The sequence below is a fragment of the Marmota flaviventris genome, chromosome 10, assembly GCF_047511675.1.
Source record: "Marmota flaviventris isolate mMarFla1 chromosome 10, mMarFla1.hap1, whole genome shotgun sequence".
NCBI classification, from domain to species: Eukaryota; Metazoa; Chordata; class Mammalia; order Rodentia; family Sciuridae; genus Marmota; species Marmota flaviventris.
In genome coordinates, this window is record NC_092507.1 from 37,474,428 (window position 1) to 37,531,559 (window position 57,132).

Below are 57,132 nucleotides of genomic sequence, written 5' to 3' on the forward strand. Positions count from 1 at the left end.
AACTCACCCTTGAGTGGGAAAGACAGGTCAATCTGGGCCTACTCATTATATTGCATATTCTTAAGGATTGGGTTGCCAGAGTTATCAAATCAAAATGTGAGGATACTAAATACTACAAAGGAAATGCTGATACTTTCTTATTATTTATTTGCTTGTTGTTTATCTGAAATTAAAATCTAACTGGATACCCTACATTTTACCTGGCAAGTTTACTTGAGAGTTAAGTACTATGAAAAGATGTGGAGGTGTTTGAATTCTGCAACTTCTTACTCCTGTTATCACTATTTATGAACTTGCCTCATTCTTTATCACAGGTGCAATGGAAACTACAAGGGTACTTTTCTGCAGACACTTTGTTGTCCTGTATCTCCTTCAGATGGTTACACCAAGTTTAGGTATGATATCTCACTTGTCCTTACAAACATAAGAAAATAAAGTTTGTCAGGAAAAGCAAGGACGAACTCAAAAGATATTTTTTTTGACAATTTTTCCTAAGGCTTAATATGTAGTAATGATATGAAGATGAGCACCATAGGATACAGCTTGTATTTAGGAAGAATTAATCGTTCCTAATGAGCAAGTTTTCTTTACTCAGATTTGTACTAGGTTACAAGATGGAAAAACAAATAAAGATAAATTAAAACTTTCCCTTGAGAACCCATCATTTCTGTTGAAGAGACATGATTTATGTATGACTTTTGCAGAGAAGAAGTGGTGCAAGGAGTGGATCCATCTTGGAATCCCTGTGTGTTTTCAGAACAGTGTAGAATAAGATAAGGAAAGATGAAACAGACTAGTGGGATCTTGATAGAGGATGAGAATCAGCATTTGTCAAGGAATCTAAACAAGGTATTTGTTTAATACAGGTATTTAGAGATCCATAAAATTCTAAGAAAACAAATGACATAAAAGTATAGAAATTTCTAGTAAAAGCTGCATGTTAGATGAAAAACATCTTACTGATACAGCATTAGGTGTGATTCAGTCTTTTGCTAATTAAAATAATAAATTACACAAATATCCTTATGCCTGTTTTAAGCATAACTGTGAGTATGAACATACAAAGTATTGTCAATGGAACTGCTGACCACAGTTTATGCACTATTTTATTATTATATTGAAAATGTTATTCTGAAGTAGTTGTCAATAACTTCTGCCAATAGCATATGTGACTTTGTCAGGTAGATGTTACAGGTATCAAAGTTTTTTATCTTTTCCAAACTTATTGTTGAAAAGTAAGATTTTATACTGATTACTTTCTAGTTTCTTATTAATGAGTAAGGTTGAGTATCTTTCCAAAAATTTTATGTTTTCTTTTTCTCTGAACTTCATGTTTATGTTCTAATGCCTTATTTCCTCTTCATTGTTAGTCTTTTCTTTGTTGATTTTTATGAATGCCTAAATATTGAATTGATTTTTAATCTGTTTTATCTGTTCCCTGTATTTATGATAAGTTTATAATTTATTAGATTTTTAAATTATATTTTTGATATATAAAATTTATTTTGCTTTGAATTTTTATTTTATTTCATGGATTGCAAAATTGCCTGCCAAAGTTGTTATTTATTTTGTTCTCTATTTTCTCCTAATTGACTTTTAATTTTTAACTCACCTAATTTTTATTTTTAACTTTTAATTTTTAACTATTTTCTAAATGAATTTCAGGTTCATGAAAAAATTATGCAGGAAGTGTATGGAGTTCCAATATAATCCCACTCCCTTATTTCCATCTGCTCCTCTGCCCGCCCCCCCCCCCCCACACACACACAGTTTCACTTATTATTAACATTTTCCCTTTTTATACAAGGCTTGAGAGAGATCCAACATTATTTTTGTTTAAAAATAATTAATTAGTTGTCCTTTCCCCTGATTAACTCAACTTTCTCCACTGATTCCAGAAGTCATCTTTGTCATAAACCAAATTTCCAGTGTATCTGAATTTCTAAACTCTGTTTCATTGAGATCTCTTCATTAACTAATTTCAGATTTCAAAAAGATGATTGTATTTATGTTATAAACTTTAATATTTTGTAGATATATTCCATACCCAGTAGTTATTTAAAAATAGTGCTCTTATTTAAAAAATTTCCAGAGATTGAAAGATCAAGATGGTGGATCAAAAGCAGGCTATACAAATGCAAGCTCCTCCAGTCTGGAGTAAAAGCAGTGAGAGATCAGCTACTCAGCAAAGTTAAATATTAATTTTACTTTCTTCAATATCCAACTTTACAACCTACTATAGTATTATTCCCATTTTCACTTTTGGATGAGTGGAGCTACAAAGATCATTTTCTATAAGTTTTTATGGATTATTAGCATATGGTTTACTCTCAAATGGTCAATTACTCAAGATTATTATGTCTTCTCAAAGAAGGGTTAGGGATTGATCACAGTAGCATGAATATGTTGAGAAGTTGCTTTTATGCTGAGATTTACCCCCAGTCTAGGGCATATAATAAAGCAACTCACTAAAAAAAAGTCTCTGACATAACAGTAGAAGATATATCTAGCCCGGCAGATATTCAAATATCAAAACAGAAATATAGAAACAAGTCTCCAAAATTTTATAACTTTCCAATAGTTGAACCCATAGACAATGAAGCAGAAGAAATGTCAGGAAAAATTCAAAAAGTTGACTGTTAAAATGATTAAAGTTCTGGGGTGGGGTTGCAACTCAGTGGCAGAATGCTTGCCTAGCATGTGTGAGGCACTGGGTTCAAGCCACAGTACCACATATAAATAAATAAAATACAGATCCATTGACAACTAAACAATATTGAAAAACAATGATCAAAGTTCCAAGGAATGATCTAAGGGAGAAGATACATACAGAAGAAGAAGATAAAAATAACCAAGACATCAGGGAAAAAAATAAACCCCATTAGAAAAATAGATAAGCAAATAAGGAATAGTAATGATTCAAATATGAGAAATGAAACAAAATGACATGTGGTAGCACATACCCCTATAATAACAAGTTCAAATGGTCTTAATTCATTATAATAAGTTCAAATGGTCTTAATTCTCCAGATAAAAGAAATAAAATAGAATAATGAATTGAAAAACAAGACCCAACTGTATGTTGTCCCAAGAAACACATCTCATAGGCAAAAATGTTTAGAGACTGAAAAGTGAAAGGATGCAAACTGATATCCCATGCAAATGGACTCCCAAACCAAGCAGGATTAGCTAATCCCATATACAGACAAAGCAGACTTCATGCCAAAAATAATCAGAACAGACAAGCAATGTCAAAACATTTGATAAAGGAAACCATTGGTAAAGGAAACAATCTAACAAAAATATAAAGATTTATTCCCCAAATGTCACTGCACTTAATTTCATAGAACAAACATTACTTGATACAAAGGGACTGACAGGTCCCAATACAATAATAGTGGAATACTTCACTACACCATTCTCACTAACAAGTCATTCTGGCACAAAATCAAGAAAGACACATCAGATTTAAACTTTAATATAGCCCAAATAAATTTAACAAGAATCTACAAAATATTTAATAGAAAAAAGCTTAATACACATTCTTTTCAGAAACTCATGGAACTTTCTCCAAAAGTGATCATGTATTAAGCCAAAAAACAAACCTTTGCTGTTAAATCTCTTGCATCTTTTCAGATCAGAATGAAATGAAATTAAAAATCAACAATGAAAAAACACAGAAATTTTATAAATGTATGAACAGTTAAAGAGTTACTTTTGATGAAGCTAGCCAATCCCTAAGGAGCAAGAGCCGAATGTCTTCTTTGATATAAGAGGGGCGACTCAAAACAGAGCAGGGAGGAAGAGCATGAGAAGAAGATTACCATTAAATAGGGATGAGAGATGCATGGGAATGGGAGAGAGAAGGGGAATCGCATGGAAGATGGAAGGAGACCCTCATTGTTATGCAAAATTACATATAAGATGGTGTGAGGAAGAAGAGAGAGAAAGAGAGAGAGAGAGAGAAGTATCATAGAGTGAGTGGGTAGAGAGAGGTGATGGGAGGGGAAGGGAGGGGAAGGGGGAATAGGAAGGGTAGCAGAATACAATAGACACTAATATGGCTGTATGTATAAACGTGGCTGTAAAACCAATGTGATACTGCAATCTGTACACGTGGAAAAAAAAAAGAATTCATACCCCACTTGAATCAAATGTATGTATGATATGTCAACATCATTGTAGTGTTTTGAGCAACTAATAAAAAAATTTTAAAAAAATAAAAAATAAAAAAAAGAAAGAGATACTTTTGAATGATAAGTGGATCATTGAAGAAACTGTGGAGATGGATTTAAAAATTCTTGGAATCTGAAATGTTAACAAAACATTATCAGAATTTATGGGATACAGCAAAGGCAGTTCAAAGAGAGGGTTATATATGAGTGCCTACATTTAAAAAAAATCAGAGCTATCTCAAAGAAACAAGCTAATGATACACCTCAATGCCTTATAAAAACAAGAATAACACAATCCGAAAACTAGACATATGAAATAAATTATAAACATCAGAGTTAAAATTAATGAAATAGAAAGTAAAAGAACAATACAATGATCAATGAAATAAATAGTTGGGATTTTGGGGGGGAAAATAAACAAATTTGTAAAAACTTAGCAAAACTGACTGAAAGAGATACTTGCAAACCAAATTCAACCACATATTAAAAAATTGTGCTTTATATGTGTAATAAAAATTGTAATGCATTCCACTGTTGTTGTGAATTAAAAAAATAATAAAATCAATAAATACATATTACATGATCAAATTGATTTTATTCCAGAAGTGCAAGGATGGTTCAATGTATACAAATCAATAAATGTAGTACAGAACATACATAGAATCAAGGAAAAAACACATAATCATTTCAACAGATGCAGAAAAAGCATTTGATGAAATTTAACATTTCTTCATGATAAAGTCCATGAAGAAAGTAGGTATAGAAGGAAATTCCCTCAACATAGTAAAGGTTATATATGACAAAACCAAACTCAGCATCATATGAATGGAGAAAAACTGCAAATTTTTTTTTCAAATTCAGGATTGAGATAAGGATAGCTGCTCTCAACACTCTTCTTCACTATAGTACTTGAAATTTGAGCCAGAGCAATTAGGCAAGGGAAAGAAATAAAGGGATATAATAAGAAAGGAAGAAGTCAAATTATCCCTATTTGCAGCTGATGCAATCATATACTTAGAAGACCCTAAACATTGGTTCAAATGACATTTAAACCTGATGAAAAAATTCAGAAAAGAAGCAGAATACTGAATCGATATATAACAACAAATAGTTTTTCTATATACCAATAATGAATCTGCTAAGAAAGAAATTAAAAAATAATTACATCTATTATTGGAGCCAATATGGAAAGCAGTATGGAGATTCCTTGGAAAGCTGAGAATGGAACCACCATTTGATCCAGCTATTCCTTTTCTCAAACTATACCCAAAAGACCTAAAAACAGCATACTACAGGGACATAGCCACATTAATCTTTATAGCGGCACAATTCACAATAGCTAAACTGTGGAGCCAACCTAGATGTCCTTCAGTGGATGAATGGATAAAAAAATTTGGCATTTATACACAATGGAATATTACTCTACACTAAAAAAGAATAAGATCATGGCATTTTCAGGGAAATGGATGGCATTAGAGAAGATTATGCTAAGTGAAGTTAGCCAATCCCCAAAAAACAAATGCTGAATGTTTTCTCTGATATGGTGGGGGGTGACTCAAACTGGGGTAGGGAGGGAGAGCATGGGAGGAAATTTACCTCTAGATGGGGAATAGGGATGGGAGGGAAAGGGAGGGAGAAGGGGAATAGCAAGGATAGTGGAAGGAGACAGTCATCATTATACAAATTCATGTACGAAGATGTAAATTTGGTGTCAACATACCTTATATACAAACAGAGATTTGATAAAATGTGGTATAAAGGTGTTAAGTATTGTAAAGAAAAAAATTATGAATGTAATGCACTCCATTATTGTCATGTATGTAAGAAATCATAATAAATATAATAAAATAAAGGTATTGTGTCCAACTACAAAAAAAAAAATGAATCTTGGAGGAGCAGGCGGTGGTACTTTGGGATGTCTTCCTGGTAATTCCTAAAACAGTTGAGACAGTTACATTATAAAAGAATATAGAGAATAAGAGAAATAAAATTAAACATGCAATGAGTAGAATTTTCTAGAATTGAAAAAAGAATCTTCCAATTCAAGAAGCCCTATGAAAATTATCCAGAAAAAGGATACATTTATACACAGATTCATTATAGTGCAGCAAATATTAAAAGCAGTCTGAGACAGAGGTTTACAAAGGATGAACAAATAGAATGAAATAGGAAGCAACTATTAAAGTTTTTCTTAACAAAGACATAAAATATTTAGCAGCAATGGAAGCCATATTTTCGTATTTTTTAAGGTAAACAATTTAATGAACTACTACTCAAGTCAAGGGTTAAGTTAAAATGTCTTCAGGGCAAACAAAATAATTGACTCTCAATAAGGGATATGTGTGTGTGTGTGTGTGTGTGTGAGAGAGAGAGAGAGAGAGAGAGAGAGAGAGAGAGAGAGAGAGAGAGAGAGAGAGGGGAAAGAAAAGAAAAGAAAAGAAGAGAAAAGAAAAGAAGAGAAGAGAAGAGAAAAGAGAAGAGAGATGATAATGATTTAAATAGAAGGTGTGTCCTAACTCATGCTCTCACCTTTTGGTTATTGTTTCCCTTCCCAGAACAATTCATGGTAAAAGGCTTAAAGGGGCCAATCCTGGCTCCATTTCATGGAGAAGTTGAGCTCAGCTGCCAGTTGTCTCCCCAACAGAGTGCACAACACATGGAGATCTGCTGGTTCTGTGACCACTACACACAACCCATTTACCTGTACAAGGAGGGTAAAGACCTGTATGGAGAAACTACCTCCAGGTATGTGGAGCGAACAGAACTCCTGAAAGATGCCATTGGAGAAGGTAAATTGACCCTCAGGATCTTTAATGTCAGTGTTGATGACGATGGGCAGTACCACTGCTTCTTCAGAGATGGTGATTTCTCTGAAGAGAACATCACAGAAGTGAAGGTCACAGGTGAGATGGATCCCTCTGAAGTTTGTCTGCATCTGTGATTCTCAACCCATCTGTGGCTCAGCATTAGATAAATTCTCAAGTGTTTCAGACTATTTCCTTATTACATAATTTGGTTAGCAAGTTTAACTTCATGCATTTAGTTTTTGAATTGGAAAGAGTAGATGATCAAGGGTGAAAACTGTGCAGACAACAACTCTATCACCAAATACCTTCTTTTTATGTCCACATACATTGTAGATTTCTAAAAGACCGAGAGATTCATTTTTAAGATTTGTTTATGTTTTCAGTTATTTCTAGTAGCACTTTAGTAAAATGTAATTTTACAGAACCTTTACAAAAGTGTACTAAATGGTAATTTTATTTTTTTAATTTTTAATTGATTTTTTTTAAAAAAAATGACAGCAGAATGCATTACAATTCTTATTACACATATACAGTGCAATTTTTCATATGTCTAGTTGTACATAAAGTATGTTGACACAAATTTGTGTCTTTATACCTGCACTTTTAATAATGATGTTCATCACATTCCACCATCCTTGCTAACCCCCTGCCCACTCCCTTTCCCTCCTATCCCTCTGCCCTATCTAGAGTTCATCTATTCCTCCTATGCTTCCCCTCCCTACCCCACTATGAATCAGCCTCCTTCTATCAGAGAAAACATTCAGCATTTGTTTTGGGGGGATTGGCTAACTTCACTTAGCATTATCTTCTCCAATGCCATCCATTTAACTGCAAATGCCATGATTTTGTTCTCTTTTATTGCTGAATAAAATTCCATTGTGTATATATTCCACATTTTTTTTATCCATTCATCCATTGAAGGGCATCTAGGTTGGCTCCACAGTTTAGCTATTGTGAATTGTGCTGCTATAAATATTGATGTGGCTGTGTCCCAGTAATATGCTGATTTTAAGCCCTTTGGGTATAGACCAAGGAGAGGGATAGCTGGATCAAATGGTGGTTTCATTCCCAGATTTCCAAGGAATCTCCATACTGCTTTCCATATTGGCTGCACCAATTTTCAGTCCCACCAGCAATGCAAGCGTGTACCTTTTCCTCCACATCCTTGCCATAAAATTATTGTTGTTTGTTTTCATAATAATATTATTGTTGTTTGTTTTCATAATAGCTACCATTCTGACTGGAGTGAAATGATATCTTAGAGTAGTTTTGATTTGCATTTCTCTAATTGCTAAAGATGATGAACATTTTTTCATATATTTGTTGATTGATTGTATAGCCTCTTCTGAGAAGTGTCTGTTCAGGTCCTTGGCCCATTTATTGATTGGGTTATTTGTTTTTTCAGTGCTTAGCTTTTTGAGTTCTTTATATACCCCAGAGATTAGTGCTCTATCTGACGTCTGAGGAGTAAAATTTTCTGACATTGTGATTCTATACCTAGAAGACCCAAAAATCTCCACCAGAAAACTTCTAGAACTAGTAAATGAATTCAGCAAAGTAGCAGGATATAAAATCAACACCCATAAATCAAAGGCATTTCTGTATATCAATGACAAATCCTTTGAGAGGGAAATGAGGAAAACTACCCCATTCACAATAACCTAAAAAAATAAAATAAAAATACTTGGGAATCAACTTAAAGAAAGAAGAGAAAGATCTATACAATGAAAAATACAGAACCCTAAAGAAAGAAATCAAAGAAGACCTTAGAAGATGAAAAGATCTACCTTGCTCTTAGATAGGCAGAATTAATATTATCAAAATGACCATACTACCTAAAGCACAATACAGATTTAATGAAATTCCAATAAAAATCCCAATGGTATTCCTCATAGAAATAAAAAAAGCAATCATGAAATTTATCTGGAAAAATAAAAGACCCAGAATAGCAAGAGCAATCCTTAGCAGGAAGAGTGAAGCAGGTGGCATCACTATACTGGACCTTATATTATAATACAGAGCAATAGTAACAAAAACAGCATGGTATTGGCACCCAAACAGACTGGTAGACTAATGGTACAGAATAGAGGACACAGAGACTAACCCACAAAATTACAATTATCTTATATTAGACAAAGGTGCCAAAAATATGCATTGGAAAAAAGATAGCCTCTTCAACAAATGGTGCTGGGGAAACTGGAAATCCATATGCAACAAAATAAAATTAAACCCCTATCTCTCACCATGCACAAAACTCAACTCAAAGTGGATCAAAGACCTAAGAATTAAACCAGATACTCTGCATCTAATAGGAGAAACGTAGACCCTAATCTTCATCATGTGGGATTAGGCCCCAACTTCCCTAATAAGACTCCTATATCGCAAGAATTAAAACCAAGAATCAATAAATGGGATGGATTCAAACTAAAAAGTCTCTTCTCAGCAAAAGAAACAATCTGTAAGGTGAATAGAGAGCCTACATCCTGGGAGCAAATTTTTACTCCTTAATGGTAATTTTATTGTCACGTCTCCCAGACTCAATTCACTGACTATTTAGTGTTAAGTTAATTTTCTTAAACCTACTTCAAAAAAATCTCTATCTAAAATATTCAGTGTCCTCAGATATAGATGCTGAATTTATATGGGATGCAAATTCATAGTATTTAAGTCAAGCTCTTCACACTTTAAATTATTCCAAATGACAGAGAAATGCAAGGGATATGGATTAAACTGAAGAATTTCATATATGTGAGCACGCAAATGTAGGACTCCAGACCCACTCATGTTTAACATCTTTATTGGACATTATATAACACCTGACTCTGTAGTCTAGATTTGAACTATCCAATATGAGGTGATCATTTAAATTTATTAAAATTAAAGAAATAAAATTAAATGTTCAGTTCTAAAATCTCACTGGTTTCATTCCAGGTACTATTCTCATATAGCACATAGATAATCTATCAGACAGCACAGGTATAGACTATTTCTATAATTGCAGAAAGTCTTATTAGACATATGTGTTTTTGGATTACACTTTAAATCTTTACTAATTCTTTCTTTGTACACACATTAGTCAAGTCTTATGTCTCAGGCAATACCTTGAAATTTTTCAAAAGTTTTTTTCCTCTAAATTAATATGTACTTTGATGACACCAGTATATTACCTGTTTATGCAAGACATATTATATATAAATATCTGTTATATATAATGAACACATAAAGTTTCAGTTTAAGTTGCAAACTTGGATTTATACTATAATCAACTATTTATAACTTATATGGTGGCTCAAAAGTGACTAGTGATGAAGATAGAATAAAAGATACTAAGCCATAGTAACTATGAGGTCTATAATCTTATAATAGTTATATAATTATAATTTAATCATTTTAGCAATTCAAGGACCTATGTAAGCCTCTAAGATTTAGTAAATAACAAATCAACATTTTTGAATGAATGAATAAATAAATAAAACCAACAGGCATTTTCTCACTCTCCATAGTTAAACAGTTGAAAAATAAAGATTAAAACAGAAAAAAAATGAAAGACTCATGAAAGACTCATCACATAAAATGAAACTACACTGTTACCATTGCTTTAATTATAGAAAATAATGGACAACAGAAGGTAATGAGAAGATGTATTCAAAATGCTAATAGAAATACAAAGAACATGTATATGCCCCTTTCATTCTCTTTTTAATATCTAGAGAGACAGCATAAAACCATTTTATATTATTTTCTTTTCTTTTTATCCTTTGTACAAATTTATTGATGTTTGATTGATGTACAACATATTATACATATTTAAGGTGAAAAATTTTATGGTGCTTGACATACCTATATATCCTCTAAACTATAACTACAATAGACATTCCTTAATTCCATTTTTTTTCTAAATACTCCTTGATAACTCATCCTCACTATTTTCCTGCCACTATCCTCAGGCAAACATTTGATATGCTTTTTGATATAGAGATTAATATATATTTTGTAGAATTTTATATGAATGAAATCACAAAGTACATATTTGTTTTTATTTGACTTCCTCCATCTGGAATAATTATTTTGGGGTTCATCTTTGCTGTAATATGTACAGCAGAATAGTGTTTCATTATATTGATATGCCACACAATATGATGAATTTGTTGTATTATTCAACTGTAATGTACTTTTGAGCAATTTCCAGTATTTCCACTATTACAAATAGAGTGGCTATGAACATTTGTGTGCAAGTCTTTTTGTGGACTGTCCTCATTATCTTTCATTATGTAGAAATAGAATATCAGTGTCAACATATGATATGTGTATGCTTAATTGTTTATGAAACTACTAAATTATACTACAACATGATTGTGCCAGCAGTGTATGACAGTTTTCACTGTTTCATGTTCTGGTCAATATTTGTTATGCCTATCTTTGTACTTTTAGCCATTGTAATGTGTGTAAACTAGTATCTCATTGGAGTTTTAATTTACCTTTCTTTAAGGATTAATGATACTAAAGACTTTTCATGTGCTTAACTTAATCTATTTCTAGTTATAAAAGTAACACTATATTTAATGGTCAATTTCAATAATCAGAGTCCCCAGGACAAACCCTTTGAAAAATATTCCTCTTATTATTCCACATTTATATATGTTGGTCTTAACTTTCACAGTCCAAAATCATTTGTCTGTTTATAATTCTTTGGTTCAAACCATCACTGCTGCTGCCACCACCCAGAGGTCCACTGATAGGGTGCCTGCAGATTTGGTTGCATGTGGCTACCTCCATCTTGGGACACTAGCCAGGACCTGGGGGGCCAGAGTGCCCGCAGTTGTGATGCCACTGCCATCTCAGGGCACAGCCAACTCTGTCTGGGGACAGACATCTAGGGTCAGAGTGCCTGCAGGTTTAGCTGCACCTGAAGTCTTCCTGCTAGGAGTGCTATTGGCCATCATCTTGCTGCTTCCTCACAGGGCTGCTCCTTTCTGTGAGTTCATCCCTGGTCATATTGCATGTTAGAATGGCATTGAGATCTTGAGACTACAACATGGCTGAGCCTGGAATATCTGAGCCCAGATCTGCCAAATAGCAGCTGGGTCTACATGTGCCATTCTTTGCCTGACAATTTTGTAAAAAATCAGAGACTGGGAGCATTTTCCTGGGAGGATCACAGGTCAGAAAGTTTAGAAAGATCTGAGCTTTCCCAAGCTCCTTGAATCCTGACATGCTTATAGACAGATGGGGCTGACTACATCTGGTCAGAAAGTTGGAAGAGGGTGTGAGGGCATCTTGTTTTCAGCTTACTCAGCCAATCGGTCTGGCATCCACTGAACTAAAGATAACATCAAACTGTAGACAACCCCACCTATCAACCCCACCTATCAACCCCACCCAAGAAGGGAAGCTGAGAAACTTTTGAATTCTAAAGGAAACAATTACTCAATTTTCCATTGAGTTTCTCTCTCTCCTCTCCCTCCCTCCCCCACCCCCATCTCTACCATATTTGAAATCAAGTATTTTTCATGCATCAGTTTATTGTGGACTGGGATGTCTGAATAGTTTTTTACAATTCTGTTGTGTATGCATTTTGTATAATTTTTTCTCTCACTTATCTGTTTCCCTGGATTTTCTTTTTCTCTTTTCTTTTGCTAACATTCAACCTCACTCAATTCTTCTTTTATTCTTTCTATAAATTTTTAATTCTATCTTTTCTCTATGCTTCCCTAGTAAATATCACATCATACACCACTCTGTTCTCTTTTTATCCACCATTTGAAATTGTAAACGCTTTTAACAAATTTACTGTATATATTATAAACTATGTTTTTTGCAACAAATAAGTAGACATCTTTTTTTAAGAGAGAGAGAGAGAGAGAGAGAGAGAGAGAGAGAGAGAGAGAGAGAGAGAGATCTTTTTTTGTAGAAGAACACAACACAATGCCTTTATTTTTATGTGATGCTGAGAATTAGACCCGGGTCCCGCCCGTGCTAGGCGAGCACTCTACCGCTAAACCACAATCCCAGCCCAAGTAGACATCTTAATAGGAGCTATTAGATTTAATGCCATATGTTGTTTGCATTGGGTGCTGTTAATATCAGTCTCCCCCTTAAAGGAAAGATACTGTAAAGCTTCAGGGACATGATAAGCCTACAAGGTATAAACTGTATTGCCTCAGATTCATACTGCTAGATGAAAAGACACACGGGGGGAAAAATGGGAAGAAAGCACCCCAAACAAGCCAAGATGCTCCATAATAGAATCCATTGACAACACAATAGAAGAAATGTAAGAGAAGGACTTTAGAATGTACATAGTTGAACTTATCTGTGAGGTAAATGATGATATAAGGAGTGAATTCAGAGAGAAAATATAGGAAGTGAAAGATCACTTTAATAAAGAGGCAGAGATTCTGAAAAAAAAGACACAGAAATTGTGGAAATGAAGAACTCAATAAACCAAATGAAAAATTCAATGGAAAGCATCACCAGCAGACTAGACTATTTGGAAGACAGAACTGAAGGCAATGCAAGCAACATATATAATAGTAAAAATAAAGTTGAACATACAGAGAAGATGGCAAGAAACCATGAATAGAACTTCCAAGAATTATAGCAACATATATAATAGTAACAATATAGTTGAACATTCAGAGAAGATGGTAAGAAACCATGCATAGAGCTTCCAAGAATTATAGAATAACATAAAAAGAACAAACTTAAGATTATCAGGATAGGTGAAAAGCGTCAGAAAGCTTTTCAAACCTAAAGAATGAAATGGAAATCCAACTATGAGAGGCTTACAGGACCCCAAATGTACAAAATTACAGCAGCCCAACACCATGGCACATTATAATGAGAATGACATACAGAACAAGGATAAAATTTTAGCGGCTGCAAGAGAAAAATATCAAATTACATAAGGGGAAAACAGTTTGGATCTCAGCTGATTTCTCAACCGAGACCCTCAAAGTTATGAGGTCATGCAATAATATATTTTAAGCTCTAAAAGAAAATGGTTGCCAACCAAGAATTTTACATCCAGCAAAATTAAGCTTCAGATTTGAAGATGAAATAGAAACCTACCAGAATAAGCAAAAGTTAAAAGAATTCACAACCAGAAACCCTGTACAACAGAATACTCTCAAAAAAATATTAAAACAAGAATATAAATGCCATTTGAGAAAGAAATGGAAAAAAAGTGAAAACCAGCAAAGGGAGGGAGGAACTACACTAAAGGAAGAGTCAATCAAGTGAGAAACTAAGTCAAATTAAAAACCAGAAATAAACCAAAATGACCAGGAACATAATCACATATCAGTAATAGCCTTGAAGGTTAAGAGCCTAAACTCATTAATAAAAAACATAGACTGGTGATTGGATTAAAAAATGAGACCCAGCAATATGCTGTTTCCAGAGGACTCACCTCATAGGTAAAGACATCCACAGATTGAAGGGGAAAGGATGGGAAAAAACATATAACACACATGGATCGAATAAAAAAGCAGGGATTATCATCCTCATATTTGATAAAGTGGACTTCAAGCCAAAGTTAATCAGAAGGAATAAAAAAGGACATTTCATACTGCATAAGAGAATTATACATCATCAAGACATAACAATCAAAAATATTTATGCCCCAAACAATAAAGCATCTATGGACAGACAACAAACCCTTCTAACAGACCACAATACAATATACTGGGTAACTCTCCCACACCTCTCTCACTGCCGGACAAATCTTCCAAAAAAATTAATAAAGAAACTATAGAATTAAATAATACACTCAATAATGTAGACTTAACAGATATATATAATATTTTATCCATCAATTAGCAAATACACTTCTTGGCAGCACATAGATCCTTCTCTAAAATAGACTATATCTTATGTAGACAAAGCAACTACATAAAAGAAAACAGAACAAAATTTATATCTTATTAATTTTTACATGTATATTGGGGCCTTCAAAAGAGAATGAAGACCAAAAGAAATGACAAGAGCAGGAAGCTTTTATGCCTTTTAGAAAAGAAATCATGCCTTCGTGAAGAGCTAAGACAAAAGGGGTTTGGTCCAGGGGCAATAAATTGTGGGGGAGTTAGTAAGGAATCTACTGGGGTGGAGTGTTGGGAAAGAGCAAACTATTATAAGGAGCAAGTTCTCACAGGACCATTTGGCATCACTTCCCAGCCTCTGTGATGACGGTGCTCTTTGAGTCTCTCCCTCTCTATATATCCATACACATATACATTTCTATATATTATATATATTTAGTATGTATACATGTATGATGTATTATATATATATATTTACATATGTGTACATATATGCATATACATTTAGTCACATCTTCAAATAAAATATAACAATTACTGATTTTAAAATGAAGACATAAACAACTTTGACCATGGGCAATATTCTACTCAGTATAATAATCATAAGGAAACTTTTTAGCTTATTAGTATCAGATAAAGTAGATTTATCAAACAGTACTAATCATAAATAATGATACTTCATAATAATAAAAAAAGTTATCAAACTGAGTATACTATTGTTTCCAGAATAAATAAATGTATAGTTTTTTGGTTGCTTATGTTGCAGAATGTCACATTTACAAAATATCAAAGTTTATTATGTGTGCAATAGAATTATGTCTAATAATGTACATGCTTTAATTTAAAAAATACTTTGTTGGGGAAAAATGCTAATGATTATCTGAGCTGTTGGGAAAATTGCTCTGATAGACTTGCTACACAGAGCAGCCAGAAGTCTTTGATTTGAAAAAATGCAATTGCTGTGATATGCAAGAAAACAAGTATATAAATGCCATTTGATAATAAATTGCAGATATGGCATTACCTCACCTTACATACTTCAGTCCCATTTTTTTGTTTTACAAAGAAAAGGACATTCTTATGTATTTGGTCACAGGACAGTTACCAAATTTAGGATTTCAAACCTTGATCCAATATTAGGGTGTCTACTTTGCATTTCAGTTTTGCAGTTGTCCCAATAATATCTTTTAAATGTAATGAGACATTTCAATTTATTTTTCTCATTTGAGATTTAGTTTAAGAATACACAGTACATATTGTTGGTGGTGTTTTCAAATCTTGTTTTTTCTGTAAGTTAGTTCCTCAGCTTTCCTTTCTAGACATAGTCAGTTTTTAGAAGCATAGATTGCTTATGTTGCAGAATGACTTTGGATATGGTTTGGTTTGGTGTTTTTTCATGATTATATTTAATTTTGATTTTTATTTGGAAAAGTAATAAATAAGTGATGTTTACAACATTTTATCAGAAAGCTAATAATTTCCCATTTGCCCCATTGCTGGTTATGTTGTTTTTGTTATGTTTATGCCTCACTGCTTTGTTGTGGTGTGTGTTAACCTCTGTTCAGGTAAAGTTCCATAACATAAAGGGAACCCATTATAGATGCACATTTCAATTAATTTTGCACATTTTTTTAGATTTGTGCAATAATAATAATACTTTTTAAAAAACATTTTATACCCCCCCAAATTCTCTTGCACCTATTTGAAGTCCATCCCATGCTCAACTTTGATACCAACTAGCTTACTTTCTCTCCTTATAGATTTTCCTTTTCTACAAATTCATATAAATTGAATTGGATAATATGTAGTCTTTTCCATCTGGCTTCTTTTACTTAGTAAAATGTATGTGGTTCATTCATGGTATGGTATGTATTAGTAGTTTATTCCTTTTTATGGGTAGAAGCTTGATCATTTATTTATTTCATAAACTTTTTATAACACCTGTAGATTTACAGAAGATTATTTTTTTCTGTTCCAAGATCCCACTTAAGAATCCACAGTACATCTAATGTTCCTGTCATTTTGACTCCTCTTAACTAACAGTTTCTCAGACTCTCTTAGGTTTCTGAAGGCTTCATGTGCACGAGTCAGGCAGTTTGTAGTATGTCCCTAAGTTGAAATTTTACTAACTCTTTTCTTATGATTAGGCCAGGGTAATAGGATCTTGATTCTTTGTGTTTAGGACAATCACCAAGGTTATGTGCCATTCTCATTGTATCCTATCAAGGGTTTACAGTGTCACTGTGATATCACTGTTGATGTAAATTTTGATCAGCTGTCTGTGATCAGGTTTCTACACTGCAAATTTACTCTACCTTCCTCTGTTCATATTATACTCTGCCAAAAAAAAAAAAAAAAAAAAAGAAAAAGAAAAAAAAATTGCTACAAGCATCCTGTAGTTAAGAGTATAAAATAATCTCAACCTTCTTGAGTACAGAGTATTCACATAGATCATTAGTACTTTTTTAATTGAATTTTGTTGGACTGGGGTTGTGGCTCAGTGGTAGAGTGCTCATCTAGCACATGCAAGGCCTGGGGTTCAATCCTCAGTACCACATAAAAATAAAAAAAATAAAATAAAGGTATTGTGTCCAACTGCAACTAAAAAAATATTTTAAAAAGTTGTTTTTTGTTGACACATAAAATTGCATGTATTTATGGAAAATTGTGATGTTTTACTACATGTATACATTGCATAATATTAAAATGAGGGTAATAAGTATATCTACCTCTTCAAACATTTATCTTTGTGGTAAAAACATTCAGAATCCTTTCTCTGGCTTTTTGAACTACATGAAGCATTATTATCATATATAGTCACCCTGATATGTAATAGGATTATTCCTCCTATCTAACTATACTTTAGTACCTTCCTCCTTTCCTACCAATTTTCCTCCTTCCCTATCTCCAGCCTATTTCCCTAAGCCTCTGGTAACAACAATTACTCTGGACTTCTCTAAGATGACCTCTTTTAGATTCCACATATGAGTGAGATTATATGGTATTTGTCTTTCTAGGCTTGGCTTATTTTACATAAAATGATAATGTCCAGTTCTATCCATGTTGTTGCAAGTGACAGAATTTCATCCTTCTTAGGGATGAATGGTACTCCCTGAGTATATGTACCACATTTTCGTTTTTTTATCCAGTCATCCATTGATCACCTAGGTTCATGCATGTCTTGGCTATTGTGAATAGTGCTGCAGTAAACTAGGTACATTGATTTCATTTCCTTTTGACATGTATCCTATAGTGGGATTGATGGGTCATATGGTAAATATATTTATAATTTTTTGAGGGGCCTCCATATAGTGTTCTATTGTAATCAGGGAAATGCAAATCAAGGTTATGTTGAGATTTCATCCCACTTCAGTTAGAATGGCAATCATCAAGGATACAAATAATAATAAATTATGGCAAGTATATGGGGGAGAAGATACACTAATATTTGTTGATGGGACTACAAATTATCTGGAAAGCACTATGGTGATTATGAAAAGAATATAAATGAAACCAACATATGTCCCAACTATTCCATTCCTTGGAATCTAAAAGAAATAAATCATCATCCTATAATGACACATTCATATCAATGTTTATGTCAGCACAAGTCACACTATTGAAGTTATGGAACCAGCTCAGGTGTCCATCAATAGATGAAAGGATAAAGAAAATGTCCTACATATAATAATGGAGCTTTATTAAATCATAAAGATGAAATTATGTTATTTTCTGGTAAATGAATGGAGCTGGAGAACATCATGCTATGTGAAAAAAGAGACTCAGAAAGTCAATGGTCCAATGTTTTCTCTCATATGCAGAATCTAGAGAGAAATTATTTTTAAAAGGAAGGAATTACATGAATACAGAATAGAGAACAGTAGATGAGATGAAGGAGATCAAGGTGAAGGAACGAATATATTATAATGAATCACACTTTTAACTTAAAGCACCAATTAAAAAATGATGAATAAGCCAAAGGAAGACCACTAGAATAAAGGAAAGGGAGCAAGGATGGTAAGGAGGGGTGGGAAAGTGTAAGTACTAGAGATTGACATGGAGCAAATATTACATGCATGTATAAAAGTGTCAAAATTAAGCCCATTATTATTTAAAACGATACAAAAACTTTTTAAAAACTTAATGTACTGAGTGGTATATAGTAGATGCTCTACTAAAGCCACCAGATCCCCCTTCAGTTCTGAGGCACCCATCCCTTATATTGAAAGAAAATTGGTAGTTACAATTTCTCAGCTAAGTGTTTTTCTGGGAGTTGTCTTCAGTCAAGGCAAGCTGCCTCATCATAATTCATGCACCCTCATCATGTGCAAAGGCAGCTTATACCAATAACTGGTAACTGTGGTGGAATAAAGGCCTGGCACACTTGCCTCAAGGCCCAACAACCCTGAATAACAATTTTAATTTCTTGCAGGATCAATCTTTGTTGTGACTCCATTACAATTCAAGTATATTTACTTCTAAATCTTACTTCTTTCACTTGACCATTGGTGCTAATCTTGAGGGTATGCCCCCAACAAACAAACCCTATACACATTTTAGAATCAGTTTCCCAGGGCCCTCAACTGAGACAAATGTTTATTATGTTATCTTCAGAAAGGGATATCCTTAATGTCTAACAAGAACTTATTATCCTTATAAGTAATCAGGTAAATTGACATAAGTTAAATAAACTAATCAGCACTTATGGTTGTGGGCTGAAGTCTCAATGTTAGTTTCCTTCAATAAAAATTCTAGCAGGTTTGTTTAGCTGGAAACTCCTAAGTAACTTGAAAGTTTACATGAATAAAAAGATCACAACTTTGGATATCTGTGAAGCCAATTATTCTGATCCAAGAATAATTTAGTCCTGCTAAATTCCAAGGGGGAGTGATAGAAATCTATCAGCCTTAAATGGTCCCATCCTTGAATGTAGGTAGGGCCCTGAGGCATGGAGTAAGGAACTCTTTTTCTTGTCACAAATATGAAGACTTGCCCCAAATAATATTTCACTCTTCCCCCAGGTAATGACTAATAATGGAAAGAAAAATATATCAATCCCTCAAGTGCCAGTTTTCATAAGGAAAAGGTAGGTGTGGCTCTGTTTTCTAGCCTTCTTTCAGTTAGTTCAGCAGAGAGATGGCTCAGTAGGTCTGAGTTAGCTCAACAGAACAGGCTGTGACCAACAATGGAGTTATCTTTGTTTTAGAGTCACCTAAGTGTATCTTTCTTTTGATCCCCTAAATATACAGGGCATTACGGTAACAGGGGGCCCTCTGTACAGAACACTGACCACAGTGAACAGCCCAGCTGTGTCTGGACTAAGCTCAGTGTTCTATGAGATAAGGAGAGTTCAGGAATTTTCTGTGGTCCTCTCCATCTTGGCTTATACATTTTGACCTGCATTTTATATCTTTATTTTATGGTAGTTTGGGCCTATATCCATGCCTCTTTTAGAATACATTCCTTAAAAGTTCCCATTGGAAAAATAATTGCTAAAAGAGGCTCCCTAAGCCTTGACTAGATTCCTCTAATTTAAAAAAAATTCTGTTGTCTAGTTAATAAGAAAGCTTTAAAACTTATTTTCCAAGTGCTTTCCCTGTGTCTTTCTCAAAATTGAATGTAGTAAAACTTTCAGGAAGAAAATAGAACTGATAGGGGAAACTTTAAAAAGATGATATCAGTAGGGTTTGGAGTGAAAAAAGAAAACTTTAAAAGTTATTTACATGGGTAATTTTCAGGGCATGATTTTTTTTGTGTGTGTGTATGTGTGTGTGTGTGTGTGTGTGTGTGTGTGTGTTGCTGGGGATTGAACCCAGGGCCTTGTGAGTATGAGGCAAGTACTCTAGCAACTGAGCGATAGCCCATATGACTATTAATAAGAACAAGGATTCCCCTAAATCTTCCCAGCAGTAGCATGATGTCTGGGAAAGATTCAATTAGGAAATATATGAAGGAACACACCTTGGCTCAGATATCACTTCAGTTTGAGGCATGTCATGTTGGAGCAGGTTTGCTGCAATCAGAACACAGAGACCTTTCAAGTGATACAAATGTAAGCTGCAATTGTACTTGAGCATAAATCAGAAGTTTTACTGTTTTCTCCATGAAAAGCTATTGATTTTTGATTGGTAGGAAGAAAAGTTTAGTTGGCACATAATATAAGCTCGGGTAAACAATGTGCTGGCTTGGACTTTCGTGGAAGTCTATGCTATTGTAGAAGCATTGCTGAACTACCTGCAGACACCAAGGCAATCATTTGAAAAATTTGGAAAGAAATTTTCTCTGTATTCTGGAGCTCAAGTAAGTGATCAGAATGCTGATGGTGGTTGGGGACAAGGATATTTCTTCCTCCCTAAGTCTAGCCTTTGGATTTCCTTTAGCTCTACCTCTGTAAGATCTCAACAATCTTTTTTATCGCAGGATAATGATATCTGGGAAGTTAGAAAGCTGACAGGCAATGAACTGCTTTAAAAAAAAGATCTGCTTTCAAATTCCTTATTCAGATTGCTGATCTAGAAGACGTGCACCTTACCTAGTCTCTTAAGATCTCAGAGTAAAAAGAGTGGAATCAATGTTTTAGACTTGGTAGTGACCATGGTGGGTGTTCCAGTTAATAAGATTCCTCTCCTGAAATACAGATGGGTCAGTTAATAAATTTAAATGTTCACTAAAAAGTTATTACTAATATTTTAAATTATATTTTTAAAAATTAGACATTTTTAATTTGTTTTATTTGTACATCATACATTCATTTTGTTTATTTACTTTTATGTGGTGCTGAGGATCAAACCCAGGGCTTTGCAAGTGCTAGGTGAGTGCTCTATGGCTAAGCCACAACCCCAGCCCAAGACTTTTTAAAATGATTTATTGAGGCATAATTTACATAGAGCAAACTGCATTATATTTAAGAATAACTTAAGTTTTACTTATGTATACACTTACAAAATTATTCCCGTAGTCAATATAATGAACATATTTATGGCTGCCAAATTGTTTTCATGTACTTTTTTAAATGCTTTATTTCCTTCCTCCTGTCCCCAGATAACCACTCACTTGCTTTCATAAAGATTATTTGCATTTTCTAGAATTTTAAATACTTGAAATCATACTATGTGCATCATACAATTTTTTTTGTCCAACTCCTTTAATTCAATGATCCTGTTGAGATCGATGTGTGTTGTATATAAAATTAGTACAGTTCTTTTTATTGCTATACATATTATATTGCATGGATGATGACAACTTTTTCATCCATTTGCATCTTAATGAAGTTCTGAGTTATTTCCAATTATTGTCTTTTACAAATAAGGCCACAATGAATGTAAATGTGCAAGCCTTCTTGTACTCTTATCACTCTTATAGTTTGTTTGTAAACTAAATATCTTTCATAGATTCAAGATTTCGGTGAAAGATTTTGAATACATGCAGATGGCAATGGAGGGAGATATCAGAAAACCTATCATTTAGAGATTATATCTCTTTGGAAAATTAGACCTGCTTTTTCATGGTATGCCAACTTACCTACACCCATGCGAATCTTCTAATGGAGAAGCATTGTTGATACTTGTTTATCGTATTTGTCAGATATGTAAAATAATAATATGCAAAGCACAATTTCTTCAAATATTTTCATACTGGCTGTATAAGTACCAAATAGGCCTATCATTTTTATTCAATAGTAGAGAGATTTTGTTAGTGTCCAGGACCACAGGAATTTCTTCCTTCAGATTTTGACTCATTTTTGAGCAGCACACATGGCTATGATTTAAACAAAGCCCTACATTTCCCTTTAAGATATGTATTGTTTGAAACACTTTGCTGGTGGTGTGTGTTACTGGGTTTATTTGGCTTACAGACCTTGTGTACCAATTCACGTGTTTCTGATTTTAATAGACTTACCAGACAAAATATAAGATACCCAGTTATAATTGGATTTCAAATAAACAATGACTAATTTATAAGATCCAGTTTTTTCAAAATGTTATGAATTGTTCTTTTAATGTCTAAGAACTTTTTGCCTTACCAGTTTATGCTGATTTTGTTTTCTTCCCAAAACTTCATAGATATATATTTATATCTGATTCATTAAAAAAATTTCATTATAAGTTGCAAAGCTTATATTCTTTCCTTTTTGCATATGAATGTCTCAATTTTTTTCCAGTACCATATTTTCAAAAGACTATTATTTTCCCACTGAATTCCTTCTGCACTAAACACAGCTAAGTTATATGGGTTAATCCACTAAGTTATATGTGGCTCTGTTTCTCCATTCTTGTTCTGCTCCATTAAGGTATCTATCCATTCATTTGCCAATTCCATATTACTTTGATTAATGTAAGTCTTGAAATTGGGTTTTAGATTTCCTCCAACTTCATTCTGCTTTTTCAGAATTGTTCTGGCTATTCTAGTCTTGTCTTCACATACAGATTTTTAAATAAACTTGGAATTGACCAAAAAATGTTGGGGGGTCTTAGACCATCCTGTGCTGCTGTAAAAAAATAAATAGTCTGGTTAATTTATAAACAATGAAAATTTATTTCTGGAGGCTGTAAAGTCCAAGATCAAAGTCTGTCAATAGCTTGTGTGGTGTCATCCCATGGCAGAAGGCAAGAGAAGCAATGAGAGAGAGAGGCCAAAACAGGCCAAACTTGTCCTATTATAATAAATCCACTCCCATTATAATAAACCCACTCTAATAATAATGACATGAATTCATGAGACTATAGCCTTCAAGGTCTAATCACATTTTTAAGGTCCCTCCTGACTCTGTCACAAGGGCAATTAAATTTCAAGAATTTGGGAGAGCACATTCACATAGCAAATGGGAACATGGATTAGCTCTCCAATTTAGATTTTTTTTTCAACACTGTTTTGTAGCTTTTAGCACAATGAACTTGCACATATTTTGTTAAATTTATACCTTATTGCTTCATTTTTCTACCATTATAAATAACATTTAAAACAAAAGCTTTAAACTCCAAATGGTCATAATTTATGTATAGAAACACACTTGGCTTTTGAATATTGACCTATAATTTTCAACCTCGATAGACTCACTAATGAGTTCTAAGAGATATTTTGTATGTTCACTGGGGTGTTCTACATTGACAACTATGACATATGTAGATAGAGATGGCTCTCTTTCCCTCTTTCTGATCTGTGTCATTTTGCACTGGCTAGTACTTCCAGGACAATGTTGCATTAGAGAAGTGGGATAGGATGTTCTCTCCTCATCCAACAAGGGAACAAGTTTTTTAATTATTGTTGTTTAAAAATATGATAGTAGTTGATTTTTGCCTATTGCTCTATGATGTTAAGGTAATTTCTGTTTCTGGTTTGCTGAGAGATTTGATCATAAATAGATACTTAAATTTGTTAAATGTCTTTTTTGCATCTATGGAACTGATTATCTGTTTTTATGTTATTGTAAATTATATTTATTGACTTTCACATTTTGAACCAACCTGAATTCACTTGTTCTAAGCACAGTCTTATTTTTATATATAGCTAGAGATAATTTGGCAATTTTTAGTTCTGGTTTTTACATCTATCTTCATGAGGGATATCACTCTGTTACCTTATTTTTATTTTAACTTATTTTTGTGGGTTAATATCAGATTTCATAAAATGATCTGTGATATCTTCTCTATATTTCATTATTCCTGTAGATATTCTGTAGAATTAGTTTTAATTCATTTTTTTTTAGTCCACCAGTATAACAACCCTGGGCCTGGAGAATTTTTTTCTCAGACTATCAGCTACAAATTTCCTTAACAAATAAATATAGGGCTATTCAAAATATATATTTCTTCCTGATGGAGATTTGGTAGTTTATTTGAGAAAATAACTGGTCCACTTTATACTAAGTTGCCAAATTTATATTCATAGAGTTGTTTATCATTTCCCTTGTTTTTTATTAAATTTCTGTGGGATTAGTAATTATATCCCCTCTTTCATTCCTGAAATAATTGGTTTGTGCCATCTCATTTTCTTAGTTACTATGGCTAGAGGTTTATCAATTTTAACTGCACTTTTAAGAGAGACTTTTATTTTATTTTCTCTATTGCTTTCCTATTGTCAACTTTATTTAAATCTGCTTTATTTTTTAATTACTTTTTTCTGTCTTTAGGACATATGCTGTGTAATTCCAAATATTTGGGGTTTATCCAGATATCTTTCTGTTGTTTATTTCTAGTTGAGCACCATATGATTCAAGACCATACTTTTAATGATTTCAAATATTTGAAATTATTTAAGGATTGTTTTGTTTTATAGTTTAGAATTTAATCCACCTCGGTTTGCATTTCATATATGTTTGTGAAAATGTATATTCCCCTCTGGTGGGAGAATTCTATAACTTTCAATTAGGTTAATTTATTTGATATAAATCTCCTCTTTCCTCATTGATATTCTGCCTATTTGTTCTATCAGCTAGAAGTAACGTAAAATTATTAACAAGATCTTTTAGTTCAACCACAATTTGGTTTCAGCTATTCAAGCATATGAATCCAAAAATACTCTTCTTATGTTATCATGCACATTTAGGCACCTGTGCCTTTGTGCCTCCCATATTCTTTCTCGCTCTTGATCAGAACAATGTGTGGGGACATGGTTATTTATTGAGCACTGAGAAAGATTATTTTCTAAAAGGAAAGAGTCTAAAGATCATCCATCTTTATAATATTGATTAAATCTTGTGTATCCAGGCAAAATCTACACTGTATTTCATAATCTGTGACCTTTTCTCCAGATATGATGGAGCCTGCATCCTCTTATTTTTCTGGATACTGTATGTGCTTTCTTCTCTTACAAGTGATGACATCAACTTCAGGTAAGAACATCTACTTTTTTCCTACTCAGTCTCAGCTGTGGAAAGAATCTAGTGCATCACCTTTTAGTGAGTATTAAAGTCAGCACTTCATTGTAATATCAAGAGAAAGACTGAAAAATGGAAATCAGCAACTCTTCTTAGATCCATGAAAAATGAGATTACAGGGCAAACCACTTCCCCCCATATTGGAGACACAGACAGGTGTAAGAATCTACCAAAGCAGCAAACCATAAGCAGAAACCTTTGGAGAAAACAGTACCAGGATTGGAAAATCTAAACCCTAATTATTCAATTGCTAGAGGTTGTATAGACCTGTCTGAGTCAAAAACTCCAGAGAAGACCAGGGCAGGCAGGACACTTGTGCCTTTTACCTCCAGTGTTTCTACCAGGTTCTTACAGTAAATGATTGGAGAAAATTTCTTTGTGCTTCCAGCAAGGGGAAGAGAAAAGTAATCATTTTGATACATACTTGTCTTAAAAAAAACATTGTACTCAAGAAAACTATTTTGCCAGAGCCCAACCTATTATAGTTCCATAACCCTAAGTAACCCAGGGGAAGGGTAATATCTAACTTCAGGCTCCTCTATCCATCCTGTCCTACTTAAGAGGGAGCAGAATCCAGGGAAGCACTCATGAAGCTCACTTCCCAAGAGCACAGGCTCACCCAAACTGAAACCTAATCAGAGAATCACAGAATGCTTCTCTTCCCCCCAAACTGTGTCACTTCATCACTAAAAATCTCTCACCAGAATTCTTCCCCCCCCACACACACACAAAACTGGGAAACATACTAAAAGGCAAATCTATAGTTTGAAGAGAGAGAACAAAACCAGATTCAGATATGATGGGGATTTATCAGACCAGGACTTTAAAACAACTATAAATAATATGCTAAGGGGCCTAATGTAAAAAGCAGATAACATTTAAGAATAGATGGATAATGTAAGTAGAGAGATATGAATTCTAAGAATACAAAAGAAATGTTATAGATTAAAAGAAAGAAATATAAAAATTACTGCCAAAAAACTCTCTTAGGTCACTTTTAGAGTTGTGTTATTAGCTCTATTGAATATAAACTTCTGTTTCTATGTAATCTTTTTCATAATAATAGAAATTTAGAAAAATAAACAATTTTTGTAACAAAATCTAGAGGTCAAAGTAACAAAGATAGCCCAATAAAATAACTTTCTAAAATGATGTGTTTAATGACTGGAGGTACAAAATAATTTGTAAATATTGAAAGATAAATAGGCTTTATATCAGGAATGTGCAGATGGTTTGGAGCTATCAAAGACCTTATTGTGGCCTAAGATTGAGAGAGCAACCCTGTTGTGGGCTTCAGTGAAAGAATTGTCTCCATGGTGGCAGATGCAAAAATGCATTAAACAGTAATTACAAACAGAGTTATACATGGTCAAAACTGCCTAAAGGAATTTATTTGGAGAATATGGGAGAAGACTGCAATAGAAACAAAGAGGGAGAAGAAAAGAAAGGGTTTGACTGATGTGAGATGGTTAGTGGAGCATATGCACCCAAGGATGCATCTGAGTTATCACTGACTCCTTGCTCCTCACACCACCTCTTAGATCCATATCCACAGGGCATCACTGCACTGAAGGTACCACACCCTGAAAACAGTTCTGAGAGTGCTCTTCTGGTGTTCTGTGTGGATTTGCATTGGTCAGTGTGAATCAAGTCAAGTGATCTTTTTGGTTTTTCTCCTTGGAATAAATGAGGTTCTGCTGGAATTGGTTCTACTGAATTTGCTCATTGAAAAGTTATACTAAAATATCCCTTTTTTAGATTTAGAAATTTATTCTTACATTTTTGAAGGTTTTATACATTAACTATGATTTTGATAAAATTTTTAAAATATGTGCTATCATAGTATCCTAATTTTTGTTGAATGCTTTGATCTCAAATTTTATTTTGCCTAGTATACTTATTGTTAGTCTAGGTGTTAAAGCATCAATGTTAACATGATTACTTCTCATATTTGTTTAATTTTAATTGGATATTCTGTTAAAGTTTTCACTTGGGCTAGTAATTCTCTTATTCTCATATACAAAATCAAAACTAAATTCTTTTATAGTGAATGTGTCAAGCTAAAAATGTATCTGCTCTCCCCTTAATTTCTGTGTTGCCTCTTTTTCTTCCTTCTAAAAAGGAAATATATATGAATATTTTAAATTCTTTTATATACCTACTGCGTGGTCCTTCCAAGAAAAAATAGTAATTGTAATTTTTATCCTAGCAATACTACAAAAAAATCCCAAATTTTGCTCAAGTGGTTATAAGTTTTTAGCTTCAAAGCATTATTAAATTTCTGTTATTGCTAATGTACTCTACTGTTCTTCCTACTCTCAGAAACATGCTGAAAATGATAGAGATTATAAAAGATAAATATTAAATTAATACACATTTTTTCTAATTTTCTATTGCAGGGAAATACATATAACATAAAGTCTACAATCTTAATCATTTTAAGTGTATATTTCAATGGTATTAGCCACATTATTTAAGTTGTGTAACCATCCCAATCATCTGTTGAAAGAGGAATTTTCATATTGTAATTCTGAAACGCTATACTCATTAAACAATTTTCCCCATTCTCCCACCTTCATCCCCAGGCAACCACCATTCTACCTTCTGTCTCTGTGGTTTTAGCCACTCTAAATACCTCACACAGGTGGACTCATACAGTATTTGTCTTTTTATGGGGCTAGCCTATTTTAATAATGTAGAATATGTCAGAATTTCCTTTCTTTCTGAGACTGTATATTATTCCTTTGTATGTATTACATTTATATACCACATCTTGTTTATTCATTCATCTGTTGATGGACACATGAGTTGCTTTACTTAGCTGTAAAGGATGCTGCTGTGAACATAGGTGTACAAATATCTCTTTGAGACCCTGCTGTTAATTCAATTCAATGTTACATTTCAGGACATACATACAGCATGCAGTGATCAAAGCCACCATCCCTTTACCTGGTCCCTACATTTCCCAACCTCAAGTGATCACTATTTTGCATTCAAACAAACATATTTTAGCTTCTGTATATGAAAGAGCACATGGTACTTTTCTGTCTGTGTCTGGTTTGTTTTACTTAACAGTATGTTTCAATTTCATCCATTTGGCTAAAAGTGATGGAATTTCATTCATGTTTATAACTGAAAAATATTCTCTTGTATATATGTGTATATATATATATATATATATATATATATAATATATGTGTATATACTATCAAATATATAAGTCACTGACTGATATAGACGTGACTTTATTTTAAAGAGATGTTTAAATGCTAAAATTTCCTAGTTTTTGAGTCAAATTAAACATCAACAACAAGGTTACATCATTAACATGGTGTAAAAAGCACAAACAATACCTGCATTTCTCTAATCCAGTATTTCTGCTTCAAGCTTCCTGATTTTTCAGAAATTGTATTGCCCTGAAATATACTATATGGACCTCATTCTCAAAGGGAATTTTCCTCAAATTTGAGATGATGGTAGAGGCTCGTTCCTGGTTCTGATCTTTGTTACAATCTTGGTTATTATGAACTTTAATCCTGAAATAGTAAATATTAATATTCCCTCTTCTATAACCTATTAGAGTAAGCATTCTAATTTCATTGGTGCTATAGTTTGATGTTGAATGGCCCCCAAAGCCCATGTGTTAAAGACTTATTCTCCAGGGTGGCAGTGGCAGTGGCAGTGTTGGGAACTGGAAGAACCATTAAGAAGTAGGACCTAGTGGAAAGTCTTTAGGTCATGAGGGACAAGCCTTTGAAGGGGATAATGGATTTTGGCTCTGTCCTTGCTCTTTTGCTTCCTGTTGATGGTGTGGGCAGTTTAATTCTACTATGACCTCCCAACATGATGTGCTGTCTTGGCATGGGCCCCTAAAACAACAGACAAGGATCATAAACTAGAATCTACACCTACATTTATTTCTTAACTTACTATTTCAAAGAGTGCCACAATTAACATGATCATTCAGGTATTTCTTTTGTATGTAGATTTTATTTTCTGTGAATGTGTACAAAGTACTGGGATTGTTGGATCATATGGTATAAGTTCTTTAAAGGAACCTCCATACTGTTCTCAATAAAGGCTATACTAATTTACATTCATAGCAGCAATGTATGAGAGTTCCTTTTCCTCCACATCCTCACTAGCACTTATTTTTTTCTTTTTAGATAGCAGCAATTTTAATTGGAGTTCAATGATGTCTCACTGTAGTTTTGATTTTTACTTTACTGATGGCTAATAATATTGAGCATTTTTTCAAATGTCTATGGGCCACCTTTTTAAATTATTTTCAGAATATTCCTGAAACATTCATGGATGAAAACTTCCTAAATTTGATGAAAGACAAATATCTGAGGTGTTCTTCCCCTTTCACTCTCTGTTCTCTTTCTGGAAATCCTAAAATGCATGTGTTGGTCTGCTGGATGATGTCACACATATTCCCCCTTTTTTTCTTTAATATTTGTTTTTCTCCATAATTTGCATGTTTTTGAATTGTATTTCTTTAAGTTTGGGGGGTTTTACTTCTTATAAACTACTTTTGTGACAAGGTTCACCCTAAAGTATAAGCCTAAGTTCTCCTTATGTTTTTTATGATTCTGTGCTTTCTCTGGGCATATGCCTACACTTTGTAATTCTTCCCAGTTTCTTTTGAACGTTCCAGTCCTAACTGTATGGTACTCAAAAAGTAAAAAGAGAAAAATGAAGAGGAAAAAGGCTTTTCACCACAGGTGAAAAAAGCCCTTTTTTATTTGGAGAAGGAGGAGTAGGAGGGGGCAACCACAGGGGAAGGTACGATGACCAACCACCTCATTGTCTGCACCTCTGTGATCAGAGGCAGCAATCAGTTATTAGAGCACAGACACCTCAATGCTTGAAGGATAAAGTCCTTTTTCCCTACCTGCTTTGTTCAAGCTGCTCTAGAAACATAACATTGTTTGGGTGGGGAGTCAGATTGCTTGCTGGTGCTTCCTACTCCACCATCTCCCAGAATCCTCCAAATGAATATATTTTTAAAAGTCTAAAGATGTACCATTGGTATTTATAAAAAAATAGAATATTGGTTTAATCTGAAGGAATGTGATCAGAGCTGAACATTCAGATCAGCATAGGTCTACTGGGCAGAATTTGTGTGTCCTTCCAAGTAGTGTCTAGCAACAGGGTTGTTACTGGTTTATGACTTATTTTGGTTTTCTTTCTTCCTCCACAGAGAAGTTGATGGTGACTGTTCCCAAGGGGCATTTGGTGGCTAGAGTAGGAGGACAGGCTGCTCTCAGCTGCCAGTTGTCCCCACCACAAAGTGCAGAGCACATGGAGGTGCACTGGTTCAGGGGTGACAATTCCCAGCTTGTTTACCTGTACAGAGGCGGTCATGAAGTAAATGGAGAAGCTGCCCCTGAATATGTAAATTGTACAGAGTTTGTGAAAGAGGCCATGGGGGAGGGTAAAGTGACCCTCAAAATTCATAATGTCAGCATTTCTGATGATGGACCATACAGGTGTTTATTTAAAGATACTGACTTCAGTGATATGGCCAGCATGAATCTTAGCGTGGCAGGTAAGTGTGCTTGTGGAATGTTGTATAACAAAGCCCTTTTGACACAATGAGCTCAAATATGAGGAAAATTATCTCAATGTTTCTTATTTCTTCTTTTCATATTCTAAAAAATTCAAATACTACAAGTACTAACTTATAAATAAAATGTGAATTTGATTCACAAATATTAAATTGCAGATCACATGACTTCCTTTCAACTTGCCAATCCAACCTCAATACAATAACTGTCTTGATGGTTCTTTCTCATTTCCATCAGCACTTGGCTTGGAGACACAGATTCATGTCCAGGTTCCCACTAGTGATGGACTCGTGGTGGAGTGTAACTCAGGAGGGTGGTTTCCACAGCCCCAAATGGAGTGGAGAGACAGCAGAGGAGAGGTCGTTCCACATTCATCAAAATCATACTCCCAGGATGGAGCCAGATTGTTCCACATGAAGATGACTCTTCTCAGAAACTTTTCAGACTGCAATATTACATGCTATGTTCACAACCCTGTAATAGGTGAAGAGAAACAAACAAGTATTATCCTAGCAAGTGAGTGTTCCATCATTAGGGTTTAGTTATCAACAAAACATAGAGAAAAAACTAATGGAATAGTTAATGTTAAAGAGCTTACTAAATTCTCTTTGAATGATTCTTTATCTTTGTTATGGGTTTCGGTAATACAGATGTTTTGGGGTGCTAAGGAGAAGGCTTTAGAATAAAAATAAACAAGAACAATAGCAATTCACAGTTCAAAAATACATTACAGCTTTAAAGGCATTTAATGTCCATTACTTTGTTAGACCCTCACAATAATTATGTGTAAATTTATCAGAATTTTAGCTCAGTAACTTGATCTTTCTGAACTATAGTTTTTTCATCTTAGAAATGAATATAATCATACCTCATGGGTTTTTGCAAATCTTAAATAATTAGAAGAAGTAAAACCTTTTTCTTATTGTCATTCAATATTTAGCACTACTACTATTATTTAAAAATTTCTGACAATTCAATAAATGTTATGGTCATTGATAGACAGATGTTGAGAGGCCAGCAACAGCAGTAGTAAGTGAAATGTGGAACTAAACTACAGTTTTCCTGATTACTTGTTCATTGCTCATTCTTTGGAGTCATGATAGGTGGATGTCAAAGGCCATACTCTGTGTGCAATAAAGTTACCCTTAACTAATGCCTCTATAGAGAAGTATAGGAGCAAGGTAATGGACAGGGCAAATGTGCCTTCAGATACCACTTCGTGGAATCTTTTTTAGCCTGATTGTGAACACAGTTTTTTCTCTTAAAAATTCTCTAATATTCTTAAATAATTAACATATGGACTGGAAAAAATATTGTCCTGACCAGATAGGAGCCTATAACAATGCATTATTTGTGGTATAGCAAGAAAGTTTTTAAGAGTGGGTAAGATTCTGTAAATATTTTAAATGTAGAGCTGATGGGAGTTACTGATAGATTGAATGTGTGATGAAAAAGAATAAAGGAAATCAGAAGGACTCCAATGTTATAACCAGAGTCATGAAAGATGATTTTTCATCTACTGAGACAGGAAAATTTGTGGGATAAAATAAGACCATGCTTATAAGACTTACCAGCAAAGTGTTGATCAGGACTTAGGTGCATGAACCTAAAGTTCGCAGAGAAGACCATATTTGGGACATAATATGAATGTCTTCAGCCTAAAGAGAATATTTTGAAGATGAAACTGGCTAAGATCAGAAGAGCAAAAACAGAACCAGGTGTTCCTTTGAAGATCAGTAAGCTTTTGTACTAAGATCTTTTGTTAGAGACAAGAGAGAGGCTTCTTTTCAATCTACTATAGCCTCAGTGTGAATTCTATCCCCAAGATAAGCTTAATGTTGTACTTGCTCTTTACTTGTCACTACACCATCTCTATCAAAGCCTTTTCATGCTACAAATACAAAAATAAAGAATTATAGACCTGAAGGAGTATCCTGCTTTATTAGCAGCAACTTTCTAATCCATTAGGGACACCTATTGTGGATGTATTGATTTCAAGTTGTTCTGTCCTTTCTTTCAGATGACCTGTTTGATAAGGAGCACCTTACAAAGAAGTTTTTAATTTTATTTTCGTGTTTAACAATCGCTTTGGTTTTGACATACATTTGCCTTTGGTATTTCATAAGAAAAGGTAATTGATATGACAAGGGGGAGGGGAATTATTAAGGACGTTAACTTGATGGATAAGTCATGTGGGCAAAAGTGAATGATGTTTGTCTTCCAAAGTTGGGTCTCATATGGGAAGATATTTATGGCTTGTTCCCCACTTTAGAAATGTTGGACTTCATACCTCTTAAATTCCCAAGACAAGAATGCTTTTAGGGATGAGGTTGGTATAGATGTCTTTTGAAATTTCAGATTTACATTTACTTCTTTTTTTAAAAAATTTTTTATTGTTGGTTGTTCAAAACATTACATATTTCTTGATATATCATATTTCACACTTTGATTCAAGTGGGTTATGAACTCCCATTTTTACCCCATATACAGATTGCAGAATCACATCAGTTACACATCCATTGATTTACATATTGCCATACTAGTGTCTGTTGTGTTCTGCTGCCTTTCCTATCCTCTACTATCCCCCCTCCCCTCTTCTCTCTCTACCCCCTCTACTGTCATTCATTTCTCCCCCTTGTATTATTTTTCCCTTTCCCCTCACTTCCTCTTGTATGTACTTTTGTATAACCCTGAGGGTCTCCTTCCATTTCCATGCAATTTCCCTTCTGCACTCATAAGTAGGATGTTAAAGGATTAACACTTACTGATAGATTGAATGCATGATGAAAAAGAGATAAAGGAAATCAGAAGGATCTCAATGTTATAGCCAGAGTCATGAAAGATAATTAAAAATTAAACACTGAAAATTGAGGCAGTACTATCCTCTTTTAAGAAGCAGTTCCTATATTTTCCAAAGGAAGAAGTAAGAGTTCTATTATTTTAAAGTATACACAATACTTAGGAGACTTATTTTAATTGAGTGTAAAATTACACCAAAGAGACATCAACATAAAAAAGCAACAAAAACCTAAAGAAAAAATAAAAAATGGCAAGAAGGACAGCAATGTATGTGCAGCTTTAACATATCTGGCTGTCTTTTCTGTCCTATGTTTTGCTGGCCTGACAGTTCTGCACAGCCACAGCAGAATCTGTCCTGCACAATGATACAAAGTAGGATAAATTCATCAGTCAACTACTGCATTGTGGATAAAAAGAGCTGCACCTGAATGCCACAAGACAAATAATAGTAAACCATTGCATGGACAAAAAAAAAAACTATAGAAACAAAGACAATGATGTTGCTTCTTTTCCCCAAATGAAAGTCCTATGATTCCAGAATTTTCTGAGTAGAAATAGAGTGATGTGAAATGTCAAAGACCCCATTATTTTGTAAAGTGCACCTCAAAACATTCTAATTCTGCCCATGAACCACATACTTCTACATCTCCCTGTTGCAGCTGGTGGTACCTGTGAGGGTACCAGTGTGGCTTTGTCCCTGCCCACAGGAGGAAAGCCCAGTCCCTGATGATCCACTTACACCAGATGCTGACTGCACCATCCTCTTGTGAGAGTCTGGGTCCTCCAGAAAAAGCCCTGAGCTCTTACTCATAGTTAAATCCTGAGCTCATGGGTGAGCCCAGAAAGTGTTCTGCAGGGGAGTCACCATCTCAGAAAACAGGTCTCTTGGTGATGGATTTGTTCAAGTGTGACTTCCATTTTTAAGTTAAGGAGTTTTAAGGCCATCTGGGTTTGTGTTGTCAGTGCCAAGGTAGAGTCCAGCCACAGAACTTCTTACCCACCCAGAAATGCTTTTTTAGCATTGGTGAGAGGCATGTTTCCTTTTCACATCCAAAAGTTGATGTTTTAAGTAAGGAAAGTTTCCTAGCCACTAAGTCTGGATGTCCCTTTTCCCTCACAGCTACTAGGGGCACATCCACACTCAGGGCCTGAGGACCATCTTCCCTCTTGATCCACTTTAGCTCCAGCTGCTCCTCCTGGATACCCTTTCAAACAGGGATCACGGATCTGTCCATGGGACCTGCCATATTTTAGATGCCACCATTGGTTCTCAGTGTCTCTAATCAGCTGTCTACATGATTGTGTTTTCCCCCAATTTGAGAAAAGAGTAGCTGTGGTGTGAAGAAGCTGTGAACTAATGCAAGAGTCTTGGAAGCAGGTGCCCTGTGTTTTTTGAGTGAAGATATTTCAGAAACTTGAATTCCCTGAAATACTTGTACACTCTCCAGATAATTAAACTTTACTTTTTTTAGTCATTTTCTTCTGGAAGGCGATATAAATCAAAGATCAAATGTTTCACAGAAGCAGGGAGCGGTGACACAGGCCTGTAATCCCAGCGACTTGGGAGGCTGAGGCAGGAGGATGTATAGTTCAAAGCCAGCCTCAGGGGAAAAAAATGAGGCACTATGCAACTCATTAAGATCCTGTCTCTAAATAAAATACAAAATAGGGCTAGGAATGTGGGTCAGTTTTTGAGTGCCCTTTAGTTCAATCTGTTACCGCCCCACCCCGCCACACACAAAAAGGTTTCACAGAGAAATTATTCAGTAATACATGGGAAATATTTTCACCATGTCTGTTTAGCTTGTAGGAATGAGTCCCTGGATAAGGCATTTAAGCTCAAGGTGTAAAGTGTGTTTCCTTTACTATTTAAGAAGCAAGCTTTTCCTGGTTACTGAGTCTATGGATCCCAGGCAATTCCTTGTTTTAGCCAACTCAGTGTTGGAACCTAAGCCTGAAACTTGAGAATCTCTAGGAATCTGATGAGGATTCCTAGGACTGCTTTCTTTCTCCCCAGCCAAATTATTATTATTTTTTCTGGAGTAGATGGCACAAATTAGAAAAAAGAAATATCTTTTAGCTCTGAAAGATCTGCACATCTAGTCTGACTAGGACTTGCCACCATCCACAAATAAAACTCACAGAAGAAGCACTAAATTGAGTTGGCGTGGGACAATAACTGTTTTTTTTTTTTCTTCAGATAATTATACTTAGGCTAGAGATGTTCCACATTCCTATGTTCCTCTATGTCAATTTAATTCTTTGTCAATTTAATTCTTTCTCTTCTAGACCATATACCTGAATGTCTACTTACAGGTCTAATTCCATGTTGTTATATGTTGAATTCAATACCTGCTCAATTCCTGTTTTGCTTCATATGCTCTGTGACACTTTTTGTGTATCTGCCATTCCGGACCAGAGGTAAATGGGGTTAGTAGTGGTGTACTCTCTCTTGGTTGCTCTTATTTTCCTAGAAATCTGTCTCTTGGGGTTGTTCAGCCAAGGCTATGTGACAATTTCATCAGCACCAGAGGGATCTGTAGTTTGGGTGGCATTTCAGAGGATCAAATTCCAACATTGAAATTGTTTTGGGTGTCAAGGATAAAAGCTGCCTCTATTACCAGTGTTTTCAACAGTACAGAGAACAGATTTCCTTCTTCTACATAAAAGGAGAAATAAGCATACTGGTTTCAGAAAATATGGTTGAATCTAGTCACTCTTTAAGTATTTTTTCTGGGTCCACTTACTTGTTGGTGAACATTCATGACTCCAAGTCAAAATTTCTTATCAATTTGGGTCTTAAAAATCTACTCTAAAAATACAATGTCAAAGATAAATATTCTCCTTCCAATTCCAATTCTAACATATATACCAAAAATTTGATGCAATTTCAGGAAGTTTTTGAAACTTTTATATCCTTTTGTGGATCCATTATTTATGAAATATGGTCATTATTTAGAGGTAAAATTAATGAAGTAATATAATATTCAAAAATATGATTTTGACAATTATTTTGTTATTTAGAAGTTTATAAAGGAAATATATAGCCAAGACAGTTATCACCAACCAAAGAAATACTTGATCTTATTTGAAGCATTACTTCCAAATCACAAAGGAGAATTTTAGGAAGTTAGAGTGGTCATCAGAAGAACTCCATCTGTTGCCTCATTTTCCATCTTCTTGCTAGCTGGGCCTTATGCATCAATCATTTCTGCTGAAAATCAGAAAGTCCTGCCTCAGAATTTATAAGACCAATGAATAAAAATCCCTATTCCTTAGTGTCAAATTAATAAATACATTTATACTAAAAAGATGAACTCCCAGATACAATGCAGGGGAAAATAGAGCACCCTAAGACAAAGTTACCTAGACATCTTCAATTAAGTGTGAGTTCTCCTTCTAAAGTGTCTGTAGAAGGAAATATGAGGAGCTGAGAAACCAGGATAAAGACCACCTCATTTTAAAAGCTGGTCTGAGGATAATACAAATTATTCCTGATTGTCAAAAGTTTTTCAAGTTTAATGACCACATAGCTGTACTCCCTAGTTTCTTTCAAATGAATACATAGGAGTTGAGCTGAGTCACATGTTACGTGTATATTTACCTTCATAATCAACTGCTTAACGTGACTATACCACTTTATATATCACCAGTAATGAATAAGAGAATGCTTGCTGTTCATTTCTATATTTCATACATATTTTGTACATGAACTTTTTATGGGTATATGGTTTAGAAATAAAACTGGCTTGTGAATATTTTCTCCATTCCCGTAGTTGACTTTTCATTCTGTTGAGTGCTTTGTTGTGCAGAAGCCTTTGAGTTTCATGTAGTTCTGTTTGTCTATTTTTGCTTTGTTGCCTGTACCTTTGGTGTCATAGCCAAGTAATCACTCCCAAGGTCAAAGTCAAGATTTTCCTGTATGTTTTCTTTGAGAAGTCTTATGATTCCAGGTCTTAGCTCTATGTCTTTAACCCATTTTGAGTTTTTTTTGTGTATGTAGCTGAAGACAGGGGTTTAATTTCATTTTTATGCTAATATCACAATATTTTCATTCTTCACTGTTGAGTTATAATATATTTTGGCATTAGGAAGTGTGATGCTTCCAGATTTGTTCTTCATGCACAAAATATCTTTAGCTATTTGGTATCTTTTGTGTGTTCCTTGTAAATTTTAGGATTTTTCCCCCCTGATTTGATTTAAAAAAAAGTACTATTGGGATTTTAATAGAGATTTAATTGAACCTGTGGCTCATTTCTGATAAACATTTTAACAACATTATTATTCTATTGTGTCTATTTTAATTTCTTTCATCAAAGATTTTATTTTCGGTGTACAAATTTTCCAACTCCTTGGATAATAAATTCATCCAAGTATTTTATCTAAGTATTTTATTCTTTTGGAAACTATTATACATGGGATTGCTTTATTAATTTCCTTTTCAAATACTTAGTATATAGAAATACAACTGATTTTTTATGGTGATTTTGTTTTCTGCAAATTTTCTGAATTCATTTATGTGCATGTGTATGTGTGTGTGACAGGGTGTGTGTGTGGGGGGCTCTGTATGTGTGTGTAGTCTGGATCATGTAATCTGTGAATAGAAATAGTTTTATTTCTTCCTTCCAAGTTTGGATGATTTTTCTTTATTTTTATTGCCTTATTTCACTTATTAGGACTAATATGAAGAGAAGTCATGAGAGAAATATGGAATTTCAGTAATACTCTGAATAGAAGTGGTAAAAGTGGCAACCTTGCCTTGTTTCAAACCTTAGAGAAAAAGCTTTAGGTTTTCAAAACTATGTTACTTGTAGGCTTTTTATATGTGGCCATATTGTGTTGAGACAAGTCCTCTCTATACCTAATTTGTTGAGGATTTTTTTTATTAGGAAAGGGTGTTGAATTTTATCAAATCTTTTTTGTGTAATGCATTGTATCATATTTATTGATTTACTTATGTTGACCCATCCTAGTTTCCCAGGATAAATCCCATTTTGTCAAAGTGTATTCTCTTTTTACTGTATTACTGAATGAATGTTGCCAATTTTTCATTGAGGATTTTTGCATCTGTTCATCAATGATATTGTCCTGTCTCCCCACCCCCTTTTTTTGGGGTGTGTGTGTGTGTGTGTGTGACCTCTCTTTGGCTTTGGTTTTCAAGATGATGCTGGCTTAAATAAGAGTTTGATAGTATTCCCTTTTCTTCTATATTTTGGGAGAATTTAAGAAGGATTGGTATTCGTTCTTTAAATATTTTGTATAATGTACCTGTGAACCAATTGGTCCTGGAATTATCTTTGTCATGACTTTTTTTTATTACTGATTTAATCTCCTAACTTGTTATTGGTCTGCTCAGGCTTTCCATTTCATCTTACCTAAGTCTTGGTAGGTTGCATGTTTCCTCTAATTCATTCATTTCTTCCAGGTTTTTCAGTTTATTGTTGTATAGTTGTATATAATAGATGCTTTGGAACATTCCTCACTCACCCCACCCTCCCAGTATCAAATGTAATGTTTCTTCCATTTCTGGTTTTATTTATTTGAGTCTTTACTCACCTTTTTAAAAAGTTGTTTAGGTAAATGTTTGGTAATTTTATCTTTGTAAAGAACCAACTCTTAGTTTTGTTGATTTTTTTTCTCTTATTTTTCTATTTAGTATTTCATTGTTTTCTGATTTATTCTATTATTTTCTTCCATTGCTGCATTTGGCTTAATTTTTTCTTTTTCTATCCTTGGTGTATAATGTTAGGCTGTTTATTTGAGATCATTCTACTACTTAACATTTATTATAAAATTCCCTATTGGGATTGCATTTACTACATACCTGAAGTTCTAGTTTGTTGTATTTTCATTTTAATTTGTCTTGAGATATTTTGTAATATCTTTCTTTTACTTCCTTTTTTCAGCTTTATTTGGGTATGAATGATACATGAAAATTGTATATACTCAAGATATATGCATGATGTTTTTATATGCACATCCATTGTGAAATGATAACTAAAATCAAGCTAATTAACATATCCATCTCATAAGATAGTTACCTGTATGTGTAGTGAGAATACCTAAGATCTATTTTCCACAAATTTCAAGTACTCAATAATTATAGACACATTTTTATACATTTTCAGATCTTGTTCATTTAATAACTGAAAGTTGGTACCATTGAAAGTTGGTCTCCATATTTCTCCACCAACCCCCAAACTTGGAAATCATCCTTCTACTCCTTGACTCAATGAGTTTAAATGTAAATTATATCATGTGGTATTTGTCTTTCTACGTCTCACATATTTCATGTAGCACAATGTCTTCCACATTCATCTATCTTGTCACAAATGGCAAGAAACTCTTGTAAATTAGAGTAACATTCCTTTTCATATACATGCTACAATTTATTTGTTAATCTGTTGACAGGCTGTCTCCATAACTTGACTACTTAGAATAATGCTGTAGCACAGATATCTCTCTAAGATAATGATCTTATTTCCTTTGATAGCATGGTTTATCACTTAGGAACTTCCACACCATTTTCCATAGTGACTGTATCAATTTAGATTCCCACCAATAGTATATAAGGGTCCCATTTTCTATACATTTTCTAAAGCACATTATTTATTTTTATTCTTGATCAGAAGCATCCTAACTAGTGTGAAGTGGCATTTCATTGTGATTTACAGTACACTGATAATTTGATTTATATTTGCCTGATAATTAATGATTGAGCAACTTTTCCTATACTATTATCCATTTGTATTTCTAATTTGGAAAAATGTCTGCTCAGGTTCTTTATTGATTTACAACTAGGTTATTATTATTTTTTCACTGTTTTAATGTAAGTTTCATATATATTTTGGATATTAACCCCCAGCCAAATGACTTTCACATATTTTCCTCCAATCCAGGCTTTTTGCCTTTTAATTTCGTTGATTGTTTCCTTTGCTGAGAAAAACATTTTAGTTTGATATAGTTCCACTTAGTTTTGCTTTTCTTACCTGTGCTTTTGATGTTATGTCTCAAAAAATCAATGCCAAGACTACTGTCATGGAACTTCTCCTCTGAGTTTTATTCAAGCGATTTTACAATTTCAGTTAAAATTAAATTTGCTTTATTTTGAGGGTTTTGGGGGTATGATATAAGATAAGAATAAAATTTCACTGTCTTGTGTGGGTATCCAATTTTTTCAGGCTATCATTTCCCTATTATGTATACTAGGCACCTTTGCCAAAAATTGGTTCATTGTATATGTGTGGGTTTATGCTGGACGTTCTATTCTGTTCCATGATTTTATATGTCAGTTTTTATGTCAATACTATTCTTATTAATTTTTATCAATTATTTTAATTATATAAATGTATGGGGTACCATGTAATAATAATACTTGGATACAGTGTGTAATGATCACATCAGGATAGTTAATAGTTAATATTTTCACCCCTTAGCACAGTGGAATGTCTATAGTTTTTATGCTTATTACATTTTATGAATAATGAAACTTCAACCACCAAGTCACAATAAGGAAATGGGAAAATTAATTATCCTGATTTGATTAGTTCATTTTGTATATGTGTATTGACATATGACATAGCAACTCATAAATGTGCACAATTATTACAACATTAATCAAAATTATTTTTATTTGTTCAAATTATTTATACATGACAGTAGAATGCATTTTGATGCATCATACATAAATGAAGTACAATTTCTCTTTCTTTTGGTTGAACATGATGTAGAATCACACCAGTCATGTAATCATATATGTACATAGGGTAATGATGTTTGATTCATTCTAGTATCCTTCCTACCCCCATACAATCTCCTCTCCTTTCACTCGCCCCTTCCTAAAGTACCTCTATCCTTGCCTTTATTTAAGAGACTGCCATACTGTTTGAATGCTATAGCTTTGTAAAATATTTTGAAATCAGAAAATGTGATGCCTCCATTTTTGTTCTTGCTTAAGATCATTTTACCTATTTGAAGTATTTTGTGGTTCCATAAAATTGTTGAATTATTTATTTCTGTGGAAATGCTATTAGAGATGGGGAGGGAATTTGTGTTAGCCAGCTTTCTATTACTATAGTAAATACATGATATAATCAACTTATAAAGAGAAAAGATTTCTTTTGGTTCATAGTTTTAGAGGTTTCAGTTCATGAGTGGTAGGCCCATATACATGAGCCTATGGAAACATATAATATCAATGTCACAAGGCAAAGCAAAACCATTCACCTCATAGTTAGAAAGTGAAAGAGAAAAGTGATGGTGTTCCAATATCCCCTTCAGGAGCCTGCCTCAAATGACCCAAAGGTTCCATGACATCCCAGTAGTGTTAGACTAGAGACTAAGCCTTGACCACAGAACCTTTGGAAAATACTTGAGATCCAAACTATACTATTCTGCCAATGGTCCCCAAAGAATCATGTCCATTTCACAATGCAAAATGCATTCACCCCATACCCAAAAGTATCAAAATCTTAACTATTCCAGAATTTCTCAAAAGTCCAAATCCAAAGTCTGCTCAGAGACTCAAAGAAAAGTTAGCTGTGAGCCTCGGAAAAAGTGAACAAGTAAGTCATGTGCTCCAAGATACAATGGTTGGACAGGCACAGGGTATACATTCTTACTCCAAAAGAAATCTCTTTGCATACTATGGCCATTTTAACAATATTAATTCTTCCAATCCATGAACATGGATTGTTTGATTAATTTGATTAATTCTTTCAATCCATTAACATGGAGATCATTGCATTGTTTCTGTGTCTTCTTCAGTTTCTTTCTTCACTATCTTGTAATTTTTAGTGTGTAGTCTTTTACTTCCTTGTCTAAATATTTTCCTAGGTGTTTCTTTGTGGGGGAGTTGTTTTGTTTTGTTTTGTTGCTATTGTGCATAGGATGCTTTCATGATTAATTTCTTGACTAGTTTGTTATGAATATACAAAATGGAAGTGTTATTTGTATGTTGATGTTTTTAATCCTACAATTTTAATGAATTTATCAATTATGTTAGATTTTTGTCAGTTTTTCTCTTTATTTCTACACACACACACACACACACACAAACATACACTTATGTCCTCTGCAGAGCTGATATTTTTTCTTTTATTCATATGCCTTTTTTTTTTTTGCTCTTGATAAGACTTTTAGCACAATGCTTCATAAGAGTGGTAAGAATGGATACCCTTTTCTTGTTTGAAAGAATTTGTCATAAGACAAACTCTTTCAGTGTTTCCCCATTCAGTATGATGTTGGCTATGAGCTATTCATATATAGCTTTTATTATTTTTAGATACATTCCTTCTTTACCAAATTTATTCAGGTGCTAAATTTTCTTAAATGATTTTTCTTCATCTCTTGAGATGGTCATATGATTTCTAACCTTTATTATGTTTATGTGATGATTTCATTTATCAATTTGTATATGTTGAACCACCTTTGTATCCCTAGGATAAATTTAAATTGACAATGATGAATGATCTTTTGAGTGATGTTGAATTCTATTTGGCAGTATATTGCTGAAAATTCTTCCATTGATGTTCATCAGAGACATTGTTCTATAGTTTTAATTTTTTATTGCATCTTTGTCTAGTTTTAGTATCAGGGTAATGCTTGCCCTATGGAATGAATTTGGAATAATTATTTCCCTTTCAATTTTTTGATTATTTTGAGAAGAACTGGCATTAGTTTTCATTTAAAAATAGTCTTTGGTAGACCCATTTTTTATTTGTTCTTTTTAGATATACATGAAAATAGAGTGTATTTTACATATTATATATACTTGGAGTATAACTTACAATTCATGTGGTTATACATGATGTACAGGTTCACTGGTTGTATATTAATATATAAGCATAGGAAAGTTTTACCTGATTCATTCTACTCTCTTGCTTATTCCCATTCCCATTTCATTATCTTCATGCCCCTTTGGCTAATCCAACTAAATTCTATTCTTTCATCCCACTGCCCTTATTGTGTGTTAGTATCTACATTTCAGAAAGAAAAAAAAATGGCCTTTGATTATTTTATGACTGGCTGATTTCATTTAGCATGATACTCTCTAGTACCATCCATTAACTGGCAAATGCCATAATTTCACTTCTTCATGGCTGAGTAATCTTTCTTTGTGTATATATACCACATTTTCTTTATCCATTCATCTTTTGAAGGGCACCTATTCAGTTCCATAGCTTAGCTATTATGAATTGAGCTGCTATAATCATTGATGTGGATTCATTACTATTGTATGCTGATTTTCATTTTAAATCATTTGGGTATATGTTTAGGAGTGGAATAACTGGGCCAAATGGTGGTTCCATTTCAAGTTTTCTGAGGAATCTCCATTCTGCTTTCCATAGTGATTACACCACTATGCAGGCCAACCAACAATGTATGAGTGTACCTTTTTCCCACATCTTGCCAACATTTATTTTTACTTGTATTCTTGATAATTGCCATTCTGACTAGAGTGAGATAAAATCTCAGATTAGTTTTAAGCTTCATTTCTCTAATTGCTAGAGATGTTGAACAATTTTTTCATATATTTGTTGACCATTCTTATTTCTCCTTCTGTGAAGTACCTGTTCAAATTCTTTGCTTTTTTATTTATTGGTGTTTTTTTCAGTGTTTTTTGAGTTCTTTAAATATCATGTATATTATGCTGTATCTGAGGTGCTGATGGTAAAGATATTCTCCCATTCTGTAGGCTCTCTCTTCACATTCTTGATTGTTTCCTTTGCTGTGAAGAAACTTTTTAGTTTGATACCATCCCATTTATTGATTCTTAATTGTACTTCTTGCATTTTAGAAGTCTTATTAAGTCAGTTCTATAGCCAACATAATGGAGAGTTGGTTCTACATTTTCTTCTAATAGGTGTAGAGACTTTGGTCTAATTCCTAGGTCCTTGATTCACTTTGAGTTGAGTTTTGTGCAGGGTAAAGGCTAAAGGTTCAATTTCATTTGCTATATATGGACTTCAAGTTTTCCCAGCACCATTTGTTAAAGAAACTGTCTTTTCTCCAATGTATGTTTATGGCACTTGTCTAGTATGAGATAACTGTATTTATGTGGATTTGTCTCTGGGTCTTCCATTACAGAATGGAATGGACTTCATGTCTGTTTTGGTGCCAATACCATGACATTTTTTTATATAGCTCTGTGTATTATTTAGGGTCTGATATTGTGATGCCTCCTGCTTCACCTTTCTCACTAAGGCTTGTTTTGTCTATTCTGGGCCTCTTGATTTTCCAAATAAATTTAATGATTGCCTTTTCTATTTCAATGAAGGATGTCATTAGAACCTTAATAGGAATTTCATTAAATCTGTATAGCACTTTTGGTAGTATGGTCATTTTGATGATATTAATTCTCCCTATCCAAGAACATGGGAGATCTTTCCATCTTCTAAGATCTTCTTCAATTTATTTCCTTAGTTTATGTAGTCTTTATTGTAGAGGTCTTTCACCTTTTTTGTTAGATTGATTACCAAATATTTTTTGAGGCTATTATGAATGCAATAGTTTTCCTAATTTCTCTTTCAGTTGATTCATCACTGATGTATAGGAATGCAATTTGTTGGTGGGTGTTAATTTTATATCCCACTTCTTTGGTGAATTCATTTATGAGTTCTAGAAGCTTCCTAGTGAAGATTTTTGAGTCTTCTAAATACAGAATCATGTGAAAGAGGCCATCCCTATCTGGTTCCATCTTTTAAAGGGAATGTTTTAATTTTTTTTCCATTTAGAATGATAGTTTTGGGTTTAGTATATACAGCTTTTACAATGTTGAGTTATATTATCAAGATCCCTAGTGTTTTGAACATCATATTTTGTCAATTTTTTTCTGCATCTATTGAGATAATCATATGATTCTTGTTTTTAAGTCTATTGATGTGATGGATTATGTTTTATTAATTTTTGTATATTGAACCAACCTTGCATCCCTCAGGTGAACCCCACTTGATCATGGTGCACTATATTTTTCATGTGTTCTTATGTGTGATTTGCCAGTATTTTATTAAGAATTTTTGCATCTATGTTCATGAGCAATTTTTATTCCCTACAATTTTTGTTGATCTGACATTTTCTTTCCTTGATTTGTCTTTGTCTGGTTTTGGTGTCAGGGTGATACTAGCTCCATAGAGTTTGGAAGGGTTCCCTCCTTTTGTATTCCATAGAATAATTTGAGGAGTATTGGTGTTACTTCTTCTTGAAGGTCTGGTAGAACTTGGCTGAGAATCCATCTCATCCTGGGATTTTCTTTGTTGGTAGGATTTTAATGGCATCTTCGATTTCATTGCATGTTTAATTTTTCTATGTCCTCCAGATTCAATTTGAGTAGGCCATGTGTCTCTAGAAATTTGTCAATATCTTCAAAAGTTTCTATTTACTTAGAGCATAAATTTTCAAAATGGGTTCTGATTATTATATGTATTTCTGTAGTGTGCATCTTGATATTTCCTTTTTTATCAGGACTTTTAGTAATTTGAGTTCTCTCTCTCTCTCTCTCTCTCTCTCTCTCTCTCCTCTCTCTCTCTCTCTCTTAACATGGCTAGGATTTATCAATTTTATTTAGTTTTTCAAGGAACCAACTTTTTGTTTCAACAACTTTTGAATTGTTTTTATGTTTGTTGTTCCAATTTCATTGATTTTTTAAAAGAAATTTAGTTGTAGATGGACACAATAATTTTGTTTTATTTATTTATGTGGTGCTGAAGATCAAACCCAGTGCCCCATGCATGCAAGGCATGTGCTCTATCACAGAGCCACAATTTCATTGATTTTGGCCCTAATTCATTGCTTCCTGTCTGCTACTGCTTTTGGTGTTGATTTGTTTTTCTTTTTCTAGGGTTTTGAGATGTAATTAATGTTAGGTTATTTATTTGTAGACTTTCTATTCATTTAATGAATAAGCTCAATGCAATGAAATTTCCTCTCAAAACTGCCTTTATAGTGTCCCTCACTCACCTCACCTCTAAGCATTTTTAAAAAAAAATGTATCCCTGATTTTTTCTGTTATCCATTAGTCATTCAATAGCATATTATCTAGTCTCCAGGTATAAATGTAGCTTCTATTTTTATTTAACCATTGATTTCTAGTTTCATTTTATAATGATATGATAGAATTAAAGGTACCAGCTCTATTCTCTTTTTGTATCTGCTAAGAGTTGCTTTGTGGAATAACATATGGTCTATTTTAGAGAAGGATCTATGTGCTGCCGAGAAGAAAATGTATTTAATCATTGATAGAGGAAATATTCTATATATGTCTGTTAAGTCTAAATTATTTATTGTACTTTTTTTTAGTTCTATAGCTTCTTTATAATTTTTTTGCTTGGAGTATCTTCAGTGGTGAGAGAGGCATTTTAACCTCACTCAGTATTATTATTATTTGATTCCTGAAACTGAGAAGGGTTTGTTTGATGAATGTAGATGTTCCATTGTTTGGGGCATGAATGTTTATGATTGTTATGTCTTGTTGATGTGTAAGTCCCTTAGGCAGTATGAAATATCTTTCTTTGTTCCTTCTGATTAACTTTGGCTTGAAGTCTATTTTATCTGATATGAGGATAGAAACCCCTGCTTATTTATGAGATCCATTTAAATGATATGTTTTTCCTCATGCTTTAACCTTCACTCTGTGGATGCCTTTGCTTATAAGCTGAGTCTCTTAAAGACAGGATATTTTGAGGTCTTGTTTTTTAATCCAATCTGAAAGTCTATGTCTTTTGACTAATGAATGTATGCTTTACCTTCAGTGTTGTTATTGAGAAGTGATTTTTATTCCCTATAATTTTTATTTATTTTTTGTTTGTAATTTGAGCTAGTTTCTCTTTTGATTGACTATTCTTCTAGTGTAGTTACTCTCTTTGCTGGTTTTTCACTTTTATTTTTCATTTTTTCATGAAATATTTTATTGAGTATGTTTTGTAGTGCAAGTTTTTAGTTGTGAATTGTTTAAAGCTTTTTTATCATGAAAGGTTTTTTATTTCATCATGAGTTCTGAAGCTTAATTTTTTGCTGAATATAGTATTATTGGCTAGCATCCATTTTCCTTTAGAGCTTGGTATATAATATTCCAAGACCTCTTAGCTTTGAGGGTCTGAGTTGAGAAATCTGAGATCAAGATTGATTTCCCTCTTAATGTAACCTGTCAGTTTCCTCTGGCAGCCTTTAAAATTCTATCATTGATTATGTTAAGCATTTTCATAATAATGTGCTTTGGTGTGGGTCTACTGTAATTTTGTACATTTGGGGTCCTATAAGCCTTCTGCATTTGATTTCTCATTTCATTCTTTATGTATGAATTTTTTGTATATCATTTCATTGATGAGATTGTGCATTCCTTTGGTTTGTATCTCAGAGCCTTCATCTGTCCCAATAAATCTTAAGTTTACTCTTTTCATGTTATTTTGTGTTTCTTGGAAGAACTGTTTCTGTTGGAGTTCAAAAGATTCTCAGCTTCCCTTCTCAGCAGTACTAGGTGGGGTCATCTGGAGTGGATGCTTTTTCTACCCTCAGGGTGTGGTTGTTGTGGTTAGAAAGGTAATGCTGTAGGCAGATGCTCTGAAGAAAGGGTTTAGGCTTATCTAGGCTCCAGCTTATTCACTGAATATAAGTTGGTCTGAAAATTTTAAATTAGCACACCTCCAGGGCCCAGTGATTCCCAGTTCATTTTGGAAAACTACACCCCAGTGATCTCCCTTGGTTCCACTTGTGTGGTGAAGGAGCTAATTCTTAATCCACTATGTCACCTGTAGGCCCCATGTTTCCTGGTTTTGGGATCATTCTCCAAACTCAATCTCTCCTGCCAAAGCTCTTTTGAATTCCTGGCCAGGCATGTCTCTCTCAGGTGATCCAGAAAGCAGCAGAATTGGAGGAGGAGGAGGAGAGCCATGTAGGTTTCCATGACTTATAGTCACCTGTGTAAACCTTTCTTCATGTTTGATTTTATCCTTTTATATTGCTTGTAGTCTCCATTTCACTCACTTATGCTCTCATATTTGTTATTTCTTTCCTTCTAATTTTATGTTTGGGTAGGTTTATTTTAGGTTCTTGAATTTCATTATTAGATTGTTGATTTGAAATCTTTTTTTATGTGGATCTTTATTATTATAAACTTTCCTTAGTACTGCTTTTGCTGTATTTTATATGTCTTAGTATGGCATTTCTACTTTTATTTGTTTCAAGCTTTTAAATTTTCCTTTGACTTCTTCAGTGACCTACTTTTCACTCAATAGCATGTCAGATAGTTTCCTTGTATCACTACAATTTTTAAAATTTCTTTATTGATAATTTCTAATTTTATTCCATTGTGATCATAACAGATATATGATATGATCTCAGTTTTTTAGTTTTTTGAAACTCCTTTTATGACCTAGTATATGGTTTTTCCTAGAGGATGACCCATTGACTGATGAGAATAATTTGTATTTTATATTTGTTGGATTGTGTATAACTCTTGACTTTATTGGATCTATAATATAGCTTATCTCTGATGTTTTTATATTGATATTTTGTTAGATGACTTGTCCCTTGATGAAATGGTGTGTTGAAATCCCCATATATTATTGTGTTCAAGCCTATCTCTCCTTTTAGATATACTAGTATTAACCCTATCATTAAGTGCAAATATTCTTTTTAAAAAATATTTATTTTTTAGTTTTATCTGAATACAATATCTTTATTTTGTTTCTATGTGGTGCTGAGAATTGAACCCAGTGCCTCACGCATGCTAGGCAAGCGTGCTACCACTTGAGCCACATCCCCAGCCCCAGCAAATATTCTTTTCAATTGTTATAACTTCTTGTTGAATTGATCCCTTAATTATTATATAATAAATTTCTTTGTCTCTTTTACTTTTGTCTTAAAAAACTATTTTGTAAGCACAGATACTTTTGCTTGATTGAGGTTTCCATTTACATGGAATGTCTTTTTTCAGTCCCTTCACTTTCAGTCTATGTGCATATTTACTGGTGAAATGAGTTTCTTATAGGCAGCATATCATTAGGTCTTGTATTTTTATTCATTCAACAAATCTGTATCTTTTTTTTGGGAAGGGGGCGGTTACCTGGGATTGAATTTAGGGGCACTTGACTAATGAGTCACATTCCCAGCCCTATTTTGTATTTTATTAAAGACAGGTTCTCACTGAGTTGCTTATCACCTTGTTTTTGCTAAGGCTAACTTTAAACTCACAATCCTCCTGCCTCAGCCTCCTGAGCCACTGAAATTATGGGAAGGTACTGCCATGCCCAACTCAGACTATATCTTTTAATTGGAGAATTTATGTTTATATTCAAAATTACTAGCAATATGTAAAGACTCACTCTCATAATTTTGTTAATTTTCTTCTACTTTGTGAATGTCCTATGTTCCTCTCTTTCTCTTATGTTAGTCATCTTGGTAGTTTGGTGGTTTTGTGTATTGATGAAGTTTGATTCTTTTCTGTTTCTCTTTTGTGGATGTGCTATTCTGGTGGGCATTATACTTTCATGAATTTTCATGATAGTTGTCCTTCTTTCATTCTAGATGTATAATTCCTTTTGTGGTAGAATATGATGGGAAATTTTAGCATTTTAAGAGCTGACAGGCAGTGGTTTTGCACATTGACACATAGCAGCTCTGTTTACTGCCATTTAACCATAGAGGCTGCAGCAGTTAACAGGTATCTGTAAAACATAACTATAGTAGCAGAAGCAAAAGACAAAGTTGTAGGGACAGAACAAACCCACTTTAGGCTCAGTGCAATAAAAGTTCCTAAGCTGTTAAGAGTACCTAGATTGTTAACAAGCTTATACCCATATAAGCAATATAGAATACACCCTCCCATACAATTGCACCAACACTCTTGCCTTGATGTACCCCAAACTTATTTATGTATAAAAGTAAAAGCCATGCTGTGCTCAGGGCTCAGACTTTGGGAATTATCCCTTGGGTCTGTGGCACCCTCATTTCTTGCTACACTTTAAGCATCTTTTATAAGACCAGTCTGGTTGTGATGAATTCTCTGTTTTTATAATCTTGATAACATTTATTATATATAAAGGCTAACTTTGGTAGATATAGTATTCTTGGTTATCAGTTTTTATTTTCTTTCAGGTCTTAGAATATATCTTCCTCTTCCCTTCTGGCCTATAAATTGTTGAGATATGAGCAGTTAGTCTAGTGAGTGTTCCCTTAAAAGTAATATGCATTGATTTTTCTCTTGCTGTTTGTAGATTCTCTCTTTATCTTTTGTATTTTTAACAGGTTTGATATAATATGCTATAGTTAGCATTTTTCTGATCAAATTTATTCTGTGCCCTTTGAATCATTTATACCTGGACATCTATATTTTTCTAAGATCATGTGAGTTTTGGGCTGTTATTTTATAAATATGTTTAGAATACTTTTCTTCCAGCCTTTTGGATTCACAAAATTAGATTTTTATTTTTCATTTAATAATGTCCTAAGGTCTCAGAGGCTTACTCAATCCTTTTTTTCTTCCTTTTTCTTTTTGGTTTATTTTCTTTACCTTTTGCTTTTTTTATGGGGACCCACTATCTGTGATATTTCAAAATACTTTCAAGTTCAGAAATTCTTTCTTCAACTTAATATAAGTTGCTGTTGAAGTTATTGACTCTATATTTTGACTTGTTGACTTCTGCAGCTCTAAGGTTTCTGTTTGGTTCTTTTTCGTGATCTTTACATATTTGATGAATTTCTCACTCATATCACAATTTATTTTCCTAACTTAATTTTAAAGTACTTCTATATACTCTTACATCTCATTAAGTTTCCTGAGAAACATTTTGTTTAATTTCCCCAGGCATTTCATCAATAACCTTTCTTAGGCCCTATTGCTAGAGTGTGTTCCTTTGAAATAATCATTTTATGTTACTTTTTCAAATGTCCTGTGTCCCTACATTGATCTATGTGGTGAGTCAATTGTTTCTACCAATTTTATAAGGCGACTATTGTAATAGGCTTTCTCCTGAAGATGTGTCTTTGGGTGTCATTTTGGTAGATTCTGTTGACTTTGGCTCCAGGTTAACATGGAAGTACAGTCTCTCTAAAGGTTCTTCAGTTATAACCAATGGCTTTGGGTGTGGTAGAAGCAGCAATGTGGTCAGAAGGAAAAGGTGTTAGGCACTTCAGCAGCCCAGGAGGGTGAAGTGCATAAAGAACCCTACAAAAAGTAGGGTTGAGACAACTTCTGTATGGCCAGTTCAGTGATTGGAGTGGTGGCACCAGGGACATGAAAGATAATGGATATTTCTGGTACCACTGGATCAATCTCCATTGTCAACAGAGACCTCTGGCTCTGAGCAAAAAAAGTACCAAGATATAGTTTTTGGGGATATAGCTCTAGAAAATGCAGGGGTTTGTGCCACTAATAGCTGGGGCTGCTGCTAGTTGTAGGGTGAAGCTTCAGCTATGAAGTATGTTGAATTCATTCTCTGGCCCTGTAGAGGTTAGCCTGATGTCAATGAAGACCAGTGAGAGGCACATCTTCCAGCTCCCAGTGGCATATGCTGCTGAGGCTGGAAGCAATGGCAGTGGGAATAAGCAGTAAAGAAGTCTTACCTCCAGTCTTACTAGTTGTACACACTTGTGAAGCAAGGCAAGCTCATCCCCATCCTCAGAAATACCATGTCCCAAAGTCAGTCAGAGACAGTGTGTATATGTTCATGCACATGTATGTATGTGTGTAAGGGATATTTCCTGTCCCAGAGCATGAGCACTTTGGTTCTTCAGATATTGGGGCTAACACCCTGTGCCATGCAGAACACTGCAGGACTTCATACTGGGATCATAGCTGCATGGATGGATCTGGTTGGGTTCATAACATTCATAGAGTACCTTTTGTACTCCATGGTGGAATGCTTATAGGACTTCCGGAATGGAAATAACTGGGACTTCTGACCCCTAGTACAATAACATTTTTACAGTCACTCAGAAGCCTGAGCTCTGGGTGTTAAGGAGAGGAAATGTAAGTTTCTTTTCTGTAGAAAAGCTACATGGAGAACCCATACTGCTCTTCTAACTAGGCTCTGACCATTAATGATTAGAAAGCTCCTTTGTTACAAGGATTATCAGTGTCCATGACAGGGTCCAGTGACACCTTCTCATCTATATCCCTCACAGCAAGGAGTCCCCTTTATGAGGGAACCAGGTTAGCAGTGTCCACAATGTTCTGCTCCACCCTCTATGCTACCATCCCATGTCTCCATGTCTTAAAGGAATACTGTCCTTCTCTTGCTGAGTTTCAATACTCTCTCTGTCACCCATCTGATAAAGCAAGTATTAATTATGTTCTTCTCTGTAAAGGAGTCAGCGCTGGTCTTCTGTATTTGGTCATATTGTAATCTCTCTTAATATTAATTTTTTAAAATGCTGGTTATCTTGTGGCCACAAGTTGGCTTCTGAACTCCATTAATTATATGTACATTCAGTTTTTGTGTTTGAGGCTCCAGAATTTTCTTTCATTTATACTTATTTTTTTTTTTAGCATCTGAATGCCAAATGTTGCTTTCAATGCTAAGGTTTCAGAGATGACTCAGCACGCTTCTTCCTCATATAATATTATCTACATCTCTATATCTTGCACAGAAATAATTGGCAAAAAAGTGTGATAGTACATGCTGTAGTTTGCTTATGCTTAATGTGTAATATGTGTCCTCTGACTTTTATTTTTGAAAGTTTGTTTTTATTTCTTTGTGAAGTCTTTATGTTGAACCTAATTAGAAATATTTGTGCTTCATGTACCTGGATGTTCATATATTTCCATAGATCTGGGGAGTTTTTACCTATCATTTAAGTATTTCATTTATTATTTTCTTTATTGTTCTTGTAGTATGTTGTCTCACAAATTTCCTAATTTTTTTTTATTTTCCTCAGTCTCTATTTCAGATCCTTTATTTTCCTTGTACAATAGCCAGATAAAAACTATATCAATTATGATATGTGTTGTGATGTTATATTCCACTTTATTAATCACTGGTGTAATAAAGTACCTAGAAGGTAAGTGAACATAAAGAATCATGACTCGGAAACTTTCTTCTTGTACAGATTTGTTTTACATTCCCTTATAAGGTTCTACTTTATGACTTGTGGTGCCAAACTTCACCCTGCTTCCCAAGAGAAAAAAAGGTTAAACCTCAATTGTGTTTAAGTTATGTATTAGTATTCTATGGATAAGCTGTAGTCTGCCCCTCTCTGAGTTAGCTTATTTCTATTTCAAGTGTGTAATAAGAGTGACTCTGGCTGCTTCTGCCCTGTCCTTCAGTTAACAATATACAGAGCCACAATTGTGCTCTTCAGGCTTTTTATTCTCTTCCTGCAATATGGGTCAGTGTTTCTATTGATGCCTCTGTCTCTGGCACCCTCCCCAAAAGAATGCAATTTAGTTCTCTGCAAGCACATTTTGTTACACTGTTTCCTAGATAGATCAATTTATCTTGCTTTTACATTATTTCATTCACTGAAAATTTTTAAGATTTAAATCTACTTGAAAATTTTTTGACTCCTTTACTCTGCCTTCTTGAAAGAAGTTAATCATTTTACAATTTTGTTCAGCCATAGAGTCATAGGTGATTGGTATCAATTTGGAGATAATTCCCATTTTATCCCCCAAATATTGTTTCTGATATGAATGAGAACTAACATGTCATCAAATATAAGATTGCCCCAACACTTCTTGTAATAAAACTGCAGTTCATAATATCATGAATAGTTTCCATTGTTTTTCTGATAAATTTTCCTTAATGCCATAGTATTAAATCAAAATTGACAATATTATGTGTATTACTGTTAGAAGGAAAAAACTGCATTGAAGTATAAAAGTAAAAGTGTTTTGAGTTCATAGTTTTACCCATTACAAATAATATCTCATAAGTAAAAGCAAAAAATAGTCAAGTAATGAAAAAAAAATGAAGTGACTCTTGTGTCTCTGAAACCAAGAAAAAATTTTCCCAAGTGGAAATAAGAGTATTAAAAATGTTAATAATATACAAGAAATAAATAATTCAATTAGAACTCAACCATTAATTTTAAATAAAGGTTATAGTATAGTTTCAAGTCAACGCTACTTAAAGAAAATAGTTTGAAAATACAGTTATCCTTCTGTATCTGCAAATTTCATATCTACGGATTCAACCAACTGCAGACCAAAACATATTTTTTAAATTGTGCCTGTATTGGATATATATAGACATTTTTTCTTGTTATTTGCCCCTAAATAATGTCCTATAACAACAATTTACAGCTGCTGCCAATGCTGCTGCTGCTGCCGCTGAGGAAGATGCCGCTGCTGCAGACTCCACTGCAGCAGAAGCCTCTGTGGCAGAAGCTGCTGCCACAGCTGCCACTGCCCTAGACTCTGTTGCTGCAGAAGCCCCTGCCGCAGAAGACGCTGCCGCAGAAGATGCTGCCACAGAGGACACTGCCACAGGCTCCCCCGAGATCTCTTTTCTGAGCACCGCTTCCTTTACCTCTGATGCGAATTCCAACACAACCGCTGTGGTTGCTGCCCCTGAACTGGAAGTCTCATGTCAATCTACCACAGCCTGAACTGCTACCGCCATTGCTGCTGCCTCTGATTCCACTGCTGCCAGCTTGAGATTGCCTGGAGGTCTTCTTTCTGGATGCTGCTGCCACAGAAGAAACTGCTGCCTGGGATGCAACTGAAGCTGACATTGCTGCTGACTTCCTCTGGAGATCACCCGTGACACTGCGCCCCCCCCCCCCCCCCACACACACACACCACAGCTGCAGTTGCCGCTGCCTTTGCAGCCACCACTATCCCTGATGAACATAGATGCAAAAATTATCAATAAAATTCTGGCAAATTGCATACAAAAACATAGTAAAAAGATACTGAACTATAATCAAGTGGGATTCATTCCAGGGATGCAGGGTTGGTTCAACATATGGAAATCAATAAACATAACTCATCATATTAAAACAAGAATCATATGATCCTCTCAATAGACGCAGAAAAATCATTTGACAAAATACAGCACACCATCATGTACAAAACACTAGAACAGCTAGGAATTGTAGGAACATACTTCAACATTGTAAAATCTATATATGCTAAACCCAAGGCCAGCATCATTCTAAATGGAGAAAAATTGAAAACATTTCCTCTAAAAACTGGAACAAGAAAAGGATGTCCTCTTTCACCACTTCTATTCAACATTATCCTTGAAACCCTAGCCAGAGCAATTAGACAAAAGAAATAAACCAAAGGGATACAAATAAGTAAAGAAGAACTCAAACTATCACTGTTTGCTAATGAAATGATGCTGTATCTAGAAGATCTAAAAAATTCCACCAGAAAACTTCTAGAACTAATAAATGAATTCAGCAAAGCAGCAAGATATAAAAATCAACACCCATAAATCAAACGCATTTCTATACATCAGCAATGAATCCACTGAAAGAGAAATTAGGAACACTATTCCATTCACAATAGCCTCAAAAAAATTACCTGGGAATCAATCTAACAAAAAATGTGAAAGACCTCTACAATGCAAGCTACAGAACACTAAAGAAAACTGAAGAAATCCTCAGAAGATGAAAAGACTTCCAATGCTCCTGGATAGGCAGAATTAATATTGTAAAAATGGCCATACTACCAAAAGCATTATAACAGATTTAGTGCAATTCCTTTTAAAATCCCATTGACATTCTCCATAGAAATAGAAAAAGCAATCATGAAATTTATTGGAAAAATAAAAGACAGAGAATAGCTAAAGAATTCCTGAGCAAGAAAAGTGAAGCAGGAGGCATCACAATACCAGAATTTATACTATACTACATAGCTATAGTAACAAAAATGGCATGGTATTGGCACTAAAATAGACTTGAAGACCAATGATACAGAATAGAGGACACAGAGACAAACCCACATAAATATGGTTATCTCATACTAGACATGAGATACCAAAAACATTCACTGGAAAAAAGATAGCTTATTCAACAAATGGTGCTGGAAAAACTGGAAATCCATATGTTGCAAAATGAAATTAAACCTCTGTCTCTCACCCTGCACAAAAATCATTCAAAGTAGATCAAAGACTTAGGTACTACAACAGAGACCCTGCG

General features: G+C 34.0%; 1 protein-coding gene across 1 annotated transcript; it reads left to right on the top strand.

The window, feature by feature from the left end:
• Nucleotides 1-25,554: 25,554 nt before the first annotated feature.
• LOC114094070 (selection and upkeep of intraepithelial T-cells protein 8-like) lies at nucleotides 25,555-55,593 on the top strand. Its single transcript, XM_027937019.2, has 5 exons — nucleotides 25,555-25,633; nucleotides 30,885-31,232; nucleotides 31,489-31,767; nucleotides 33,272-33,382; nucleotides 55,289-55,593. Exons 1-5 carry the CDS (start codon nucleotides 25,555-25,557, stop codon nucleotides 55,591-55,593), a joined length of 1,122 nt encoding a protein of 373 aa, XP_027792820.2.
• The last annotated feature ends 1,539 nt before the right edge of the window (nucleotides 55,594-57,132 follow it).

Excerpts from the sequence above, each read along its gene's own strand:
- LOC114094070 (XM_027937019.2), top strand. The coding sequence starts at position 25,555 with ATGATGGAGCCTGCATCCTCTTATTTTTCTGGATACTGTATGTGCTTT. Across the intron at positions 25,634-30,884 it reads AGTGATGACATCAACTTCAG|AGAAGTTGATGGTGACTGTT; the intron begins GTAAGAACATCT and ends CTTCCTCCACAG. Across the intron at positions 33,383-55,288 it reads TTGGTATTTCATAAGAAAAG|CTGCTGCCAATGCTGCTGCT; the intron begins GTAATTGATATG and ends AACAATTTACAG.